The 72,089-nt window shown below is 41.1% G+C and overlaps 2 protein-coding genes across 3 annotated transcripts in view; one reads left to right on the top strand and one right to left on the bottom strand.

Annotated features, from left to right (window-relative positions):
* The first annotated feature begins 20,052 nt into the window (after positions 1–20,052).
* On the top strand, positions 20,053–27,158 carry KCNK12 (potassium two pore domain channel subfamily K member 12). Its single transcript, XM_026084465.1, is given in 4 exon segments — positions 20,053–21,020; positions 24,533–24,549; positions 24,552–24,642; positions 27,104–27,158. Coding segments are annotated over 4 exon segments (1,131 nt in total).
* A 24,849-nt stretch (positions 27,159–52,007) lies between these two features.
* Positions 52,008–72,089, bottom strand: part of MSH2 (mutS homolog 2) — a 57,977-nt gene continuing 37,895 nt past the window's right edge. The window contains exons 9-16 of one of the 2 annotated variants that reach the window (XM_026084457.1): positions 69,255–69,378; positions 68,038–68,188; positions 64,683–64,780; positions 63,027–63,272; positions 61,285–61,489; positions 60,621–60,868; positions 56,417–56,589; positions 52,008–53,429 (exon numbers count right to left, since the gene is read on the bottom strand). In XM_026084457.1, the coding sequence (XP_025940242.1) occupies positions 53,259–53,429; positions 56,417–56,589; positions 60,621–60,868; positions 61,285–61,489; positions 63,027–63,272; positions 64,683–64,780; positions 68,038–68,188; positions 69,255–69,378 (1,416 nt within the window). In that variant the 3' untranslated portion in view covers positions 52,008–53,258. Of the gene's footprint in view, positions 53,430–56,416; positions 56,590–58,378; positions 58,649–60,620; positions 60,869–61,284; positions 61,490–63,026; positions 63,273–64,682; positions 64,781–68,037; positions 68,189–69,254; positions 69,379–72,089 lie in introns of those variants that run through there. The other variant, XR_003256426.1, reaches the window with a different exon arrangement.

Genomic DNA, 72,089 nt, shown 5'->3' with positions numbered 1-72,089 from the left:
AAATTCAAGTACATTCAGTAATCCTGTCATTAAGACACCAATCATTGTTAGGCCATCTTCATCACAAGAAGGTATTTTTTTAAAAAGATCATTATGGATGCAAAAAATCAATATATTAACAAAGGCACTCTTTCCTTACACCCACTATAGCGAACAGAGAAATCTTTAGAAATGTAAATGTAGATCCATCCACTTCTTCTCAAATCCTGGCTTCTCCTCTTTGTGGTTATTAAATTGTTTCCTCTTCACTTGCAGGCATTTGTTTGCATCTCCACTCCACTGCACTGTCTGCAGTCAATTGTAATTGTGGAGGAAGTGAAAAACTCAGCAAGATTTTTCATCGATCTTGTCAGGTGTAAATGGGTGAATGAAGTATTATATTTCTCATATTCCTGTGTGTAACCCAGGGCCCAACACTCTCTTTATAGCCAGTAATGTCTACATCTCTTTCATGCAGGATACAGACTGAAGCTTGTTTTTTTCCTGAGCAGTAACAAAGGCCTCATTCTGCCAAGCGTTTTCCACTGAGTACCCTCTTCAGTGGGCATACTACCCCCGATACCTGTTTCTGGGTTACTCACATTATTTTTTGTGGTTTCAGTGGYCCTGCTGCTGAGCAAAGTGCTGCCCAAGGTGAGGAGACGCAGCAGGAAGTGACTCAAAGCAACGGCTGAGTTGTGCCTTTGGGGCACAGCGCGCCGTGAGAGCCCTTGCAGAGCCGCGGTGTGGGGGGGTGCCACGTTGTCCGGCTGTGGCAGAAATAACATCTGCTTAAATGCCTGCATCCAGAAGCTGCTGCATCCCATCCCAGCATAGCTCTTATCACCTACGCGTACAGTTCCTGCAAAAGAAGAGGAACTGATACCCCCATCTCTGTCTCTTCTCTCTCACCTCTTCGTGTTGCTGTAGCTGTTTAGAAAGGCAAAGCCAAAAGCGAGGTCAGCTTCTTTCCCGTGTACTAGGTTTGTTCCACCGCACAGCTGTATACAGTTACTGCTGGCAGTTGTGTTTGCACAACAAAAGCAAAAAGCTAGCAAACGAACTAGCTTGCCTGCTAAAAACTGAAAGCTGTGCTAATAATGAAACATGCAAGGAAGCTGTCTCGCAGCCACAGCATGGGCGAAGCTAAACGACAGACATCAAAACGTCACCTTGAGGAATGCTTCCAAAGAGCCATTCTTTCACAGGCCCTTTTTTCTCTCCAAGCCAGCTCCTTTATATACCTAAATATCTGAGGTATCTTTGATTCCACTGTCACCTCGAATACCATATTATACTGGGTCAGAACAATTTCACTCGCATTTATACCACGATTCATTAACGATGAGAATGCTGTCGTTACGTAACCTTACCAAGAAGTATCAGACAGTTAGAGTCAAAACAGCTTGCCTTCCTAAACTATGTTATCAGTTACATGTGTCAAAGCAACTTTATTACTTCAGCTAAACACACTCCAATCCATCAGAAAGCTTTCTTACTCACTGCTTAATGAACAAGTAGATACTGCCTCTGTCAAAGTTAAATCATCTACGGGTTACTCTGTCTCGTACCAGTCAAGGATCCAGCTTACAGAAAACTCCCTGGGTCTTCCTGAATCCTCATTCTTCTCCCACTAGTGTTAATAAAGCTACTAAATCCTAAATACATAGCCAACAATAATGATAYAGTCTTCCAGGGACAGGACTGCTAATTTTTTCTGAGTTTTGTGTAAACTGAACAGAAACATGGAACCTCAAACTTTTCTGTCTTCTGTGAAAACAAGGGTTAGACACAGTCAGGTCTGGAAAAAAAYGTGTGTTGGAGGGCATGATCGCTCATCTCTGCAAATTCCTGTACCTCCTGCAAGCATTGCAATGATGCAGTCTTGTGCTCCTGGACAGGTGCTCCCTTCCCTCTACACTCCTGCACAGCGAAGGTACGGGGGTCACCACCCACCCTTGTTACGTGCTGCCTAGGGTCGACAAGAATTACCTAGTCTCCACCTGGCAGAGGACGAGGGCTGACCCTAACCCATCCTTCACCCTTCTTCAGCAGGGCTTTTGCCCCATTCCCTCAGGCAGAGTTGAGTGGTTCYTTCCGGCTAGGTGCCTCCTTTCTTTTATTCCCTTGGCTGCAGTTCTGCGTCTCACCTAATTACACAGAATACAAGACACAGTCAAACTCTCTGAGTAAGAAATGCATTGCTGGGATCTTTAAGGTTGGGGGGGCAGGGAGAGGGAGAAGGAGAGAAAATGAAATGTGAGGTCTAATGTTGCTTCATTTTCATGAATAGCCCACAAAGTGACTGACTTATAATCCATAGAACACCTTGATAGCACTCTGGGCATTCATTTTTCATTACTGCATTGTTTGTGGTTGAATAACCAAATGTTGAGTCTATTTTTCATTGTACACATTTGGATTTTCAGAGCTATATAAGAAAATTCTTCAGTCCAATTACCTGCTGTCAGTTTACACCATTTATTCAGTCATTTACTTGACACTTTAAAAGTTATTTTCTTGTATGCAATTATTATTGTTATTTTTGTTCTGATTTCTTTAAGGAACAGCCGGGTGAAATTTATTCTTGATTCRTTTGCATAACGGGCAATAAACTTTGTTTTTCAGTTGACTTTTTTTCTTCCTCAAATGCAAATCACAAATAGTTCCCTGCAGTTTTTTTTACGGAGTGAAAGCAAAGCATAGCCCAGACTAATTTTCTTCTGGGTAAAATGTTGCACAGTATAGCATAATCAACCATAGATTTTCCTATATTCTGGTAGCACACATACATTCTGCTTAGCACACAGGGCAACTACTAGATTTCTGACTCTATCTCTGAGTCTTTGTTTTCAGATGTTTTTTCCTGTCTTAAATGTTAGAAAAAAAATTAGGTACCTACCTACAAAAACATTTTGAGGCATCAGGCTCATTATTAAATTTGGGTTTAAAGCTTCTTATATGTAAATATGCATTTTTCCAAAACCCATCGAAAATCAGGAGATATAATTGCTCTAGAGAAATTCATACAAAGCATTAAAAAAAATGAGGTCAAAAAAAGTACTCCAGTATGTAAACATGATTTTTCAACGAAAGACTTCTAAAATATCCCACAGTGCAGATGGATTGTTTTGGGCTAGAACGTGCCTGGGGTGTAGGCTTTTGAGAAGAGGCCATTGGGGGGGGGGAAAGAAAGCCTGCTGAGATGTTCCTTTTCCACCCATTCCTTGTCCTTCAGATATCATGTTAAATGACTCAGTATTAGTATGGRCTAACAGCTCCACCCAAAAGGACGGAGCACGCTCTTCTTCCCTGCTATCTCAAAGTGGTGGCTGGGGCACCCTCCTGGAAGATGAGAGACCACACACAGAGGRGGCCAGGTGTTCATGGCCAGGATACGTGGTCAAAGGATTAGGCGATGCCCTTACAAGGGACACAAGTACCAGAGCTACATTTTAAAAGAGAAGCATGATCCTTGCTCAGTTCTTTGAAGGAGACGTGTCTTTGGCTTGGGGTTTGTGAACCTCAAAGTAGACAAGACACTGCTATAGGAGACGCGCTGTTCAGTACTTTCTATCAGCTAACTAGCTTCCTGTAGCTACAATTTCCTGGCTTAGGACATTGGCTGGGTTAGATCCTGTTTTCTCTGGGTCCTCTGCAGGGACCCACCATATCTACCACATCATTTCTGATTGTGCTCCAGGGGCGAGGCTCTGAAGTCTAGGCACCATAACCACTAACTTCTAAAACCTCCTCTGGCTCTCTTAGTCTTTTGAAGAAATCTTGGGATCCAGAGCTGCTGAAGGTGATAATTGAATGCAAGTAACATGCAAAAGGCAGCCTGATGGCTCAGCAAGTGCACTTTCAAATGTTTGACTGCAGCATCAGCAGCCAATGAGTTAGCCTGCCCAAGAGCAAGCACTTTAAATGGCAATTTAGCAAGAAATTCCACAAATAAGTCTACCTAGATGGTTTGAAGGCTTCTTTAGTGTTGTATGTCAGGATGTGGATTTGAGTGATAGCTGTGGAAGGATCCAGCTATCTGCTCTCAGGGAACACAGTTAATCGCTGTTTACATGACAACACAAACCAAAAAGGCAACAGTCAAACCAAAGTGTAGTTCTGATTAGCATGTTACATTTTCTCAGAGCTGTGCAATTCTGTGAGGTTTGCACAGGCAGCTTTTGCAAAGGGTTCAAGTTACAGGGCCGGTGCTTTCAGATGTGACGTCCTGAAGTTAAAAAGGCAAAACAAAACAAACAGGAAAGCAAAACAAAAGCCCAACAGGCAAAAAAGCAGTTGGAAGAGCAAGCAGTATAAAGCTTTCCTTACTGAGCTGCAGCATCGGGTTATTTGTCTTTGCCTTCCTGTATGCAGTTTGGAGCTGGCACGACCGTTTTTTGCAGAATGGTCTGCTGTGGGCAGATTGATTCCTTTGGCATGTGTAATGTTTTGATCAACGTGCTGGTAGATTTCCGAGAGCTGTTTTCTCCTTCTGGTAGTCTCAAGGAATGAATGAAGGGAAAGAGGCTGAAAGGTTGTCACTCCACATGCTTCTCTGGATATAAGTGATGCTGCAGTGATTTACCTTGGATGGAGACCTGGCTTTCACAGCAATGTTTTCTACTTCCCATAGCTGTATGGGAGCATTGGCTTCTTTGAATACCGCTGATAGAAACTGCCTAAAAGTACGGACATAGGTCAATTGCTCTGCTCAAAGCGGGGAAGTAATCTAAATCGCAGCTTGCCTTTTCTTAGTTGCGAGTGACTACAGGAAGCTTGACTTGGAGTACATCTGTGTAGTTGTACAGGTGACTTGAGATGCCCCCACTGAAGGGTCACAGTAAAATAATTTTGATCCTCAATTTGTTTTTTGCGGAGGGAGGAGAGGGGGGAACCCCAGCACTTGCAATGAAGCCATGCTTTTTTAGAATAGAAACGTTTTCCAAACATTTTGATCAGTCTCAGTACTGCTTAGGGCTTACCTGCCCCTGTAAGATTATGCTAGAACCAGAAATGGAAACATTATTGATTCTGTTATCTAAACTGTGTGTTTTTTACAGAGCGTATCAGCTTGAATGATTTAATCTAAGGGTTTACTTAGAAGGTTTCTTTTTTAATATGATTTTTAAATCTTATTTTTACCATAACATGAAACATAGTATGAAACCATCCTTATCACTGCCTACAGCGCCAGATCATACTGAGCTGAGAAGTCAATTTATCCTTGCAGTCAGCAGACAGTACAGACTCCCTCCGACAAAACCAGCAGCATTTTACTGTGAGTGGAGGAAGAGGGTTTAGACCAATGACCCCCAGCTACCGGTGCTCCTGTATAAATCGAGGTTTCTCACTGCACCAGGCTCTTACTCTCTGTTTCCTTTGGTCAGCAGTCTCAGAAAGCTGCACGTGCTCGCTATGCACCTTGACAGCTTTCAGTCTGTTGAACGCCAACGAGTGACTCCGGCCGGTTCCTCCGTATTCCTAGGCAACCTCGCTGTATGCTGGTTACCATGCCCGTAATAGCAGTGAGGGATCATAATTACTAGGCTTATCACCTGGCCTGGGTACTGCCGGCTCATAAATCCAAATCCCGGCTGAAATTCTGTATGCAGTGTCCCCATGGAGCCCAGCCAGTCCCTAGCCTCTGCCTTCCACGTTTGCTTTTGTGTTGTTCTCTTGAGTATATTCCCCCTTTCCTTGCGGTACAGCTTATCTGATACTCCCCAGGCACGTGCCTTTCCCAGGCACGCTTAATTCCTCTGGCTTCTGCTGCCTCCCTCCCAATTAGCATGCCCTCCTCTCTACTGATGATTTGTTTGCTTGATTAAATTTTGAATGTGTTTCAGGCCTTTATAGTCTTACTACTCCGGTAGTTATTAACTTGAAAGAAGTGAAAAGTAAAGCTTTACAGTCTCTTTCTGTTCCTAATTGCACCTGTCTCTCTTCAGTAGTGTTAATCCTGCTATTGACCCCATTTCTTTTCTCAATCTAAATATTTCTCCCTTCTTTGATTGTCTTCTCTGTTAGTCACAGAACATATGCACTTCGTCATTTTTTCCTCCCTTTTACTGATGGGTCATCTCTGCAAACGTGCCATCTTGCTCTTATGCAAACTTTAATTGCTSTTCATCATAGAGAGAGGAGGAATAGGATTATAGATAGATCTGGTGGCACTTTCATGTAACAATATTCACTCATGCTGTTGTACCAGBAAATACAATTTTTGTTTGTTTGTTTTTAAGAATGCAGTATTACCTTATCTTTGATGCTRTTGAAGTCTATGAGAATTTTACTTCTTGTCATAATAGCATCAGGATTAGTTCACAGAAGACACTTGGAAAAAATCTCATCTGTAATATTTAGTACAAAGACAGCTTTTTAAATTTGAAATATAGCCTAACTCAGTCACATGAACCTCGCTTACACTATGAACATCATCTCTTTTTGATAAAGAGATTAGCAACAAGCACATAGCTGAGAGCATTTTGGGACAAAGTAGGTAAGGACAAAGATTGGGGTTCACGTTGGTAAACTTAGAGATGTTAAAGTCCCCCAGAGACCAGTAAATCTTAAATTATATTAAATGCTGCTATTCACAAAAGGTTTTAAGTAACAAAAAGAATTATAACCTAAGGGGCAATTACATAGCAATCCACGCAAATCAAATGTTTAATTTTATGTCTCCTCAGTAGCCTGCTTCTGCTGAAGTCAATGGTATTAGGCCTGTGCACAGAGTGTTAGGAAATCCCACCTTACCCATTTTACTGGCACACTAGGTTTATAACAGAAATGCAAGTCTGATGTTGCCAGCACTTCCTAGAGCCTGTTAGTTATTACTGCATGTAATACATCTCCCTGAGTTCAGTCGGTCTGTTCATGGGAATGGGCAGTACACCTAGCTATAGACATTGCAAGGTTTAAATGCAGTATCTTTTACCAGACAAAAAAATAGAAAGAAAATTAAACCTACTTGCATTAAAGGAAACAAAGCATTAGCATCATTTTCAAGGAATTAGAGCTTTAGCGTGGAATAATAGATAAGACTTTGAAAGGTTTGATGTTAACCTGATTACTTACATAGGTGAGGCACTACTATTACTCATGTTTAAAAATCCACAGTAAGTGCTCCTTACTCGAATCAGAAAAGCAATAACACCTTGACAACAAATGTAGCCTCACAGCRATTTCTCAACGAACTTCAAACTTCCTGAGCTAAGAGAGAACYGTACTACTGCGGCTTCTTCTCCTTTACAAATGACGAGCCAAATGTTCACTCATTCTCAAGTCTTGCCCAAACTTAATTACAGCAAAACCAGCAATTAAGGGGAATTTGCTTAAGTGAGAACCGGATGAGAAACTATAATTCAGTAAATTTCAATTAAAGAGAAAACTGGATAGAATCCTTCCAGTTATTCATTTGAATTGTTAACTAGTCCATCATTTCTTTGCTCAGACTGGATACTATGCAAGCAATACATTCATCTCTCCCGAGGATAAACAAAAAAAAGGTGTCACTTGGGCTCAGCAACATGTGTGTGGAACCAGATCTACCTGAAACCTTTTGGGCTGGAACTGACTGCAATGTAGAGATCTTAAATCCCAAATGGGTTTTAGAGGGGGGAGGGAGGAAAAAACAACCTGTGTGACAAAAATGGTTTGTCCATTCACAAAAACTGTTACTGACAGAGCTGAAAGGATTGGGAAAAGATTTTCATAAGATTTAAAGCTGAAAATGACTTTAATAAATTGGATAAGTTGTTCAATAACATCAAATTTAAAGTAGTTGAGAAAAGTGCAAATACTAAGGAAAGAAAAGTTAAATGCAGAAATACAAAATGAGAAATGATTAGTTAGTCAGCAGTACTGTAGCCCTGTATTTCTAAGACAGTTACTTAAAATTAGGTCTTTGTGCCTTCATGAGTGAAGTAGAAGAGCTGCCCAATATAAGATATCTAGAAATTTGTTTCTTTGCCTTCAGCTATAACTTTTTAAAATAAGGTGCTTTTGAAGCCACATCTAAACTACAGAAAGGTGATGTAGATTTATCAGATTTTTTTCACTAATTCATAACTGTAAGAAGTTTACACAGAAATTCAAAAAAAAAAAGCCAAAGTGTATAAAAGATATTGCCCAGTGTTTAAGTTCTGTGTGCTACAACTACACCTTGTAAGTTACTCATAAGTCATTAGGTTCACTCTTTGTAAAGCAGAAGAGCCAAGACAGCTATCAAAAAATACATCTTCTTTAAATATCTGCACAAATATCAATGGCAGGGAAAAAAAAAAGTCTGTCAAAGTCTTTATTTAATCCAGTGAAAAGAAAAGCCAGTGATTTAACTACTTGACAACCATTCCCATCTGTAAGGCTAAGAAAGCCCAGGAGCCACATCTTGTTTTGTCAGACTTCTTACGTGAAGAAATAAAATACGTGCCTCAGACCACTTGTGAAATTCAGATAATGGTGTTTCTTTGCCTTGAAGAAGCAGCATCGTGAGATGTACTGGCACTGGAGTGCAGTACATGCTGCACATATTCAAGCAGAACCATCTTTCAAAGCAAAATTATGACAACAACAAAAACAGACATTTAATGTGTTCCTTTCTCTTAAACTTTGCATTTTTTATAGCATTTAATCTAAGTGGCCTGCTGCCCAATGGGTCCATAATATCTCAGGAATATAAAAAAAATTAGATGCCATTCTTCTTTTATTTTTTCTCTCTCTCTTAAAGTTCAAAAGAATTTTGTACAGCCTTGGGTCTTCCCAGGCATTGGGAATGCAACTGCAAGTTTCAGTAAACAGCAAAAGCAGACGTGAATGCTAATGTTTGAAACACTCAATTTGAGACGGCAATGCATAAGCTTTTTCTTTAAGGGTGTTGCTTAGATACACAATTATCCACAAAAAAAAAAAAAAATTCTCAAAACCAGGAGGAAGGTAAGAGTAGAAGCAGCTTTAAAAGATGAAAGATTAAGATCTTTAGAAATGAAAATCTGAAACAACATTTACCTGGAATTATATCATCAACTGCATCAAAACTGTAGGAAGGTCAGAGAGGGTTTCAGATATTTGACACACCGAGAGAGAGAGAGAGAGAGAGAGAGAGAGAGAGAGAGAGAGAGAGTGTGTGTGTGTGTGTGTGTGTGTGTGTAGGAAATGGGGAATCAGTGAGCTATATCTTCATATATATCCATGGTTACTGAGATTGACCTCATGTATTTCTTGTTTACACCATTCTTTTGTTTTCTGCAGGTTTTCAAAACAGTTACTCTAAATTCAAAGGTGTTTCCTCTGATAGTGTTAAATTTAATCTCTAAGAAATCTCCAAGTTTCAGCTGTAAGAAGTGCTCTGAAATCCTTTAGTGCAGTAAGCGAAGATAGATGCTTCTGCACCCAACATGGAATGTGAATAAGGGTTTGATGACAGCACAACAGCTTTTAAGGCAGCATTTTAAAGACCATTAGCCTCTAATGTGGGGAAGCATTTTTTTTTCCTCAGTAGTACAGATTACTCAAACAACTGAGGAGTGTGTGGGCTATATTTTTCCATTATTAACACCACCATGATTTCAGAAAAGATCATTATAGCAAAATGGTTTTCACCCAGCTGTTAGGGTAAAGACAGACAACAAAACAGAGATACAACTCTCTGATCATTAGATGCTGAGACAGCCATGAGAAGCAGCTCTGAACTAGCTTAGGTCAGTTCATAAGGACACTAGCTGCAACTAAAAGAAAGAGCATTCTTCTTTCATCCCCTCTTTCTGGGGACTTCCATTGCAAGGTGGTTTAGCACCAATTTAGCCAACACTAACCCAGATTCTTTCTTGTTTAACCAGCCGCTAGAGCACCCTAGCTGTGCCAAGTGGCAAACTGACAAAACAAGAGGGAATGTAATATATTTATAAAGATTTGCCCAAGAAAGGTATAACAAAACAAAGAGTAGCTTCACTACTTACTTTTATTACTGTAAACTAAACCAGAGTCTGTCCCCAAGAGTTTAACAGAAACAGGATTATTTATAACAGCAATAAAGCTTGAAGCATTGGGAAAAGGTTTATTTATGAACTTTATATATATATATATATATATATATGTATGTATGTTAATGAAGACATTAAGGGAGGCTGTCACACTGCAGAACATCTCCATGGTTTTCAGTCCAGAGACTCAGAGTCAGTGAGACTAATGCCAGCTTGAAGATCATGGCTTTCTTGTTCTCTGTGTAGTTTGAATTCATACTCTTATGATTATCAGGAACTATCTTTGAACCTTATTCTTTATTGCCTCCTTTTAGACTAGGGCCTCTCTCCTTCATTAGGAACTTTTGTTCTGATACAATGGGATTAACCAGAAATCCAAACATAAGCTTGCCAAAGATTTTCAGCCTTAAGCCTGTGACCATCCTCATCTACTCCCTCTTTAGAGGACCTGGCAGGAAGAATGGGGAACTGCTTAGAAAAGCCTTGCTGCTGGAACAGTTTCTCACTTGGAGACACTGGTGACTTGGCACAAGTCAATACTCATTTGCTTGTACAATGTACATAGAGGAGTAGCCAGCCCCAGTCAGAGAACTGTAAATTGGATACAGAAGATATTTCTGCTTCTTCCTCACCTTGGTTCTGTGCCAAGTGCAGCTTGGCCAGACCAGATGATCAGCCTCCTTCTGTATTTATTGGGCTGTGCATTTACAATAATGGCATTTAATAGTGAACAAGTTTTTGTGTTAGCCTTTGGTGTGCACTTTCTGGTCTCATGCTGTACACATAGAAATGACAACATGCAGTACAACCCRGAAAAAAAGAAAAGCTCAACTACTTCTGGTAGATGAATACAGCGAGAGTGCTGTTGATCCTATAGGTGAAGCTGAAGTCCCAACATTTTTCCTTGTAAGGGCTATTTATCACTCAAACTTAAAAATTTAAACCACTCAAGCTGATAAGTGTCCCTGCTGAGTACTCACTAGAAACTGAAGATCATTTTTTGAAAGCTCAACTAGAAGGGATCAGCATAGAAAAAACACATTAGGCAAAGTCGCTATGAAGAAGAGAAGGTAAATGTACACAAACAGACAGGTTTTAATCAGGTTTTTCCTCTCCCCTTTCCCGGGGGGGGCAGCAGCAGAGAGAAATCCCCAGTGCTCAGATTGTGAGGGCCACCATCATCCACCATCAAGATGATAACACTCCAAATATGCATCCTCCTTGTCAGAGGTCAAGGACAGCTGGCTCTGAAGTGTACATGAACAGCAGCACAGTAGTTACAGATTAAAAAAAATCCCTAAGCTTGGCATGCACTTAGTTTTGAGGTTACTTTTCTTCAAACTGGTCAGCATCGGACYCCACACATCCATTACACAGTCACATATGCCTTTATATCTTCCCTCCCTCCTCTAGTCCATATTTCTGTTTTAGATATATTACTTCCAGTGTTTTCCCACTCAACCCCTCATTCAAGACCCTCCAAAAACCCTCCTGACACCTCAGACACCTGCCTTAGGCATTCCTCCCCTCAAGGAGGAGTCCTCCTCCCATACTGCTGCCACCTCACACTTATTCCACTCAGGTCCAGCATATCCTTCTCCATAAGTACCTCACTGCAGCTCCATCACACAGAGCACCTTCCTCCATAGGCATGAGGTCCTCTCCTCACCTTCTGTGCCAACACAGCCAGGTATCAGCTGTACACAGCAGCAGCTCCATGCACAAGCATCCTGCATGCTGGATCAGGCTGCACAGTCCCATCTCTAAGGGGTTTCCTGAAACAGGTTTCTTTACAGCTCCTTTACACAACAGCCAACAGGGACCCTGACTGGCCACCCTCTCCCCTTCCTAGCAGGGCTGCCTGAAGGACTCCCCTGCTGCCAGCCTGGCACCCTCAGAGCTTTCCCACCCAGCTGCTGCTTCTACTTAGCCTCCAAAATGTGAGGCTCACCTTTTCCCCTCCAAAAGCCCTTCTCCAGGGCACGTGAGTCCCCTCTTAAATTGCAGGATCAATCATGCCTCTCATTAGCCTCCACAGCCCTTTCTGGCACACTGGCATCCTCCCCACTGCAGGTGCCTCATCCTCAGCAACCCRCCCCCTTCCCACAGGGTAGCCCCTTCGCAGCATCCTGTTGCTGCAGGCTCCACCTGCATCCTACCACTGTGTTTCCCAAGGGCTCCAGTCCCCCATGCAGCCCCGAGGCCAGCGCTGCCAAGGCTTCACAGGTGCTGGATATCCACAGCACCACTTCCCTGCAGGTGCAAACCTGGGTGCAGAGTTGCCTTCTTGGTCTCCTCCCTGATTCCTTGCAGCAGTCTTCCCACCCACTCCCCCAAGCCAAGCCTGGCTGCTTACCAAGAGCTCCTGCTACCCAGCAGACAGAAATGATCAGGGGATTTTCTCTCCTGGTCCTGCTCAGCCAGTGGGAGTGAGTCCGCACACATATCTCTGGGCACCTGCTTCACAGGGTCTTCCTCACAGCCAGAGACTAAACCCTCTGCATGTAGCCTGAAATAARTCTGTTGCAATGGCTTCGCTCCTGCACCCCTGTGCCAGGGTGCAAGCCCCTCTCTGCAAGCTGGACACTGCACAGGTCTTGCCACAGCTCGCCGGGACCCTCACAGAGCCCCTCACTGCCTCCCCTGAGTGCAGGATCCCGCGCACAGGGTGGGTGGGCACACCACCACTTTTGGGCACAAGCAGCTGTCTTTAGTTCCCAGCTGACTTGATTGCACCCCTCACTGCCACCCCGAAGCTTCAGGGCTCGCTGTGCCCTCCCGCAGGGACGCCCCGTGGGAGCCGCAGCCCTCACCCRAAGCTCCTTGCCTTGGCAGCCTGAAGCCTGCCTTCCCCCCGAGCCCAAGCCCACAGGACTGGCAGGCGCGCAAAGCAGCCCAGCCTGGCAGAGGAAACGGGGCTCTGGCATCCTTGGCCTGATGAAGCTGCCCCATCACCTCTCAGCCCTTCGCACAGGGTACTTCTGCCTAGCCCTGTATTTGGTCCTCACCCAAAACTACGTGCTTTTAAGCTCTTTGATTCACTGTCTGGCATGATTTTAGGTTAGACTATCATTCGCCTCTGCAGAAAAGGTTTTGTACCTCTCAGTCTCTTTTTATACTCTTCACACACACACAGGAAAACTGACAATTATTTAGTAGCTTTGCCTTTTGTTTAGTTATTCATTATTATGGTTGCCAATTTAATCACTTGTTTCGCAAAGAAGCTTAGGTATTTTAGGCTGACAACTCTATTAACTCTCTTGAACGCCAGAGTACTTTTAAGAGGAATGAAATGTGGCCATGACCTTTCAGGCTGTGGTTTAAATCACAGCCAGCCAGCACAACACTGAACATGATTGATTCTGGTATTCACTGATGTTACGCATAGCAACATTTTGGATAAACACTAACTTGATCACAGTTGTGTATAAACAGAATAAAATTAGTACTGTAGACAACCCTTTAATAATTGCCTGCAGCTCCTTGAAGCTCCTTAATGTTCAGTTAATCATTGCCTGGCTCTCTTCTCCCAGCACGGATTCTTGTGAACAACCATTGTCTCAAGCATCTGACTAATATTTCAACGGTGGAGATAAAATAAAGAGCAATAGGAGTGACCTGGCTGGTTTTCCATTGGATTTATTGGGTTTATCATAGTGCTCTTTCAGGTCACAGAGTAGACTGGGAATCTTTTTTTCCAGTCTCTGGTGAGGTTGGTGCATGTGTGCATATTTGTATATACTGAGCAGTCATAGGAGTTAGGGGAAAAAAAGAAAATAACAACTGTTCTGGCCCACCACAAGTGCAGGACTAGTTCACAAAGCAAATCTACAGGATCTCTGACCACCTGTTTAACATAGGTTTTGGGGAGAGTAATTCCGTGACAAAAGAACAGTATTAAAGTTACAAAAAATTTAGGAAATGCCAGAAGCAGCCTGCATATTCAACTTTAATTGGTATATATATTACCAAGTCTATATATTACGAAAGTCCTTAATTACATGGCCACGTATTATTTTTTCCATGGGATATCTACTTCAGTACCTTGGATCTTCAGGTCTGCAGCACATTTGAGGACCCAGAAGTGGCTGTTACCTGTAGCAATTTTATCTCCTTTGTTGTGGAGGTTTGACCGTATATAGGGATTAAGTCTCACTCAACAGACAGGGTTGTCACAAGATAAAAAGCAATTTCCCACACTCTTGTCCTGAGGTATCCTTTGGCAAATGCAGACTAAATTCTTTCATTGATTTTCTTTGCAGTTACTGCAGAGTAAGACCATGTACATGGCAGGTGATCACTGAGGGCTGCAAGCTCATGTACAATACAGGTTAGACCAGCCCTAAAACTGCAGTGGTGCCTCGCGTCCTCAAACTTAGCATGGGTCCAATTTTAAGTTTCTTAATGCACACAATGCTGAACAGCCTGATACAGAAGGCCCCATTCAGAAGCTCTGTTTTCAGATTTTAATGTAAATGAGACTAAATGCAATTGTACATTAAGTGTAAAGGCTTTTGCAATGAAAAAGATCAAAAAAATTTAATATTCAAGCCCAGAGGGCACTATTTCAATAAAGCCATCTGACAAAAATATTAAGGGAAAGTAACATTTTCATTCATAGTCTGAAAATGCAAACCCAAATGCAGAAATTACCTCATAGTATTCTCAAACCTTGGGTAAAAGTGCCTTATGCAGCAGAAGAGTTTTCCATCTGCAGCAGTTTATCAGTTCTAACCTGTGACCCTGTATCCAAGGCAATGGTTTCTGGATATTAGGTGTTAAGGATCTATAGAATAAATGAGAGGTAGTTGTGAAATGTACATGTATAATTCTATCAAGGAGAATAACAATGAAATGCTAACACATGAAAAGGGGTGAAGGGAGCACTAGAACCTGAATATGGAATTGTAGTCTCGAAATTCAAAATATGGTGTTTTCTTCCCTCATACAGTACATCTATTAGTCAGTCAAGACCTACCAASACTATATGGGAAAGCCATGAAGTAAAACAAGGGTAGAAAAATCATGAAACAGCATTGGGGGCTTTTAGTTTGTTTGTCAGTTTTCTGTAACCCACACCTCTAGTGCACCAGCTCTATATCAAGAACTTCGTTCCCTCCAGAAGCAGCATTCTGGTTATAGGGTTTTTTATTATTTTAAAAAATCATTTGTTTAAAAAATATATTCAACAATTCCAGCTTATTTTGACTCCTTTAAATATAATTGTGTCATTCATAGATGATCCTACTCCCCTGCTTTAAGTGCTATTAGACTCTGGAATTTAAGGTGATAGTTCAGTTTTGCTGACTTGCTGTGTAAGCCAAGTACCATGATAAGACACCTGTATAAGAAAAGCGGAGAGCTTAGCTCAAAGGGACACAGACAGATAGTGCTATAGTTACAGCTGAAAATTTTTCTGCATTCTGAATTCTTGTGTCCAGTTTTCAGGGTGATCAAAACTTTCCTCCATCTCTGGGTAAATATATCTTTACTGGAAAACTTTCATCCTTCTAATTTCAAAATATAAAAAAAAAATAGTAATCACCAAACCAATTGGCCTGAGAGAAGAACTCATGAGATACTAAAGCCACTATTCCTTTTTGTTTTCTGGCACCAATGATCTCTTTTACCCATAAAAAAGTGCAAGCCTCATTGATAGAAGCACCAGTGTATGAAAATAGACATGGCCTATGGGATCTGTGCACAGCTATGTGGTAACTGTAGAAGGGGCCAACAGTGCATATTTGTATGGAGCCACAGCACAGCAGATCCCCCTCAGAACTATTCCTGACCATCAAGACTTTTGTCCATTTTTTCACACATCTAGGAACAAGATGTGTTGTCAAGATTTTAAAGAAAACTACAGAGTCACTGACTGAATATTCAGAAGAACATTCTTCATCTTTCAGTTTAATAATCCAAGAATTCAATTGTAGCAGTAAAATAAAATTTAAAAATTAAAAAAAGAGCAAGGGGTGAGCATTACCAAACTAGTGATCTTCCTGCTAGCTCTAGAGAAGCAGAAAATCTATTATCTACTCAAGGACATTTCCCCTAATCAAGACTCTAACCCCATGCCTTCCTCCCTTCTATCCCTCTTATGATGTACCCACCCATTTCCAGAATAGGAGTCCATCTCTATGAACCATGAGCTTTTACTGAATGTATTTCCCCACTCTAGTACCTCAACCCTATATCCTGGATCTCCCACTTCCTCCTACCACATAGCTCTGCATCCAGCTCCTGCCTTACCATCCAAGTCCATCCTATTCTCCTCTTGCCGGAAGCAGAAATATTACTCCTGAATGAGTTCCTGAGTGTACCCAGGACTTGGAAACTCCTTTCAACATGCAACTACTTGTTACAACAATAGATACTTTATTTTTTTACTACTACTTAGACGTATAGAAAGCTTTCACAGAAGCATGCGCTTGTGCAGTCGGCCTCAAAGGGAATCTCACGGGCTGTCCCCAGCCTACAGACACAGGCATGTGGCAACCCTTTCGGTGTGAGTGTGAAGTGGGGGGCAATCAAATTACAAGGTTCTTCAGAAGATAACAGCCATTTTTTTCTGTTTTCCAAATATAACAACTAATTATTCTTGTCTTGTTAATATTATCTTGGTAGTGAATAACCTATACTGTTATTGTTTTGTTTAATACAGTTCTCTTATACCTCTGCTGCCTTATAGATGCACGCACACACACACACATTTACTACAAAATTTCCTTGTGAGATCCCCATGAGATAAGAAAGCACTAGAGCCACCACAGAAAGACACTACTCTCTGACAACTAGGAACTCTGTACTGATATTTACTCTTGCCATGATGCTGGCATCTGTGTAGCTCCACATTGCATAAGTTCCAGCTGTTTTGGCCAGAAAGAAAAGAGAATGTAAACTTTGTCTTGGGCTTGACACTTCTGGGGAAAGGAAAAAGCACTCAGATTGTTTCATGAGGGTTTTATTGATACTCGGGTAAAAGCCAAGTAAGGAGGACCACATCAGATACCAAGCTGATGAACGTGGTACAGATGGCTAGAATAACAGATAGCCACCCACAGAAAAAAAAAGCAAGTGCAATGAGAAGTGAACCACAGGCACATAGATTTTTCCAAGTTTGTCCAATTGCACTGTCTCTTGTATCCATTACCAATTTAAATAAACAAATCAAAACCCCAATAAGCTGAATAGTAACTACAAGACCTATCATGCAATTCAGGATGAGGGAATTATTAATTAATGCTGGCACTTACCCATGAGAGGCTACTGAAGGATAAGAGTTATTTGAGAGTTTTTATCAGCTCATGTCTACTAACTCTATTTGTTTGAGGAGAGGAAGTATTGAGCACTTGAAATTAATGCTGTCACAGAGCTTGTATCTGAAGTGGTAGGTCGGAGTGGGGCAGAATTTGCATGAGGTTGGCTGAAACACTGAATCCTAGTGTCTGAACCACACAAAATCAATCCCAAGGTACCTATAAAATAAATGCTAGTGTCATGCAAACTGCACAGCACCTTTCTGCTTCTTTCTGTGTACCAAATCAGAAGCACAGCCAGTTCTGAATGAATTTATTTCATCCAGGGATCATGACATATTTAGCCTTGAGAACAGACTGAACTCAAATGTACCAGGACTAACTCCTCATAATCCAAATGGTGCCAAAGAGACAAACACAGATAATGAAGGAATACCCTGTGTGAAGAGTACAGGAGTGTATTTCTGTTTGCTAGCTGTTGAAGGAGGACCTAAAGATACTAGATTTACTTGGTCTTACTTTGCACGTTATGTGTAAGTCTTAGCTCTCTTGTTGCAGTGGTGTGTAGCACCCTTTCACCTTGCATAGCTGACATACTGAATTTTGGTAAAATGTGCTTCAGAAATCTCAACTAAACAAACTGTCGAAATACAAAACTTCACCACCTCCCATGAGTGATCACCAGGAAATTCTAAAAAGCATGAGTGGGTTTACAGCTTGATCTAAACTGTCACTATCTTTTTTGAATTAATAAATGTGTTTAGCCATATGTGCTACAATAAACCCATTTATTTTGATTGTGATGTTCACATGCTTACACTGAAACACAAGTTTAAATGCTTTGCTGACGAGGCATGGGCTAACAGATGCTAGCTCCGTAATTAGTTGGCCCTATAATCCTAGCTGGCAACTGCAGCAGACTTCCTTACTTCTGAGGACCAGGCACTAATGGATATTGATCATCAAATGAAAAAGCTCCTCCAAGCAGCAAAACTGACTCAAATAACAGCTTCACCCCACAGACAAGAAACTGAAATGAGCATCCTATCCAGCCATATTAAGTCTGAGACCCGCAAGGTAGATTTGGTGAAGTCTACTCAGAAGGTAGCCTATTAACATGACAAAATGGAGAGCCCACGGGTCCAAAAACCAAAATCTAATTACCTAATTTTTTATTCTCTGGTAATATTCCGCAAATGTGTCACTCTCTTTTATGGACARGATTCTTTTTCTACTGTGAAGGTACTAATGATGCAATAGAGTCTGAATTACTGGAACACAGATGTCTGAGCGTACAAAATCTATTGTGAAAGCAGGAACATCTCTTTCCTCACACACCTTCATTTAGTTGAGAGGCATACTTCAAAGTTTACTTGCCAACCATTTAATTTCTTTTATCAACAAATGCAAAGTTTTGTATGAATGAAATGTGAATATATATATATATACACACACAAATATATATATACACACAAATATATTTCACAGAAAATGCAGCCATTAAAAAATAAATAAATAAAGTTCAAGCAGCAATCTCAACTCATTATATATAGGAAATATTTTCCTGTTTCTGTTTAAAGGTGCATCATCATAATAAAGCAGCTGTAATGATTTCATTATGAGAACATTATCCATTAAATGTAGCTCTTTTTTTTCCTAGCAAACTTCTGTTAATGTGGTCTGATGTTGATATTTACTTCTCTGAATATATTCCTTGCTCACCATTTTCATAAAACAGTGACGTAAAGAAATTCCAGCATATGGATTTTGGCAAACCATTCATTTTGATTATATGTGGTTATTTATTCATGGGACATGATCAATCACCTCAGTCCCATCAGTTCACTTTTTGACTGAATCACCAAGTATTTTTAAAGAGAATAGCAGTAGCAAGGACAATACCTACAGAATTAAGTTTCTGAAGAATATTCCTGAGATGAAATGTGAAGTAAGTGTTATTCATTTTTATGAAAAACTGATAAATATCAACACATAACATGGGGAAAACTTACCATACTTATTTGCATAAAAAATTAAGATCACTTTTGCTGTTATTTAAGCATCTATAGCTACAAGCCATTACTGTTTATATTTAAAATAATGTATATGAGTAATATCAAAACATACTTCATGTAAAGAAGAGGTGAATTAATATTGCTTCTGGATCTTTCCAGAGTTTGTACACTCTGATTTTTCCATTTAACCTTGTAGCAGTGTTCTACATTGCTCTAACTATCAGGCTGCAAGGTCCTAGTGTTCCCAGTCTGACGCATGGCTCTGCAGCATGGGTATCTTGCCACTGACTTGAACGGGGCCATGGCTTTTCCTTTGTTCCATTCTTATATCAGGTGGGCTAATTGGAGTTGGTATTTGGTTAAGACTTTAAAGTGCTGTTACTTTTAAAATAATACTCCGTTTTTGGGGGGGTTGTTGTTATAGAAACTGAAATCTCCTATCTTCTCAGAGGAGGTGGTATACTGTGGTAACAATGAGGCTACGCTGATTTACAGCTTGTGAATAGAGTACTTAAACTTTCCAGTATGCCATGTTGGTTCACATGAGTAGAAGCAAGGAAATGGCCTGTTCACCTGCTCTTGCCACAAAGAGGTTTGGGCTTAGGAATGATTTTCACCTGAATTTGCAGCATTCTCCCAAATACCATAGTGTTACTCTGTTAATACACTGCTTTTCATCTCTGCAAGACTTTTTTGCTCTCTCTTGAATTCTAGTCATCTTGTTGCCCTTTGTGTCCTTTGTCATTCTTTACAAAACTTGGTTTCAGGCTGACCTAAGCTGATTTAGAAATAGCACTCTTTCTTTTATCTGGTGAGATGGGACCTATGATAAGAGTTTATACAGGAACAACTATGCCATTAATGTTACCCATTTATCTCCACGCTTCTGCAGGTTTTGGAATGACCACACCAGCAACCGTGGCTGGGAAAGTATTCCTCATTGTTTACGGCCTTTTTGGGTGCGCTGGGACTATTCTTTTCTTCAACCTCTTCTTGGAGCGTATTATCTCTCTCCTGGCTTTTATCATGAAGGCTTGCCATGAGAGACAGATGCAAAGAAGTGGTCTCCTACCTCCCAACTTCCGAAGGGGGTCAGCTATCTCTGGGGTTGGCAGCCTTGTCGGGTGGAAGCCATCCGTTTATCATGTGATGCTGATCCTAGGAATTTTTGCTATCACACTTTCTTGCTGTGCCTCAGCAATGTACACAGCAGTGGAAGGATGGAACTACATTGACTCCTTGTACTACTGCTTTGTCACCTTTAGCACCATCGGCTTTGGAGATTTGGTAAGCAGCCAAAATGCTGTATACCAAAATCAGGGTTTATACAGATTCGGAAACTTCATATTTATATTAATGGGGGTATGTTGCATTTACTCTCTTTTTAATGTAATCTCAATTGTAATCAAGCAAGTTTTGAACTGGGTGTTGAAAAAATTCGAATGCAGATGTTGCCCAAAGTGCCATAAATCAAGTGCCCGCCTTGGACGTCGCAATGCCATTACCCCAGGAGCTCGCCTACGCCGACATAACATCTCTGTGGAAACTGATGGACAGTACGACAGCGACACTGAAGGGAGGAGGCTTTCTGGAGAGATGATCTCTATGAGGGAGCTCACGGCATCAAATAAAGTCTCTCTGGCCATTTTGCAAAAGCAGTTGTCCGAGACAGCCAATGGCTACCCAAGGAACGTTTGCATCAATACAAGACAAAATGGTTTCTCTGCAGGGGTGGGTGCTCTAGCCATCATGAACAATAGATTGGCCGAAACAAGTGATTCTAGGTAGAGTTTTTGAAATTTTCTTCTATAAGAAAATGATGCTTTCTTATTGTTTCTTTAATAAAAATAAAATGGTGATTAGGGTGGAATTATCAACATAAACTCCTGGAAAGTCTTAAATTCAGAGACAGACTTGGTATTCATTGGATGTTTAGCAGTTTAGTTTCTGTTTTTTTTAATGAGTCTTCTCTAATATGCAGTAACATCTTAACCATAATGTTATGATTTTCCCCATAGCAGGTGTTGGGAAAGACATTGTGTAGAATTTGATGCAATTTTAGAAGAATGGTGTGCATGGTTACGATGGTATCTAAAACAACATATTCTTTTTCAGAAAATAGCCTGAACCAAACTCTGTGTTAAAGTGCATTCTGGGCAAGTTCAGTTCCAGATTCAAGCTTGAGGGCTTAGGGCCGGCTTAGCCAGTATCTCACAGTTTGGTGAAGGCTGGATCTGGCCCTGAACTTTGTACTTGATGCTCTTCACCAGTTCCTCATGCCAGGCCTGTATATAACATACATGTAGGTGACTGCAATTACACGATCTTCAGGGTGATTCTGATTACTCACTTGATTAATACTACTGATTTCAATGGTAGAAGATCAAATTGACTTAACTCCCCTGACTATGAATGATGTTTTTCAGCCAGTCTTGTCTGAAACACTACCTGTTACCTGACTCTTTAAAGTCAGGGAGTTATCAGTTAGAACAACCACGTTAGAACATGCAAAACTATTCCTACCTGCTGAGTAACTAAAAACAGGCAATTGTCAGCTTCAGTACTGACCTCATTCAATGCAAGAAAAGCCAATATTCACCTCTGATGTCAAATGTTTGTAGTGCCACTGAAACGTAAGTTAAACAGTTTATTTTGTTAGTTTTACATGAAAATAAGCTGCTAAAGTGAATGTAAGCTCTCTCTATTGTCATAAATTTGCATCTTCAATGTTATTGCAGAGGTTCAGGCAAATATTTTCTTTGCAGTTCTTGATGGCCCCCAACACAGTGCTTGTTTTCAACAAATCTGATAGTGAAGCTTACAGGAAAGAGCATTGCTTCAGAACTCCCCCAGAAGCCAACTTCTTCCAAAATGTTGATACTAAATCATAAATTGGTCCATGCTATTGTGTTAACTCGTATTTACCCTGTGTTAGTCCAGACTGCTTAAGAACCAGAAGACATAGCTTGACAAATGACCGCAGAGGAATTTCTGCAAATCTCTTTCAGAATAATTTACAAAGCTCTAGGTCATTTCTCTAAACTCTCTGTACTATGCTATTCCTTTAATGCTGTGAAGATAGTAAAAAGGCTTCGGCTGATTTCAGCAAGAAACACAATCCAAGCTTGAAGTCTGAGAAACCATGGCGGCCTACTCTTGAAAACTGCTTGGCTAATAATAGGCAAGGTCATGACTATTAGGTTGATTGCTGAATAAATTGAAAAAGCTGGAATATTGGAAATGTTTGAAAATATTTCCATGAAGTTTCATACAGATATTTTGTTAGTTTGTCTTGCAGGGGTTTGGGGTCTCCACCATTTTGCTTTTCTCTAAATTTGTAGGAGTGCAAAATGTTTTGGAATTTAACCTTGGAAAATTAACTTTTAATTTGACAGCCTGAGGTTTTGCACACCTCAGCCTGCCAGTGGAAGTGTAACAGCGATTATATCTTTTGTCTAAAGGAAAAGGAATTGGAGCAGTAGATAAAACATCATGCCAGGATCTATATCATACTGTAAAAGCAGTCACCACTTTTATCAAGATACGTGTGGCAAAAAATGCTCAGTAATGTATGTGTTCTGTATCTATGATACAGAATCATAGTTAAGAATACTCAGAGACAGCATTCAAGCAGCATTCATCTGACAAGAGCTTTCCCCTAAATAGCACCCGTCTATTAGCACTCACTAATAGTGTAATAGCACCCGTGTGTGCACTCACTGTCTACATTTTAGTAGCCTTCTTCCAGAGGTGGTGGAGAAGTAGGTAAAGGTCAAAGTGGTGGTGATCCTAAATTAAAGTCCACTGAAGGTTTATTTTAAACTGGATCTATAGGTCTAGGTCCCGGTCTGCTAAAGACTTGAAAGACTGAATGCAAAGACTCAGTTCAGGAAGGCTGCTTCCAGAGCTGCAGGGACCATCTTTGGAAACAGCAGAGGAACTGAAAGAACTGAAGATTTTCCTTCTCCCCCCCGGGATTACCCCAAGGGGTAAATCTGTTTATTATTATTTATGATAAATTATTATTATTATTATTATTATTATTAGACAGACTCCATCCCAAAGAACTTAGAGTTTAAATAGATAGGACTCCATCCAAAACACAGCAAAATTACTTAGGTTCGGTAGCTAGGTACTAAGGTTTATTCATTTCACTCATAAAAAAAAGTTAAAATATGTTAACATTCTGTGTTCTCAAGAACTATATTTTTGTGATAACATTTGCAAAATAAGGGGTTTTATTTTTTCAGTAAGATTTTTTTAAAGGATAATTACTATAACTATCCTTCGGGACTTGTTTAAATATTTGTAAATTGTTTTCAGACTACCTATACTATTCCTGTGTGTGAAATGTGATGAAGTAATATGAAATTGTACATACCTCCGCTGCTATTTCTGTGCTTTTTCTGAGTCAACACTGAGGCAGACAGAGTCTGCTGGAACATGATTTAAATGTTTCTGATTCTTCTTATCTTCATCTGATCTGGATTCTATGCTGGACCCAAGGCAGTACCATCACAAGACCCTTTGCAGTTCCTGTTGACTTCAGTAGGAGTTGGATTGGCTCCCAGAGCTGGGTTCCCCGAGGGATTTGGGCATCTGGTTGCWACTGTATGCACTTATGCCTGACATTTCATCACTCCCAAGATCCTTGAAAAACTCCATTCTGCTGCTTCTTAACCTCAGAGACGTGCAAAGAAAGTACATGCCCAGATTTCTACCAGTGAAGTCTGCTCAATGCCATTGTTTCTTGCAGTGCAAATGTGCCCAAATGCTGACACCCCTCAGTCACGTGGACCCCTGTCTTGTACCTAAGCCCATAAAAATTCATGGAGCCATCTAGCTCAGCAAGCCCAGTTTACTGGGGGTTTCGGAGCATGCTATGGAAAGGGGTCTCACTGGAGAGCTTCTGACAAGGAGTGGCCTTACAGTTCCCTCGTATTCATATTCAATAGCCAAAGTATTTTTCAGGAATACATGAAAACCTACTCCAAATCCCTATTTATCTGCCTAATGGCACAGCCTGGGCACCTGTCATCTGTGTGCATGAGTACACTAGCCTAGAGGAAATAGGAGATTCTGGGATCAGTCTTTCTCAGTCCCTCCTGCCCTTTCTTTAGCTTTCTTATGGCAACTTCTCAGTGAATTTGCAAGACTTGGTCACCTAATTCGTCCTTTTTATTGTGTGTGGTCCAACTAAGGATTCCCCAGGGCAGTTGGCTCCATTTGTGAATTAAACCCTAAACATGTACCAGTTGCATCAAATGCAATTCCTGCTGGTATTTCATTTTCACAGACAAAGCAAATACCTGGACACAGACTGAAGCACAAGAAATGCAGAAGGAAACTGAAGAAACAGAGTGGGAAAATGCAAGCACACTGCACTAGATTGCACTTTCTTTTCAGGTAACTTGGGAGTTATATTACATTCTCAGTATGTTTTTTTACAAGATTTTTGGACAGCCTTGTAAAACTAATTTCCATTAAAAAATGCAAATAACTTAGGATCAAAAAGTTCATCCTCCCTGCTACATCCCCCTCTGCATCACGGTGCAAAGTAGCAGCAGTGACTCCTAGCTGACCCAGACCCAGCCACCAGAGTTGTCTGATGGGCAGTCATACAGGCAGCACAGGGGGGTAACTCAGATCCTGTGCTCCAAATTAGTCTTTTGCTATTTGAGCCTGAGAAGTACATTCATGAGCAGCAGAAAGCTACAGTACTTAGGACTTCCTTTGAGCCAGCACCTGAGAGAAATGACTGCACAGGCACGAGCTGCTCAGACCTCCAGAAAGAAGGTAGGAAAGACTGTATTCACCTGGCCCTAATATGCACTAATATCTTGCAGATAAGAATTAAAATGTAAGTGCAAAATAGCAGGGGACAAAGACCAAATTCAGTTGAAGTCTTTTCTTTCTCCTGGAGAAATGTTCAGAATAGAGCATTTACCAGTTTCTTGTGAAACCTGTAGTGTTTCCTTGCTTCAGGTGGCTTTAAAAAGTCACTAAATTTACTTCTTGGTATTTGTCTTTCCCATGTGTGTCTCAAACAAAGTTTAGAGTCACGCTGACATATCATTAGATTGTTGKTTTTTTTTCCCCCATCTGAAAATACACTTCAAGATTTGTGCAAAAAATTCAGATTGCCTTTTACTTCYTTAAAATGTAAAGCATGTCCTTCAGACAACATAAATGTTCAAATAAGTAATCTTATTGACTTCAGTAACGAATGGAAGTTTTTGAAAGACAAGGCTCTAGTTTGCCTGTCTTCCTCTAGAAGAAGCATTTCATAAGTAACTCCCATTAATGGTAACAAGAATTACAAAGGTACTTCAGGAGATAATTGGGGCAGTGTAGCAGAAGATAAAGTGGAAACAAGAAGGTCTGTAATAAAGGATATTTGTGCCTCTTTGACATGTGCATGCTAACTGATAACTTAATTGCCAACGTTTAGCAGACAAGTTTTGGGGGGAAAAACAAGAGAGGTATAAGAATCATTTTAAAGTGTTTGGTGAACACCCCATGGCTATGCTCTGGTTATGCAGAGATGCGTTATAATGCCGCCTGTCGGTTTAGTATTATTGTCCCAGCACAGCTTCAGGCCTCAGRTTTGGCCTTAATCTCTTCTCCTTCTCCCTAGGTTTCTGTGGGTGAAAATTTGGCTATCTTAGGACCATTTACATCTATTTCAGTCATCTTTTCGCTTGTTACTGAGAGGAGAACCTGAGGAACAGCGGAGGCCATATAGCCAGGCATATGGTACAGGCTGGATATAAGCCTGACTGCTTGTATGGAACAAATTTACAATTATATAGAAATTATCTGTCACACTGAGACCATTCTCACTTTTTTTGTGTTTTCGTAACTTTTTAACTTGAAAAATATTCAGTGACTAATTATTCCGATGAATGTTCAGACACAGGTTAAACAAAGTCATGCTTTGGGTGATGCTGATTGCCAGCATACAGAAAATCTATGGATACGGCTCTAATGGCTTCTGCTCTAATTGGATTACTAATGTGCCTTTCCAATCCAACACACATTTTCAATGCTATATTTAAATAATACAATTAATGTTATGTTACATAATGAGTTTAGTTAGGGCCTATTAATACTTGACTTACAAAAATAACTAATGAAGTGTAAACTGCACATTTTACAACTAATATGCAATTTGTTTTTTGTGAATACTTCCACATCTGAGCTTACATTCCGCTTTTGTGAATATTCATGCTAGGAAAACAGAAGCATTAAATTATCTATGGAAAATGCATGAAAATATGGCCAATTCTACTGAGCTTTGACTCATTGGATATGCATAATAATGTATACACAGTAAATGGTTCATTATGCATCATAAATATACTATGTAGCAATGGCACAGAGAACATACTACTTCCAATCTACATAGCCACATTCAGAAGGCAGCTACCAATAAAGATGCATGACTCTTTTCTTACTCTTATTAACTAAATGGTTAACTTCTGCCCTTTAATTAGAATATACCTTTAAGCCAGAAAAAGGTGCCAGTTCCATAGCCAAAAAGAGATCCAGGGTCAAATCAAAACTCATGTTCTCAGCTCTCAGGAACTGAAATGGTATGGTTTTGCTTTGAAAGAGCAGTGGGCAAGCAGTATATAGCAAACTTGTAGCATTCATCTCTATTACATTAATTCCTTCCTTGGGAAAGGAAAGATACTGTAATTATGGATGCAGTTTATAGCAGAGTACCCAGCAGTTTAGCAATTTAGTTTGAGAAAGAAGATACAGATTTTTATGAAGGTATATCAAGAAAGAGGCCTTCTACCATCTGTTGATCCCCTTTCATTTCCAAAACCTTCAGATATTCACACTTCTGGTTTTTCTGCAGTCTGTATTATGATGATGCCATAACACAGTTGTCCCCAAAAGAATGCAAAGTGTGAGGAAAGGGAAAGACTCAAAAGTATTTTCCAGCAAATCCAGCAAAAACCAAAGACTTGTTTTGCTTTAGTAGATGCATGTGCATTATGCCCGTGTCGTAAAACAATGAGAAAACACCACAGCCCATAGTAGCTCGAGTTGCATCACAGGCTCATCTACCTCCTATGGAATATTAAGGAAAGTATTTAGTGGGGTAGGAAGGGAAGAAACAGAGAACACACACCTACTGTCTGTGCTTCATTCAGGGGTGAACACTGTCAAGGCCTGATTTGCAAACCATCTATCACCAGGCATCCTACTAAAAAAGCAGCCACACTGATATATTACAGAGAGGGGCATTATGTAGGTGCACTGAAAGCCGAGATTTCCATACCCAGGTTCCACCACGGCCCCRTGCCCCTGTCATGCCTTGGCTAGCCAGCTCACCAGCCTAGACCAAGCACTAGGAAAGCCTGGGCATGGCAATTTAGGTGGATTTCAAATTGTGCAAGTCTTAGTCCATGTGTTTTCAGGATTAGGCCCTACAGCAGCTGATGCTTTATCAAGCCTTCTAAGAAATATAAATATGATGTTCCCATAATCTCTTTGTACTTCACAGACTGCAAGATTACTTTTTAAAGCCAGTGAGCCAATGCTTTCATAATACAGTAAATAAATTGAAAAGAATCACTGGTACTCCTGACACATGCAATTCAAACACCTATTTGCTTGATGGCTCTCATTTCCTAGCTTTTACATTATTGAATCAATTTTATTCCCTGCAAGTAAAATGTGTCCAGAAAATTTTTGCTTATCATAACATCTGTAGGCTGTACAGGCAATGCGAGACTTCAGTTCTAATTTTACTGTAAACCTCAGTATTTGAAAGCACATCTGAAAAATGTTATTTTTTAATGGAGACATTGTTTATATACAAAAATAAATAATGCTATTGCTTTACATATACAGACACACTCACTTTGAACTCACTAGAATACTACCTTGTTGTAGACTTCCTGCAAAAATTTTAAGCCAATTTAGAAAGACTTGAATGATATAAAAATATATCTGCTCAGAAGTATTTCTGTTTAATTTCAATTTCTTTTTAAAGGGCACAGCTTGGTAGAAATCTTTAACTGAGCTAGCATTATTATCTCCCATTATGAACATCAGAAGAATTTTGCTTCTGCAATTAAGTTTACTATTTTTGGTATTTATTTACTTTGCATTTCAATAAGTGTGAATTTAAAAAGGAATGACCAGTTTTGTGCTGGTTTCTAGTTGGTATCACTTTCTCCTTTGCATACATTGCAAGCTGCTGAAATATTGGCCTGATCAGCAGATGTTCCCAGATACACTTAGGAGAAACATCAAAACCAGACACTTTTCTGAATATTTTTTTGTTAATTTAAATTCTATATAACTTTTTTTTATGATATGATTGTTGGAATTAGACTGAAGATTTTTACTTAACATTAATTCAGTGAATGATGCTAGAGACATAGCTTATTATATAGTCATTCCTATTTTATTTGCTATTTTATCTAACTTGTGTAAATTTTTATAAGAAAATTAGAAGGATGTAAAGTCCATTTGGAAAATGCCTTACACCATACATTCATTCCTATGAACAGAACTTCTAAAGGGAATAAAATAGAGCATACCAAATAGCTATAAACACAATTATATTTACGAACATTCAAAATTTGAGTATTTTTACCTGTTTGGCAACTGCCAAATAAGGATATGATAACAAAACTCTAATTTGGGCAAATAAACATAAATAATAAAATACCACTTTCCATTAACCACTTCTACAAAAAGATCAGTGGTAAAAAGCTGTCAAATCAGGCATAATTTATTGACTCATGATGTACAAATGTATTATTTGTAGACTGGTTCACCTTCTGGAAGTTTAGACTGGGACTTAGGTTATTAAAGTAGCTTGACTAGGTGGCTGTGCGCTAACGGGCAATTCCTGTTCCCGTGCCTCAGGGCATGGTTTGCTGTCACCTCAGGCCACTGCAACATCTAAAGACCGTCATCATTCTCCACTGCCTCACCTCCAACTCCTGCCCCTGCCCTTGCTTCAGGGCTAGCACTTGTGCAGCCGCAGGATGAATTAGTTTAAAAGGGTAGCTGGTGGAAAAAAAAAAAACACAAAAAAACTTGTTTAGTCAGCTCATTGAACCAGCTTGTTGTATAGCAACAGACTTGGACCCAGTGCAAGGGGAAGGAGTTCATGGCCAGAAAGAGCAGCAGGAGCAAGGCTGCCCTTCGCAGTGGCTGCACACAGTCACAGCAGAGCAAAGGCAATGTACACCTACACCCTCCTTCACCCTGTCTCTGAAACGGGAGAAAGGTAACTTGCTTCAAGGTCATCATATGAAAAGTAGTTGAGAAGAACGAGACATTTGATATTGGCATTTTCCACTCTTTGGGGGAAGAAAGCTGATACAATTAAAGGGAATTTTTATTCAAATTGCCAAGATACACAGAACTAGAGAAAGGCAAAAGGAAAAAAGAGACTGAAAATTTATTCAGCCATTATTGAGAAACACAGCAAAATACTATACATGTTGTAGCCTATTCTAGACTGTTTCTGGCCATCCTTGAACCCTGCTTGTTCCTAAAACTGGAATGTTTTGAGACACAGAGCAGTTATCAGTTCATTTTACATTCAACCTCTGCAGCAGAAAAGCCATAATGCTGGGATCCTACTTTGCTAGTAAAATGGAGGGAAAGACTTGTTTTGGCTTTCTCTATGATGACAGCACATATAAATATTACAAGATGAGTCCATTACCAAGCCTGGTTTTATTTGCTAAGAGATCTATGGTTATCTTTAACAGTAAAAATGGAAGTCTTATCATCATACATTTACAAAGAAGCAACAAAAGAAGTGGTGCTCTGAACAGAAAGTAAGGTGCTAAAATATACAATTGGGCCCAAAACCTCAGTAATATGACACAAAATTACAGTACCATTACTTTTTAATGCTTAAGTGCACTCTGTGGCAAACCAGACCTACTTCTTGAGGGGAAGCTTCTGCTTCTGGCAGCACTGGGATGGTGAAGACTTACATTTTCTTCTTCTGTATGAAAACAAAATATATTTGGGGACATATTTAGTCCAAACAAGACCTACCTGAATAGGATGTGTTGGACTGAGGTAAAAGTAGTTTTAAGCACTCCTGTGGTTCAGGACCTTGAATACTGGTCCAGTCCCCAGCACACAACAGATCTGCTGGAGGGCTTCTGCATTTTGTGGAGATGAGCTGAATGTCATGGCAACCTGCAGCAGCCTCTTCTGGCCAAGGCTCTCCAGCAGAGCCAGGGCCAGGAGGCAGCGTGGGATTCATCTCACCACCATCCACTGATTTGTGGCCAATGAATGTACTGCCAGTAAACTGGTGCAAATCATCAGCAGTGTGGTCATATTCCTGGCTTTTTAATGGGCTAAAAACATCATAAAATATAGAGATCATTTTCTATTTTAATGATTAAAAAGGGCGTTGCCTATTATTCACAGCCTACACATAAGATGTCATGATTTTCAGTTTTCCTGTGCTGATCATTCAGCCCATTTGACACCTGACCTTCAATTGCCTTGCTAATTCTGTCAATGACCTGCCTGGATGATTACCCAAACATGCCTTGTTATCTCCACAGTTTTGCAAAAAAAAAAAACCAAAAACCAAAAATACAAAAAACACCACCCCCAAATCAATATATCAGACAAGCAATGTAATCCTAAATGAATGAAACAGTAATAATCACACACGCAAAAGCTCTGAGCAAAGCTTTCCCTGTCCATATCAGCCAGCTGCTCTCCTGGTATTAAGGAAAGTTCTAGTTCATGAGACCATAAGCTTGATGTTTAGGGTGCTGGACATTGCTCTGTGAACAGCTGCAGCAGCAAAAATGGCATTTTCCAAGAAAGAAGAGTTTCTACAGTGGTTTCTACATTGTTCGGAAATTTTTCCTCACCAATAGATTGAAATCGGAGTAAGACAGCAAATCTTACACAGGCATATGCTTATTAAGAGAAACCTGTAACAGGTAAATATGGATGTTAGCCAGGGAATACTGTAACATCTGAGAAGAATTTCAGCTGATCCTTGATCAGAAAAAACAACAGTTCTCTGGCCAGAAACTGTCCTGGCAGTTCCAGGTGTCCAATTATCAACCTCTGTTTCCAGACAAGTGAAACTCTGGAAACCTGCCCATTTATTAACTTCCCCCTCAACCAGCCATTCACTCGCTCTTAGAGAAATTCACCTTTCAGAAAAACCTCGCTCATGTGGACCTTGTGAAGACTGGAGTCTTATAAAAGCCTCATGCACTGAAAGTCTTCCACCCCTCAGAGCTCAAATTTGAACAATTTTCTAACTGCAAAAGTGACATAACTGGCTAATGTGGAGAAGCAGCTGAAAGCTCTCTTAAAATAGTAGTAATGCCCTTTAGGTTGTGGTTTGATAACGCCCAGTAGCCTGTTGAAATCTGGAAAAACGCAAAGTGGGATATGAAAATGCCTGCCTGCATGGATGGTACCTAGAGGTTTCAGGGCTGCCCTTCCAACCTGGCCTTTCTGCAGGTACCAYTCGTTTTTCCTGGGGGAAAAGCAAACACACTTTCTCCTTCACCTTACTCAGCAGTTGAACATAATTCTAAAGAGATGTATGATATAGAAGTTACATGATTAAGTAGAAAGAGCTGGTAGGTTCTAGGAAAAAAATGTTGCTCTCAGATGAACTTGTCTGAATCTGGAATAACTTTGATAAATTCCAGATAATAAATACACTTATTAAATAGACATAATTACTTTTAAATGTCTGCTAGAAGTCAAAAAGAGCTGTGTGAATTTCCTAGCACAACTTCAGTTGAGTTTACTGAGTCAAGAGGTGAAATGAAGAAATACCAATTCCTGTAAATCGTTGATTAGAAAGTATACATTTTTTTCTCTTTCAGAGGATGCTTCCTAGCAAAACATTACACTGAAATAAATTTCGAGACTGAAATCTACTTAAACAAGTTACATTTTAAAAAATAATTTAATTCTGGGTTGACAGGAACTTTGCCTCCAACGCATACAATAATTGTGATTGCTTTTTGACTAATCAGAATTTTTGATGTCAATTCAGGATTTTTCCACTATAAAATCTTTGAATGAAGAGGACTAAAAGCCATATATATTAAGCTAATTAAATATGGATCACATTTCTACTGGTATGATATATACAGTTTGCAAACAAAAAATCCACGTATATTTTCAGTTTCCCACTCCTTCATTCACAGAAGTATGTTTAATGGAGCTAGGAGGCAGAAAMAGACCATCAACAGATATATTGCAAAGTGATGCAAAGACACTGACAGAAAATGCATTGCTGATAGTTCATGAGTACATAGAAGAACCTGCTGACTATATTCAGTGAACATTCCTGTGTATTTTTATTGATGTGATGTTATGACTGCTTATGAATTCTGTACACTTGAAAGGATATCAAATTCCACATGACATTTGGATTGTTGCAATTAAGCTATTACAAAGACTTTTGAAATAAACAGAAAAAGTGTTGCCTGGAATATGCGTGCAAGTACTCTTCTCTTCTGAACGTGAAAACCAGGAGGTGAGATGGAAGCATCCCCCAGCAAAGGTGGCCTTTTTAAATATGCTATTTCAGGATAGCATTGCTGACAGGGACCATAAGGGGAGATTGCACACCCTTCCAGAAAGAGGCATTGGGCATTGCCCATTGCATTTCTCAGGCACCTCAGAAGGCTCCATCTGCTTGGGCCTCCCATCCCACAGGCTGGCTGCGCCTTAGTTCCCACGCCAACAGCTCTGATTTTAATTGCATTTTATTTTCTTTCTGGGAGAAAAGTTGCCGCATGTGTAAAGTATGTTCATTCTCCAATGTATGGTTGGGCAGAGTTGGCAGGACAGTAAGTATTATGACATGCATATAATATATAATAATTGTTATATGTTAATGATTACAGCTAACTAATCCTTCGCATTACAGTAAAATGGAGAACAGATGGAAACTGTTTGCTCTGTTAACCAGCTATGAGAAACTTCCTGTATACCCCTGCCCCCAGCATTCATTCAAATCAATAGGATCCTTCTGTCTAAGACATTAAGATAAATCCTGAAAATCTTGGTATCGATTAGGTAGATGCTTAAAAAATTGATCCCGCCACAAACAGAAATGTCACTGAGTTGAATGTGGAAGCTTGCTACGCTTGCTAGATAATAGGGAACCAAAGTACAAACCATTTCTGTTCACAAAACCCCAGGCAAAACTTGGATTACTGTGCCCATCCCTTCACCTAATTTAAACAAGCCCCAGAGAGAGAGGATATTGCAAGCACGCTCTTTATGGCACCTGGTTTCCAACATTGCAGCCTGGTGTGGGAGTTACAAGCGCTGATCTGACAGCTCCAGCTTGCCAAAAGGGAGACGGGTTATTTTCTGGGCAAAGAGGACGAGGGCTGAAGAGATGCCACCAGAAGCGGCGCAGGGCAAGGCAGCCCAGGGGGCAGGGGCGCCGCTGGCTGCCGAGCACTGACTCCACCACCTGCCAACACAGCAACCTAGGATTTATATGGGGCCTCTCATTCTTCAAGTTAGTTAAGGTTCCCACCAAATTTCCGTTTCTCCACACTTCCAACCGTGAAGTCTTCCATCACAGAAGCTGGGGACTGCCACTCAGATATATACTCAATAAATATGTTGTGCCCTCGTATTACAGAAAAATGCCTCTCTTTTTTTTTCCAGTACTATTGTGCTTTCTACAGCATTACATTTTAAAGTTACCGCCCTCACCGAGTTACTCGAGTCACTGAGTGGGCTTTGCCTGCTGAGGGGGAGCCAGCCCGCCGGCGCCTGGCGCAGCTGAGCAGCGGCGGACACGGGCGTGCGGGCAACGCCTCGGCCGGCGGTTGAGGCGGCCGTTACCTCGCGCGCACCGACCGTTGGCGGGCGGGCTCGCGCCTGCGCCTGCGCCTGCGCCGCCGGCGGGCGCGCACACCCCCTCCGGCAGCGGCTGCGCAGTCGCTGCCGCCGGGAGGCGCCCGAGGACGCTGCAGGGCAGACAGGGCTGCGGCGCCCCCCCAAATGGCTCCCGAGGGGGCTGCGGCGCCCCCCAGTTCCCGCCGCCCCCCCGAGGGAAAGCGGCCTTGGCTGTGGGCCTGCGACGGGTCCCTCTCCTCTCTCGGCCTGCAGTCTGTATGGGTAAATGAGGATGATGGCTAACATACTGCGCCAGGGCTGCTGCTCAAATGATGAGGCAATTACAGATGATTCATGAGCCCTCGTGTAATAGCATTTGGGCCTAAATGGAGTATTACATTTTTAATTGTTCCAGTCACCAGACTTCATTGCGTTGGAATTACTGCCATTCCCTTTATCTGAATTGCCTTCTCCTTCTCCCTCTGGTGGAGATGCRATCACATGCTGGGAGATAGGCAGCCACCTCCTTGGCAATGCTAGATTCCACGTGGAAAGTGCATTTTGTGCCCTCTTCTGGTACTTTGTCAATGCGTGGTAAATGTCTGTGTGTCCCCCTCCCCCTCTATGGAAATGTAACTATTTCATTCATGTAGGAAGATTGCATAAAGATTAAAATCCTGCTCACCTTATTTGTGTAATTAGTTATGTTGGTAGAAATTAGACTATTTCAATGAGTGAATCAAAAAAGATTTCACCTGAAAGACCCTTTAAATATTCCTTAGAAACCACTAAGAAACTAACTGTTCCTAAGAAACCACTAAGAAACTAACTAAGACAGTTAGATCCCAAGAGGAATGCAATCAAAAAGTCAGGCAGTATCAGTGAATTCACCAAGATTTCACCTGAAAGACCCTTTAAATGTTCCTTAGAAACCGCTAAGTCCCTCAACATGCTTTGTATTTGTCTCTTTGCTTCTCTGTAGTTTAACGGGTCACTTAACCCATTTATTCTGCTGCCTAGTTCCAGGTCTGTTACATAGGCTCCCGTTTCCGTCCTCGTGCTTCAATCTTGCAAACAAATTCAGAAGTGCTGTGTGAAGTTGTGGCCTGCTGAAACCAGTGACAACGTTTCCATGTTAAGCTCATCACCACACCAATTCTGAAAGGAAAAAATGCCTTTAAGGCAGTTTCCAATAAGTCACCCTGTGCCCCCATCTTCCCCCTCCAGGTCCCCAAACAATTCCTTCAAGGCATGAAACAACATCGCTAGTGAGATGATAATTAAAATCGATGGCTGCAAATCAGACTGTGATGGCAGGTCCTTGGTCTTTGTGTCCTCTGACTGTCTGGGAGCTCTGTGGGGAGCATAAAATCTCACCACAGGCAAAAGTCAGTGGATATGGAAGAAAAGCTTCCATATGCACAGACAGATGTTAGGCTTCCGGCTGACAAAGCAGCTGCAAAAGGAGATCTATAGCTTTCTAAAAAGTCCTGTGGAAACTGTGCTGCCTGCCCCCGAGCTCTCATCACAGGTCGCTTTTGAAAAGTTTCCGTGAATCTGAAAAAAAGGGTACTCCAGTTTTCAAACTCTGTAGCTTGTTTTAGTATCAAACCTGAAAGATATTATTGAATTCTGGGTTTACTAGGATTTTTTCTCAGATGCTTGGAGGCCCAAAGTTATTACAGCTATTGGACGTGGTTCAAGCTCCAGCTTTGTAATTACATTTTGTCTGCCTAAAATTTCCCATAGTTGCAAGGAGAAATCATATTGTTTTTCACTGCCTATTTCAGACTGTCTGGCAGGACTCCCACGTGCTGTTCAATAGTTAAAATGTTCCTCTGCAGAGGTGTCAATGCTTCAATATAAAGTGAAGTTACTCTTGTCTGCCATACAGAAAACTTAAATTTGTATCCTGTTAGGATTGCAGGTTTAAAAATTCAAGTGCCAGGAAAGCAAAACACTTTTCATAGACACGAACTCCCACAAGAAACAAATAACTTAATTTTGCTGTCAGATGTTCCCACGGACTTCTCTTGGAAGTCAACTGAAGTTGTACATATACATCTAAAATCAGAGTTAGCCCTGTAAAAGTTTAATTTATATTTAGAACAGCAGTTAATCATGTACAAAGGCTATTTTAACAGTGTAAACAGGACTAATGAAGAAAGTGGAATGGATCTAATGCATTTGTAAATTATGTGCTTGGGATTGCTTTGATAACAGTAGCCATCTAATTGCTAGATGTCTCTCTTCTTTCCTCGACCAATTCTTTCAGTATGTTTTGATCTCTTATCATGTATTACGCCAAGGGGAGGCATTTGCATTAAATGCACCTTGACTCTGATAGATCAGTGGAAGTGTGCACCATGCTGTCTGCCGGTCCCTTGGGCACACAAATTCTGTGCTGTGCCTCAGATCTTTTACCTATTGCCAGAAACAGAGACAAATCTCGGCAGTCTCTCTCCCCTAATGCCAGCTGTTCTGCTAGCAATATAATCCGTAACCCATGCTGCTTTGTGCTCCAGCGCTCTGGCAATGCACACCCAGCCAGGGGCCACGTCTGGGAGCACTGCTGCAGGTGTTTGCCTTACTCAGTCACCAGTTATGCCTGACTACTGAGACTGAAGTACTGTCAGAGATGTACTTTTAGGCTTTCCATTGTTCTGTAGCCACAAGACAGTTAGATCCCAAGAGGAATGCAATCAAAAAGTCAGGCAGTATCAATGAATTCACCAAGGATACAGCTTTTTCCTCCTTTGTATTTGAATCATTCTAGTTTATTGTATCATATGCACRTGGAAAAGCTGCAGACTCTAAATATCTGGTATTGTAGCCTGGCAATATTTCACTCATTCTCCTATTTCACTTTGCTTTCCTTCCTCTGCATTTGTTTCGTTCTTGTCATCTATTTCCCATTGCTTTCTACCCTGATTCAGTGCAGACTTCTCCCCCATCCCCTTTTACTTCTCTCTTTCCAGTCCCCTTTCTCCATCCAGCAAGCGGCCCTGTGCAGAACCACACTAATTGTGAGGGGTGTATGGATGTCCTGGGGCTCTGCATGGCCCCAGGGCTGCCCAAGCAGCTCTTGCAGCAGCTCAGCACCTTGGGCTGCTGAGGATCTGCAGAGAAACATGGGGCCACCTTCATTCTTGCTGAACCACGGACTGCCACCCATGCCCCTTTCTAAGGAAGCTGTTTGGGACAAGTGACTCAGAGTCACTCAGAAAGGCACTTTAAGTTGGAAATATATGGCAACTTGATAAGAAGTGTCTTTCAAATGAGGGGTTTCAGCTAACCTGTGGTGTTCAGGAAAGGAAAAATGTAGCTACAGTAGCCTAATTTTGACATGAAAAAGAAGGTGATGAAATCAGTGAAGGAGCAAAACCAGGCAGGACTCCTCTGCAGTAATGTGAAAGTGATACATTACAGAAGTCAGGAGCTTTGAGCTCTCCTCAGCTCACTCGCACACTAACTATGCAGTGTCTGAAGTCTTCTCCCACACTCCTGCCCAGAGCTGCATTTGTGAGAAGAGCTGTAATGGTCTGTGTCTCATTACATCTATTGGATTTGTAACATTCCTCCCCTATGCAAAATCAAAACAATTCATCTGTATTATAAGGGGAGATAAGCACCCATTCCTGAAATCTGTGCAAATCAGGTAAAACCTGTCAGCAATTATAAAGGAAGAAACCAATATTGGAAAAGATCGTTCATACCCATATAATGAGGCTGAAGTCTTTGCCCTTGGCTCTCATGACTGGAAGTAAAATCTTGGTTTTATCTATATTTATTTTTTTCTTTCATCTTCCAAAATGTAGATAAAATTAAACAACCTCCCATGAGCATCAACTGCACTTTCACAGAAGAAACGAAATATTCCCGTGGAGATCTAATAAATGATGGTAAAATCCTTGAGATCTGAAAGATCATTTAAACAGAAATCACCTTATATTAAAATTGGGTTGTAGGCAGTTACAGGCTATATCCACAGCCCTTCAGAGAAAGAATAAACCGTCAGGAATCACTTCTTAGTGCCTGCCTCCATCTGAAATGCAGTCACCTTTCTCTAACTCCTCCAAACACTGTCAGTAACTAGGAGCTTATGGATGATTTAGATATTCTGTCCTCTTTCCCTCTGTCCTTGGTACTTCTACTGCCCATGAAATCCAAGTAGCTCATGAACAGCCATAACTTTTTTTTGCTTTGTATCTAAACATTGAAAATGCTGATGAGCTACCTTTTCAGCAGTTCTTTTATGATATTGTCTCCCAACCTGAATTCATTTTGATCTACACTGCTTTGCTTTAAAAATACTACTTCAAAAGTGCATGCGGAAATTATTGTTTGGGATTGTTCATTCTTTTTTGGCTGTTTTCATCTACAAAACAGCAATGATGACAGAAATATTCAGAGCCACATACAGATAATGCTGGAAGTCCCTAGAAATATCATAATTGCTTTACTGCTAGAGCACACCAGTTTATTTTCCAAAGCATCTGGAAAATTCACCAATGAAAAATTTTGTTTCATGTAGTGAGTGTTTTTGCTTGCTCTTCCATACAGACATTAGAGACACTGGCATAGTCAGTGAATAATATCCAACAGGGATCATGAGAGAATGCAGAGTCTCGTGGTCTGGGTCAGCTTGGTGACACCTCCTGCGAAAATACACACTTCATAGGAGCTCCACATGGACCTCCAGAGGAGAAAACATGGCCTAATACAGCCAGAGTTAATAGCCAACACCTCAAGCTCTCCAAAAAAGAGCAGCTGTAGGAGCCTATAATACGGACTCACTGGGCATTACAATATGCAGTGGTCACATCCACCAAGGACCCATGGGCATCGTGGGCACGGCAGTGCAACTCCTAATATTTAGATGCCTTTAAGCCAAATCTGCTGAGGGATCTGGGTGCCTCTGGTGGGWTTTAGGTCCAGAGGCCTGAGTTGACAGCCAAGGGCTCTGGAGAGCTGTGCTCCCTCTGCCCTGGCGAGGCGTGTGCGGGGCCATGTGCCTGCTGCAGCACGGTGCCGCTGGGAGCAGCAGCCCCTTCTTCTGGGGGTCCTTGTCAGACCGACTTAGCAGAGAGGGACGGGGTCAGCCGGGGTCTCTGCTCATCTGGCTGGCATGCTTTAGCCGTCTCTCCCCTTCCCTGCCCCTCATTTTGGTAACATCTACGGGCCAACTCAGGACCCCGAAGCCGGGCACAGCAACATTGGCTGTTGTGATGCCCAAGCCACCCACATGAGCCCGACTCCCAGATGTCTGAATCACCTGCAGCTCTTGAGGACTTCCATCTGGGATGAGACACCCAAGCTGCCGTAGCTCCTGCCACCCCTTTGCCAGCGATTTAAGTTGCCGGCCAGGTAACGTTCAAAGTGCAGCCAACGTTCAGGCCCATTTGCCAGCAAGCAATAGTATGGCTCAGGTGCCCTAAGAAGTGTTTCTGGGTGCCCTTCAAGCCAAAGTAAAAAAATGTATAATGACTTCAACAGAGGAGACTCGGGAAAGATGTTTTAAAACATAATTTGATTAAAGAAATTATTTCTGCCTAACAAAAAGCAAGGAGAGGTGGTGCTCTGCCAGACCACTGACATTAAGCACAAGGCTGCTGTGCAGAGTGACCGGGTGCCAGTCCGTTCCTCAGCCCGGCACTGAGTGCCACCCGCTTGGGGTGATCTGAATCAGGTTTCAGCCGCACTTCGTTTTCCCCCACATTGGCTGGCTCCTCTGGGTATAACGTTTCCCTTCCGAGTGCAGGGAGGAGGAGACTGCAGACACGCTGAAGGAGAAGTGCAGAGGGGGAAAGGGGCCTGCACCCTCCAGGGCCACCCCAGCATCTTCCTAGCACCCCATCGCTAGGTCATGTCTCCAGCATGGGCAGTCTGGCTCCCAGCCTAAGGGAGCACTACCTTTCAGGGAGTTTTTCCCCGGTCCAGTGCCTGCCTTCTCATGTGGATAGAAAGTTTGTTGTGAATATTATTAAAGTGGCTGCAAAGCGGATGCTGAGACGGTGAGGACAGACCCTGAGCATACAACACGTGCCTTTTAAATGGTGCTATGTTTAATTCAAACCACACAGCTTTGCTCCACTGCAGTTAAACTGCACAGTCTGCAAAGCTGCCCTAGGGAGAGATAAGTGACAAGTCCCAATATGGATTTTCTTCCCCTGCTGTTCAACAAATTTAGTCATTCAAATCCTAATATATTATTGATGAGCACTTCAATCGGGAAAGTGAATAGAGCTGCAAGCTACTAAAAATACAGGATAAAATAACTGACGCACTCCACAGAGCAGGACTGAATAAAGGTGCGTGTGTGACACCTAAACGATTTTATTTAAAGGAGAACTGAAAGCATCAGCCCTTCCAAGCTCCATTTCCCCCCCGATGACTGTTCGCAGCAAACCCAGCCCCTGGGACATGGCGTCGGGCCATCGCGAGGCGACCTGCCCCGCAGAAGGGCCAAGGTGGGAGCAAAGCTGGGGTCACCCCGTTCCCGCCGCCCTTCCTCAGCCACRGTTGGCCTCTCCGCCCAGTGGCAGCAGCGTGCGACGGGCCGGCAAGGGAGCTTCAGGGGCTGCTTCAGGAGGGAAAGCGAGGAGCCCCCTTTCAGAAGGACTGCTCCACGGTGCCCAGAGACAGCGRAGACACCTGCTCAGGTTTAGACCCTCTTCTACAAGGCACTGGATAAAGCTTCTTCGTAAATAGTTTTTCAGCACAGCTTCAGTCTGCTCCCTCGGACGTTTTCCATCATAACCTGAGAGGAAAGGGCAGAATGGTGCAAGAAAACTTCTCTTCGGAAAGCTAGCCTACGAACACATATTTAATACATTATTTTATCTTTATATTCCTTCTCTGAGCATTTCCCAACTTTCTGTCAAGAGTGTCAACACAAGCGGAAGATGATGAACTCATCGTGTTTGATCATTTTGTTTATTCAGCTGGACACATGAGAGATCCTATGTCTTATTTGCTAAACAAACCATTTATACTAAACTTGCATAAGCACTTAACGTACTGCCATGGTTATTTACTATTACAGTTAACCTGGTAGGTGGTTTTAAGCCATTCAAACAGGCCACCCAATTCTCCAAAGATATTAAAGGTCTCCTGGCAGCTTTCCTTTCTTACCTGCTGAGGGAGCTTTAGGCTGTCTGGGTGACAGGCTAACCTCTGCATATGAATATACACTTCAATTCACTTATTCCAAGCATTATCTCAGGCCTAAATTTTCCCTGACTTCATTTCTATGAAGGTAAGGTTTTGGTGCAACGCAGCTGGATTATGTGAAGAGTTCTGTCATCCAGGTCCTTAAGCTGTCCTGCCTGCATGCATTTAGCACCACTGATCTTTTCAGTGACTTTCCCCATTAGCTGGAACTGAAAGACTTTACTGGAGTACACATTTCTTAAAAGCAGAAAATGGACTATTTCCGAGTGCAAACAGCCTTTTTGTTTGGCTTGGTCTTTAAAACAAGAGCAGTGCATGAGGTGCATCGAAAATCTCAGCCTGTCCCTCCCCTACCTCCTCATGGATGATTAGCTCCTGGCTGAGCCACCCGCACCCTTTCCGGATGAACACCCCCACGGTCCCCATGCTGCCCACCTTTGGGCCCATGAGCTCAGCTCCCCGGCTGGCAAGCAGGGCCCAAGGTTGTGGCTGAGCCCCGCAGGTCTCTCTGCAAAGCTGATCCCCCCTAGATGTGCCCACTCCCTCCCTCCACCGGGGAGCAGAGCCGGCAGCCACCAACCAGCGCAACAATGCTCAGTGGGGAGAGGGGCAAGCAAGAAGAGCTGGAAGAAGACTGGGAGAAAGGCAATGACGAGAAGGAGGAGACAGACCCTAGGTGTGAAGTCAGGGAGAAACAGGGAGATCGGAGAGCAAGGGAGGTAAAGCAGCTTGGTACACGACAGCTCTCTCCTGCAGCTTTCCTGATGTCTAATTAAAGCTTGATGTCTAATTAAGATGCTCTCTCATGTCTCTAGTCACCTGTCTCCACAAAACTTCTAAATGTTGAACCCCCCTTGCTCAAAGTCTACAGAAATTGGCCAATGGACTAAAAATTTGGGGAAGGGGAGGCTGCAACACACACATACCTCTCGTAATCTTAACTCCCCAGGAGATGAGGCTGCAGCCCCCTGCCAGCACAGAGCACTCCTGGGCCCGCACCGTTCTTCCTCCCTCTTTGCACCAGCTACCTGCCCTTCTCCCTCACTGGAAAACAGTGCTGCAGCACCATTCCTCAGCCTTCAATTTTAGGACCCTGCTGAGCCTCGAAGACTTCAGTGTTTGCATTTTCAAGATAGAAGGAAGTGAAAATTAATGTCACAGGTGCTTGGTGACCTAGTCCTGCTCTATTCAAATCAATGCAAGTTTTGTCACTAACTCCAATAACAGTAAAATCAAGCAGACTGTGATATATCACCCCAAAACACTGTTGTTCCTTATTTGAAACACAGGAGTTTAAAAACATGCTCTGCTTGGATCAGCTCTTCCTGTTCTTCCTGTTTCTCTCACCATTTCTGCAGTGCTGAACAAAGAGGAATTATTCACAGGAGCCCAGTGACCCTTTGCAGACATATCCAATACAATGCAAAGAAGCACACTGTGTTTGGGGATATACTTAATTTTAGGAGAAACATAGAACTGGAAGGGGCATCCCTTGCTTCAGCAACCAAAGCTRTCATCTTAAAACCAGACAAGGCACTTGACCCCCTAAAGCTGCAGGGAGGTTTCCCAAAACCTCCCTGACTGACAGTTACAGAAGTTTCTTTTCGCTCCCAGCCAAATGCATTAATGGGCATTCAACAGCCTTTTGTTCCTGAGCCTACATTGTTCTCTAGCTTAAATAGCTCTTCTGCCTCCCTGGCATTTGCACACACACACCCACTCCCCCCCCCACACACACACACTGGTGCAATTACAGAAAGCAGTAACACCTCTGCTCAGGGTGCTGCCTGTCGAGGCTCCTATTCTGGGATGACAGGGTCTTTCCCTTCCCTGAGCGTTTCTGAGGCTGGTTAGTTCCAGGTATTTTTTCTTATATTTTTCGTTGACTGAAAGCTGCAGGAAGAATGAGGTTTCAGGGCTGGTCAGGCTGTGCAAAGGGTCACCTCTGTTTCCTATGGACCAGATGTGTTGAAATCCATTTTTGAGGCTAAACTTACCCGTTTGGATAAAGATCGTGCTTAAACAGACCTCCTAAAGGAAGGCGGCTGTCTTTTCGTAGAGGGGGAGAATAAAGAAACACAGATAAATCTTGACAAATTGACAGAATTGACAAACTGAAGATTGAGGCCCTAAAGATCAATAAATAACTTTTACAAATCTTTTAAAACATTAGCAGCAATCTGCTGTTCTAACAAACGTGTTTTGCTTACATTCAAAGTCACAAACAACTGATTTCTATTTATAAAGCCTCGGCAGAGTGTGACCCAGCTGTTTGCTGCTAGCTGTGCTGAAATCAGGTAGGTTAACAGCTATGCGAGAGCTGAGCTCCCCTTTGCAGAGGGCAGTGTCTATTTTTAGCATTATTTCAGCCTATTTTTGCAGTGCTCATCAATCTAGGAACTGATCACCAGCTAAGCAATTGGAAGTAGGGATTACTGTTWTCCTTGCTTTGCTGGGAGGGAAATGGATGATCAGAGGTAAGAAAACATGTCTTTTTGAGAGCATCTAATTGTTCCAGGGTTGCTAGGGAGCGATTTCAATCAGTGTGAGCAGGTGCCTTTCTGGTCTCAGCCACGGGGACCTGGGTGCCTCTGCTCCACAGAGTGAGCGAGGCAGCAGTGCTCGGCCCCCRGCGCGGCCAGGCCCTCCCTGCTCAGCGACATTGCTCCGAGATGCCCGTGCAGTGCGCAACGGCTTCTTGCAGCCCAAGGGAAAAGATGCATTGCTTTTAATCAAGCTTATGTTAAAATGCATGTTCACAGACAAACAGTACTTGCAGCCTAGCTCAGTTACTGTTGATAACCAGCATTAATAGCTTTTTAGGGCTATTCCTTCCAACAAAGAAAGCAGTTCAAGCTTCAGGCCAAGACAAGAGGTTTGGCTCATTTCTGTTCAACCCCAGTAGCTCGGTGCTGATCCTAGGGACCATAGCTGGACTGGCAGCTAAAACTTCACTTGCTTCAAAGCAGCTTAGCCCCAATACAGCAGCCTTGTGCCAGAAGAGGAAGCCAACCCAGAAAGCAGTGAAAATGGTCAGCAGAAAACATGGCCAGCACCGGGGAACCCTTTGGCTGGCAAGCTCAGCTGCAATGGGCCCTCCCGGGTGCAGAGGAGGGAGCAGAGTCTGGGTGGAAGAAAACTGCCTCCACAGTGCCCCACCAGCAAAACAGCTCATCCCAGGCTGTAAATGTAGGAGATCAGCTCCTGCAGGCCTTGGGAAACAAATGCAATAGCAGTAGCTTTCTTTGCATGGTGCAGCTAGCACAGCTGGTCTGTCCCACTTGCACAACACATTTGGATGAAACACGCCAGCCCTCGGACACGGGTGGTTATTCATTTTCACACAATAAGGCATTCAATTATGTGACTGCTACAAAATGCCACCTTCTCTCTGACGCTGGGAAGAGCAACAAAGGACAGGCAATAGATCATCCTTACATTTGCCGATTGACTGCTGTGTTGTACACTTCTGGCTTACAACTCTGAAGCAGTGAAATTCATTATATTTGAATAGGAGATCAATATGTAATTTAATTAAGATAGATGGTTTCAGGTTCTCTTTGCTGGCGTTGCCTCCGCCAGGAGCTGCTAGGAGTAATTTCTGCACATTCACAAGAGCTTTGACATCTCAACATGATGATGACTAAGAAAGTTGAAAATAAGTTACTTCTCAGGCTTTCTTTTGTTCTCCTGGTTTCTGTTACACACAACCCCCCAGAGCACCAGGTTTTGCTTGCACGTGTGGTAAAGAGTTCAGCTTTAGTGCTGCACTGATAAGGAAATTTTGTGTTCTCCCATCTCTACAGTCCCCTGATCACACCCGAGCCAAGAGATGTGCCCAAATCTTCTGCTGCAGTGAAGATCCTCTCTGTGCAGAGTCGATGACAAACTGACTCCAAGGACAGGAGCATGTTTTGCCTTCATTCTCTGTAAAATCATGGTGGCCAGAGTGCTGCCAGATAGAGAAACCTGCATTTAAGGAGTGAAAGCAAGAAACCCTACTTTTCCCTAACTCAGCACCTGCTCTACACACAGTGATGCCACTGACTGCACCAGTTGCTCCTGGTCTCCTGCCGTTTAACAGGCGGGCAAATTTGCTCCATCCACGTGATGCACAGTGAAACACATCCACTAAAGTAGCTCACCTACACAGCAGCAATTACCTGATGGCCAAAACCAGGTTGCTAGACATAGCCAACGGTACACGCCTTGGCCACAGTCAACGGCTTCGGGGAGCACAGCAGCCCCCGCTCCACATCCATGCAGAGCCTCACACCACGTGGCCTGGTGCCAGCCTGGTGCCCACTGACACGGCACAACCAATGGGAGTAGAAAGACTCATGAAACTGCTGGGCTGCAACTGGGGCAGGACTGGGACAAGCCCGCTATCCTTACGAACCACCACTAGGAGTGATCCTTAGGGCATTTGGATGATGAATGGGGCTCACTACTGCTGTTATCCGACAAAAGCATCCTTGGGCCTCAGGCAGGGAGGAGCCGCCCACCAGGGTTCGTACCAGGCACACCTCACACGCCTTCACCTTCTCCTCTGGGAAGTGCCAATGAGCAAATTTTTAGACATTATCTGCAAATGTCAGGTTTGCAGATAATGAGGATAATGCTAGAAAAAGGAAATGGATTTGAATTTGTTCATCAGAGCAGTATTTGCAGAGTTAGTGAAAAACAGTACTTGCTGAACAAGCATGTCAGCAACCAGAGAAAGGGAAGGGCGCCAAAGGGGATAACCAGCTATGAGGACTTCAAAGGATCAACACCCCTTCCCTCCCCATCAAAGAAACTACATGAGCCCTTTCAAATTTTACTATTTAATGTTCCTGTGTCTCACTCGCAGCAGGGCTACAAGCCATTAACACCGGCAGATGGCTTGTAGACAAGGAAAGGAAATGAGCTTCATGGCACTCATCACCAGTACCAGGGGATGGGGATGATGCCAATTGCCATCAAAGCCCGAACCCTGCATGAAAGCGCCTGGAGGGGAGCTTGGCTTTATGCTACTATCTTCGCCCACCTGCTGGTTTCGGCAGGAAAGGCTGCTGGAGCACCGGCCAGCCCAGCTGCACAACTGCGGCAGTTCACATGGCATCCCCCCAAAGACTTGTCCAAAAAGCCAGGAGAGGGGACCCCAGCACCAGCAAAGGTTGTGCTCAATGCAGGGCAGGTCGCAGGCCCAAACTGCCCTCAGACAGGTTATCGTGCTCCAAAACTCCTCGGAAACGTCCATCACCTGCACCTATGCTAGCAGAGCAAACCGGGCACAGCCTCTGGCACTGGCACATGCGTGTCCAGGCCACGTGATGTTGGCTCTCTCCCAGTCAGAGTTTAGCCCCACCGAGCAGTGCCCTCCTGGGAGAGGATGGGCCAGCTCTGCTGCAACATCTTTGCTACCCTCAGGACAGCCCAGACCCTTAGGTCGCCAGCTCTGGCCTCCAGCCTCTCAGGCTGCAACTGCATGCAGCTGCTCATCGACATTTTCACCAGCCCTCAATTTCCCTCGGGACAAGGAGGCCAGCAGATGCCACGCATCCACCTTTGCAAGCAAGCCCAGGACACCAGCAGAGAAGCAAAGAGCAACCACCCAGCAGTGCACTAGCCTTTCTTACAGACCTCGTTAGAATAAGAACAACAAGGAAGAGATATTTTGAACAAGGCGAAAACTCTTGTTCACGTAAAACAACTTTAAGCAGCTTGGCATCTTATCTGATTTCTCTTGATAGGGAAAATGGAAAAAGAAACGTCATAAAAAGTATATTCTTCTGTATGTGCTGGAACAAATTCTTGAATGGTTTTATTCTTTCTCAATGCACAGAATAAACCAGTGTCTGATCGTCTACCTAAGTCAGTTCTCACTGTGTTACTGGGATTCCTTAAAAATCGGTAAAACTAAACTTTGCAATTCTAACAGTGAAGATGTTCATAAGCTTCTGAGGTTTTCCTTTCCTGTAAGAAAATTACACTTTTATCCACAGATACACTCTATACTGAGGAGGGAAATATCAAACCACTGAGAACTACTAAGAGCACAACAGCATTAGCATGGACCCATGGGTCAAGTCAACAGCCAGTATAATCTCAGGAAAAAAAATCATTTACTTCATGCAGCTACTCCAGTTCACACCAGATGAGTATATACCTTACAACAGATTACTGAGAGCTAATCCTGTGTCCTTCTACAGCAAAAAGATAAATAGCACTGCGGTTTTCTCATAACCAATGTTGCACCATAGCATAGTGTACTTAAAATGCAGTCTTTGCAAGAAAAAGTGAAGTTTCTGAAAATTTCCATACTGCAAATTAATTTCCTTCCTGAAAAGAAAAAAAAATCAAAACTAGTCAAAATGAGAAAAAAAGCCATTAAAATGCTACTCTAAGTGAAAAAGTACAACAGAAAACCAGAAATAACACTCAAATCTGCTACAAGCAATTTAGTTCTGCTCTATCTGCTGCTTTACTGAACTGAAAGAGGGCTTCACCATGACAAAACATGCAGATGAGACGTCTGGTGGCTTCTCCCAGCAGTGGGAATCCAGGGGCCACTGCAGGAGCTGCAGAGAACCATCCGCTCACTGCCTTCAGCATCAACTGCAGGTTAGACACTTCCCCCTCAAAAAACTTGATATCTTGAAAAAGCTAACCAACCATGCAAGTGCTTTATAATCTTCAGGGTCCATAGCCTATGTGGCGAATGTTACTTGTTTTCTGTGGACTTGGGGCCAGCACCCAAGTTCTGTGATCACAGCTACACTTTTAATCCTTTGGAGGATACTTACAGAAACCACAGCTCCCCCCACAGGGGAYGAGGTATATTCAGTCTCAAGCGACTGTTTAAATTAAAGGAAATCAGTCAAATGAAATGTTAGTGGCCACAGGACCACAGAAAGATCATCTGCGCAGTTACCTGGTGCCGGATGCTGTTAGCACATGTGGCCCCCAAGCCCGTGAGGAGAAAGGAGAACCCGTGCTATGGACCTGGGCTCCTTTGAGGGAGCCTGGGGAGAGGTGGAGAGCTGCCTGTTAGGGAAATGGTAATGACAGGAGGCACAAGCCTCCCTGGAGCTCCCGCTTGTGAAGAGATGCACCTTGGCTGCAGCACCCAGAGAGCCTGGAGGGCCGTCCCCTGCAAGGCCAGGGCCCTGCCCCAGCTCGGGGCAGCACAAGCTGCCCTTCGCCCCCAGTCTGAGGGCGTTTTTACTTGCGACAATTAGTTTGGTTTTGCAGCACCCAGGATATCGTTACAGGAACTAACATAAAATGAAGAAATTGCTCTGGCATCTCTCATGCCCACTGCATGAAGGCTGGGAGGAAGGTGGACCTAGGTGCTGTGGTTCCCACCTGGAGATCGAGAAACAGGAGACCTAGCACAATCCCCCTCCCAAACCATCTCACACCCTGACCTACCTGTTCAACACCTATGCCGATGRGAGACCAGTACTCCTCATGGTAACACCACAGCACCACTAGCTGCTCCTGCACTCCCTACCCCGCTGGCCACTCTAAGGTTGGGACTTCTGTGAAAATTGCTGTACTGTCAGCATGTTTACACACAGCTGACAGGTTGGGAAGTCCTTGTTTCAGTTTCAGTGTGGACCTACATCCATAGAAAGAGGGTACATCTCACACAGCTTGTGTGCACTCCTTGTGTTTCTACATGTAGATCTCCAGCCATTTTCACTTTAAAACACATTGGGTTTTTTTGCAGCATACAGGAACAAAGTAGGCAGGCTTTTTTTTTTTAATGTCATGTATTTTTATTAATTTTTGAGTGAATTTTTAGACTGCACCAGTGTCCCTGAAGAGAATGATAAATGCCATAGCAAAATGAAAATACAAGAGATGATCTACTGCAAGCAGAAAGAGAGCACAAGCTTGAAAAATCTATTGCTACCCAAGATGAGAAGAGCAAATCAGCAGACAAGTGGCACTCTCTTGCTCTGCCTCCCTAGCTCATGGTGGAAAAATGAGCCGAAACAGCCAGAGCACTATTGTTTTGGTTTTTAACTTTTTTTTTTTAATTACATCAGAGCATAAGGAAACTACTTGCCACTAGGTTGGGACACCTTAAAACCAAGGAGGGGAAATTTAAGTCAGTGAAGACCTATGCAGAAAGACATTTGGAAAAGTGACTGAAAATATCAAGGGAATATTGCTTCCAAGGGATATTTGTAAAGATTATTTAAAATCTGTAAGACTTGTATTATGGTAACAAACTTTGTTATTTCTTGGAACCAAGTTCTGTGACCCCAACTACATTTCTGATCCTTTGGAGGATACTGGTTGTTGAAAGCTCRGACACACACCCCCACTGCCCAGGGACTGAGCTACAGCACGAGGCCAAGTTTGCTGCACCCGTTGTAGCTCCCTGGGTGCTTCTGCATAGTTGTCACCCTGGGAACAACAGGCACCCAAGCAACTCTGGATAGAGTCAGGTCGGTGCAGCTAGGTTACTAGTTCGGACTCTCCGTTGGTGCTGCTGGAGGTGTTGAAGCAGCCGATAAAGATCGATATCCATAGATGGTGTTCCAAAGCAATACATACGGAAACACATACTCCTGGCAGCATCTGAGTATTGAGAATGGTTAATGTTGATAGTCATCAGTACCTACCAAGAACAAAATTGGCCCAGAGCGAAAGCTATAGATGCCTCTCAAGACCGAGAGGTATCGATGCCTATCAATAGTGGTCGATGCCAACCGATAGCAAAATCTGCCTGAGACCAAAAGCAACAGATGCATATCATGATTGAGAGAAGTACACCACCAACACTCCCAGTCACTTAGGGAGTGTTTTTCAACCCAGAAGAGAATACATGCCAGAGCTAGTGCAAAGTAATGATGTTCACAAAGCCCATGGCAGTAACTGACCTGCTTCTCAAGGCAAAGACTGAATACTTCAACGCAGGTATGCAAAGCTCTCTTTAATAGATATGGCCGTTAAGAGGCTGGAAAAGTCAAACTCTTCACAAGCCAGCTTCAGTGCACTTGTCAGTAGCCAAGGACTCATCTCTGTTTTGTTCCCTCAATCCTAACCCCAGAACCGGCAGAATGCTTTTACTGGATTTATTAGCTTGATTCCTAAATTCCCCAACCATAACTGGAGCCTGCCTGATCAGCAAGCACCTCACCTGCTTTTGACCGCAAGACAAAAGGTAAACTCAGCATTTTCTCATCATACTTGTACCAGGTGTATTTACACATACGCACGTGTCACTTGAACTCCTGATCACTAGAACATAAGTGGTAAAGCAACCAAGACGGAATGACATTTTCACATGAAAATAATTCCATCAGTGTTCAATCATGTCCACTCTTCTTTCACACCACCTAAAGCAGTTCTCTTCATAAAGAGCATTCTAGATGAACAGTAACTGCACAGACTAAAACCACTGCACATGCAGCAAGTATTCAGTGCCAAGCTTTCTCAAGCATTGGAGTGAATGAGCAAAGAGAAAATTGCAACTTTATTCAAGGCTGACAGTAAGTGGCCTCAATGCTTCTTGACAGCTACATTATTTTGTTCTGAAGCTTTGATAATCTTTGCATTCTTGGCACAGCTCTGTAATAACCAGACCAGCTCCTGGCATTGCTCCTGTCACAGGTACATTTCTGAAAGAAAAGCTAAATTGGAATTGACAAAAATAGCCACTCTTCCGCTCACATGGGATCACACTACCTGTAACCCACTTTGCAAGTAGCATTGACATATGGAGCCTAAACTATGCCAGATTCTCTCATGCCTGTAACTGGCAGCAGCGCTATGCTCTGAAGTGGGGGGGGGGGGGGGGAAGGGGGACACTATGCAGAAGGAGTCTTAAAATTCCATTAACTTGGCCCTTTCTCCCCTTTCTTCCTTGTGAAGGTTGAAGGGCACGGGGTGGGAGAGAAGCTCATTCTTTTGGGCAGAACTCTCTTCTGTGGCACAGAGAAGGAGCTACCTGGAGCAGGTACAATCAGGGTCCTTGTGACTCCTGTGTAACGCACAGAGTACTGCTTTCAACCCTGGGGAGGGGGGAATCTGGTTTCACATAAGCAGCTCTATCAGCTTCCAACTGCAATACAAAAATAAAGGCAGCATTTCCTCAAGATACTGCAGGCATGCTGTACTTGCACATCACAGCCAGTGTGGAGAGAGTGGACACTTACAAAATGTAAAACAAGAGGCACCAAATGTAAACAGAAATCAAGCTCAAAGCAAACAAAAGGAACTGGTCCTTCTTGCAGGAGGTACATCAGTGCAGAACTCCTTTGGCCAAGAGTGCTGTAGATGCTAGAAGTTCACAGAGGGTCAAGGGAAGAACAGACAGGTTCCCGGAAAAGAAAACCACCGAGGATTTCTAAATGGTTATGCCTATTCCTAGGTTATTCCCTGATGGCCATGATTAGACAGGATGCCAGGCTAGAAGCTCCTTTGATCTGACCAAGGATAGTTCAGTTTACATACACAGAGGTTGTAGGTGATTGGAACGGCAGGTACTTACAAGAACTGCTTGTTTCTAGCATCAGTTAAAGCAGCTTGAGCTAATACAAAATGTGTGTTGATATGAATGTCTGCAGTAATTTTAAATTGATTCTCATTCTCTATTTATCATTCTGTATTTTGAAATAGCTTGTGCTTTAAGCAGTTGAATTTGCCAAAACAGCTACATCTTATACAATTATAATGGATTTTTCCATTCAAACACTTTCCAGACACAGCTACCAAATACATATGACTACTTCACTGTTTGTAAATGCAAGTCTTTATTTTTGCTTTTAAAAGTAGATTGCATTCTAAAGACCAAAAAAGTGTTATGGCAGAATCCAAACTAATCTCACATCAAACCAACCTTTATTTTCTTCCATTGAGAAGAATGTTTCTTTTCCAAGTTCTAGTCTAATTACAAGTAAAGATTATCCAATAACAAGTTGAGCAAGACAACTCTTTTACAACTATTGCTGGAATGTTTACATACAAACTATTGCAACAGACTAATCCCTGCTGCAGAGCTATAGCACAGCTTTAACAGCAAGAACTTGTCCCCAGCTCACACCCGCTGATGCAATCTCTGCTTCAGGACACAGCAACAGCTGACATCTTGCACATGACATCTTCAGCATAATTTTGTTCCTATATTCTCAGCGTGATAAATACTTTTCCCACTAATCTTTTAACACTGCCAGTTTTAAATACAGGTAGAGCATTCTAGAGCTACAGTTTAAAGTGCTAAATTTCAGAATATAAACATATATGCTCTGAAGAATATAAACCTATATGTTCTGTATGCTTCCAAAAGCACAACAAGAGAAGTGTATTAGGGAAAAAAGGGGGGGGGGGGAGGAAATAACAGGGTGTCAATATAACAGAGTTACCACCACTCAGACCTGAAGAGCAGGCCTCTAGTATATTTGGGTCAAACATTACCTGTCCAAACATTAAAACAAAAAACAATAATTCTGTCCCCCTGCCCAAGCTCCACACATGTACACACACAAAAATGTTATGACTAATCCCTGAGCTCACATGCTTTTTCCTCATGGAGCACTATATAGCCCTATTAAAACTTCATTGATTTAATGGGTGTAATTGCATCACATAAAAAAGAATCATGGTATAAGGCTGCTGCTTTTCAAGCCTGTGATAGCTGTATGCCATCTGAACTGTTACACTTTCTAGCACACTTTCTGGTAAAACGTGTTTTGTTTATACAGTTAACAATTCTCTCAAAAACRAAAAAGAATTTTATTGAACACTTCTAAAAGGGCACAAATGATCACAACTAAAGTAGGAATCTGGCATAGAATGTGCCATAGAACCACAGAAGTTTGTTTGTTTGTTTTTTGTTTTGTTTTTGTTTTTTTTACACAAAATAATTACAATCCAAGAAAAAAAACGCCTACCTAAATCAGTACAAAATATCATAAAGTATAAAAACTACATGACAAGAAAATGATAGTTCTTGTAACATAAAACACTTCAAGAGCTGCATCCTGTTCTCACATCTTTCACGATGTAACTTTTGTTCGGGAAATTATTTCATTCACAAAACCGTTGTTCTTTGCCAACACTTCGGTCCTCAGCTGCTTCAGCTTGGCTTTGATGTCTTCTTCTGACATATCTGTCAGGGGCAATGCTTTCACTTGACAAAGAAAATCCTGAATTATTTTTTCACCTTCCTGAAATAGAGGGAAGGGAACAGAGGAGAAAAAAAAAMAAAACACACACACAGAAAGGATGTTTAGCTTGTAAGAAGGATTTTCCCAAAGTCTGCAAAAGAAAGAATTATTCTGCACCTGAAACTTTTTGCAGGCAAAAGACCACTACTTCTGCCCTTGCTATCACGTTCTCGCCACCAGAACAATCCAGTTTACTGGCATCGTAAGTTCTTTCCCGTTTGGATCCATAAGCAAAAAACATTTGTTGATCAGCAGAAATAGTTGTTAGTGGAATATTTAACACTGAGAGTTCCTACGCATATTCCACATTTAATTCCTGTGTATAGCCACATTAGGTGAACGTTGCTGGCAATAATAGCACCAGAGTGGCTCTGTTACCCAAACTAGTTACTTTTTGAATGAACTGTAAATCAAAACCAGTGTTTCAATAGGCAAAAGGAAAGAACAAACTGTTACCAAGCAACTGGAGACTGCCCGTCACCAAGGAGAACAGATGATAATTAAGCTTTACACATATGCTTTTACACAAACAGGCAAGGGGGAGCTTCTAAACAATCTGAATTCAACAGTAAGAACAAACATTTCAATGATGAGTGTCCAGAATCTCCGTATTAGAAACAATTTGCCAAGAATACAGAATTCTGTCCAGTCCATTTTGCATTCTAGGACTCCAATACAAAGCCTGCTTAGTTTTACCGTTTTTAGCATTTAGGGCTAACGCAGTGTGCTTTCAGTGCAGAAGTCTCCAAGGGACTTGGAAATATAATAGCACGTTTGTCTCCCTAAAGGTGATGTTAATGAATATAAACAAATTGCCTGGGCAAGACATCTAAAGCTATGCCATTGTATTGCCTGCAGAGTTTATGAAATATTATTTATTTCTGAAATACTGAAGAAAGAAACATCATGCTGCATTTGTCAGAAGTGTTTGCCACTTCAATTTAATTTATACCAAACTAAGAGATGATGTCTCTCATATGCCTGGATCCAACTGATGGGGAAAATGCCATGACACCTAGCAAAGCTGGCAAAGGAATGTAAAGCAACTGCAGTAGCTGGAGAAAAAAAGACATACAACAGAGGGCAAATAAACTCTTAAGTTAAAACAATACTACCTTCCTCTCTCATAACTTTAGATCATCACCATTACTGAGACACTACCATTTTTGATAGGCCACAACAAATGCAGATTGAACATGATTAAAGCAGAAAACAGACACCCTTGCTGGTGGTGTACATGAACGCACTGGGGGAGCGTTTCACTAGGTCACGGTGGGGAGCTGTGCGTATGTCCCTCTGACTGGTGCCTGCAGACTTCAGGGCTGCTTATAGGTCCCTGTGTCCCTCCCTTCCTCAACTCTGGGACAAAGCTACAGCAACAGTATTTTCATCAAAACACATTTAAGAAGTGGTGTGAATTTAGACCACTACTACCAATAACTGATGTCTTCTGCAGTTTTGCATACTACTTATTCACAGCTTTCAGAGCAAAACTCCCCCAAATGCTTGCTTTCCCTCCTCCTGGTACCAAAGGGAAGGGAAAATCAGAGATCTGTTCATCCACAACATGCATCAGATCTACCTACTGAGCCAAGAATGAACACAGTGGACCTCTACAACTGAAAATGAAATAACAACCTCTGCCTAGAGCAAAGCTTTCTTAAACATAGAAACTGCTTTGGATATGGACTAACACATTTCGAGGCTGCCACATACTGGAGCATTACCAAAGTTGCAACTGATCTACAGGAAAAGATTAATGAGTTACAAAGCTGAGAAGTTTCAGGCTGACTGCTAGGACACAGAACTAAGATCTGTAAACAGATTTATGGGCATGCATAAAGGTAAGGAGGACCTTACTATTGGCAAAAATCAATGCAAGCCTAAAGAGAGCAGGTGGATTTCCTAGGAGGCTGCAGTGGATGTCACTGTGAGGATTCTTGATCGAGGAAGATGACGACGACACAGGCTGTTCTGAGAAAGCTTCCCACTGGCTATTGCTTTCCCTCACACTACCTACTAATGAAGCTTCTTTTAAGAGAAAATGAAGAGAGGAGGAAAGAAAGTTCACTCAAAATTTCAAAAAAAAAATCTCATGTGGTTTTATGTGAGTGTGCAGTCTGCAATRCAGACGCATTCAGATCTATGCTGATGTGTGGATTTCCTCAATTTCTGGCTGGAGCCTGTGCAAAGCCAAGAGCTTTTTCCTCCACAGTTGAATAGAGAGAACCAAGCTCAAATTCTCACATGCTGTGTGTTAAACAGGGATAACTGACATCTGCAAATCAGACATTCCTGAGTCCAAATTGCCAGGCCCTTCAATACAATCAGCTGGTGAGACATCTTAGTACTGGAGGGACAGGGAAGCGTGCAAAGGAGAAAGCTGTGCACTCAGCTTTTTTCTGATGTTAACAGATCTGAATAGATGCATATTGAGCTTCAAGAAATTAGTGTTAATGAGCCCTCAAAACAGGGACCAAGAACAGATACAGCCTACCTGCAGAGCCAAGAATAACCTAAACAACAATTAACACAAAAACTACAAACTTAAAAAGTCCCATGAAATATAGTACACACACTAAATAGCCAACAAAAGAGAAGAACACAAAATTCTGGCTTTGGTTCATGGCATATAGAAAAACCTAAGGGACAGCTGGAGACATGGTCCCTTATATGCCTTCAGTTCTTACCAAACTAACTGCTGAATACTATTCCTTAAGAAAAAAAAATAGATTTAACTCTCATGAATGTTTAAGTTTTTAGATGAAATTCTTCCTTATGTCAACTTGAAACGAGTCCAAACCAAAACCCACTATAGCCTTGAATGTGCCTTCAGCTCCTCATGAGCTTCATAACTAAACCGTTTCATTAGGGGAAAATGAGGTTACAGTTTTTATCCTCAAGCTTTAGGGGAATCTGAATCCTAAAAACATTTTGCTTGGGCTATTCCAGTTAAACAAACAAAAAAAACTTTTTGGTTAGCAAACCTCTCTTTCTCTGTAAGGTTTCTTGGCTGGTGGTTCTCCTTCAGATTCCTTGGATTTGCCAATGTTTTGAAACTCCTCCAGCTCCAATGCCTTCTCTCTTGCACTCTCTATTACGTGTTTTGGAAAAGCTGCCAACTCTGCTACATGTATTCCAAAACTCTGGTCACAAACACCTGGGGGGCGGAGAAAGAAAAACAATCTGTAAAGAATTCAAGACACAGTAAGAATACACAAAGATTATATGAACAAACCTGCAATAATTCTCCATTCTGAAGAACTGAGTGCGTAATATGGTTGGGTTCTCCTGATATTTTATGATTTTACCTTTCAGACTACATGTGATAACACAGACTAAAGAATGTGCTCTTTTTAATTAAGCTCTCTTGGAACAGTAATTGTAGAGCTCCAAAAGCACTTCACGAAGAAATGGAAAACTCTTCAGGCAAATGAGAATGAATGAAATTGAATTTATTAAAGTACTTCAGTACCGTCTGTAGAATATAGTCACTCGCAAATTTATATATATATATATACACACACACACACATATATATACATACAGTCCTCTGAATTTACATCAGTACCACACAGCTCCCTAGTCTCCAGTTTTAATTATGTCAAAACCTTTCAACTTTAACTTTGTATTTACTTCAATTAATATACTGTTTATAACATTTCGTTAAGAAAGAAAGTTCTCACAATTGCTCAAAATATGTCAATTATACAGCTACATAAAATCATTTTCACTTCCATATCAGAAGCCCTCTGATACAGTATGTCAACTCCATTCCTTTATACTGCTATCTCTCTGAAAGGCCACCCTCAAATATTACTACACCCTCTTAATTCTGGTCTCCAGCAAGAATGGAAATTGGTTGAATTATACATTTAGAATGATACTTAACTAATCATCTTTTAAATACTGAATAACCATAATATAGGCAAAGGAAACAATTTAGCATTAGATATTTTTCTATTTTATTAACATTGTAATCTCTCTGGTTTCTTAAAGGAAATTATTTTTTAAACAGAAATTAGTTTTCTTGATTTTATGTTAAAACAAAGTTAACTCAGGTCTCTGTTGAGAGAATCTTGAAAAGAGGCCTGGAAAAGAAATATTCTGCCCCCACCCTCTTCCACTGATTTTGTCACACACAAAGCATGAAGAAAGGAATGAGAATACTGTATGAAAGTTGTCATACTATGTGACTTCTGCAACAGGCAAGTTCTCAAAAACACAGAATTTAGAGGTTTATTCTGAATACATTGGTAGCTAAATAGAAAGTTCTTCACACTCATGCAGTTAAGATTTAGTTATACATTTCAAATGGTATGAAATCTTTTTTTTTGTTTCAAAACAGCTGTATTTGAACCACCTCTATTTATATCCTTGCTTTAATAATATATATATCTTCAAAAAGGAAAGATGCACAACACTAAATCCAAAAACTTATATAAAAGACAACCAATTTGAGATCAGGTATTTTAAGGAGAAGCTTTCATAATATTGTATTTCACCTGACAGAGATTTAAGTCAATAGAAACAAACTATGGTGTCTCTATACTCAATAGGACTTCCAAGAAAATGGGTCAGATGAAAAGACATTGTATGTACAAAGAAAAGATGCATATGACTAAAAATAAAGAATAATATGAAGCCTGGCTTTCTAGAGTTTTCAGCAAGGACCAGAATGGGCAGATTGATACAGTTAAAAAAAAAGGAAGGAACTGAAAAGAGAATTCACACAACTATTCGGGAAGTTGGGAAGCATTATTATTAATCTTAAAAGTTGGTATTATAAAAGATCCAGGCATTAGAAGGGAGAAAGTTTAGATTTACTGTACACTATTTTTTTTTTTAATCTAAGTACTCAAAATAAGGCACCTAAATAAGGATAATAATAAAGGCTTGTTTGGAGATACTGACCACCTCCAGGTTCTTACTGCATTGAAAATACTCACAGTTTAAATATATGCTTGTGGCAGTTTGTGGCTATACTCTTCAGTTCCATGCACACCAAGTGCCTGTTTTAAGCCCCGACTTGAGCCAGGCACTCAGAGGGCTTTGAGCCCTTTTCCCCCTTGGTGGAAGGGGCTCAACATGCAATGGAGAAGCTGGGAGCTGCAAACTGCAAGAGCCACAGGCACTGCCTCTCTACTGGAGCAGGCTGGTTACCAGGGCCGCTGACCTGGAGCTCAGAAACAGAGCCTGGATGCTGCCCAGCAAAAGCGCTGGAACAGAAAGGAGAACAGAAGTCATTTTTAAGGAAAAAAATAACTTGTCTTACTCTCAAAGACAGACAAGGACACTACACTGAGAGAACTAAGACTGAGGTGGCTGAAGGTTCCCCGATCAATTCCAAGGCGATTCGAAGTAAAGCCAGCAGAGAGCAGTACATCTGGTCACGCTTTGATTCCCTGTGTTCAGAGCAGTCTCCTAGCTTCACAGAAAAGGATACCAGAAAGATAACCGCAAGACTATAGTCATGGGTGAATATAAAATTAGAAGCAGTTCTAACAGTAGTCAAAGGGCAAGAAACGAAGTCACTTCATGGATTCAAATCCAGAAGAAATGAAGGAGTAAGAAACAGTCAATTAGCAATGTCACAGGAAGAAAATAGCATGGTGCCATTTGAATGAGGCTTAGAACAGCACACAATAAAACACATTTAACAATTATCTAGAGAAGGTTAATAGTAAGGTGATAGCCTGTGAAGATTATAAAAAATTATCCTTAAAAGCACAACAGAAATATGTAATAATTGGACAGCGCATTAGACAAATTTCTGAGTCATACATGTCAGAAGAAAGAAAAGTCCTAAACCAGCTAAAGAAATCAAGAAATATTGGAGAGAGTTCCAAGACAACACATACTGAATATGCAGCAATCATGAAACGCAGAGTTGTTATGATGAACTAGGCAAAGGCAGGCAAATATTTGGTATTGTGTCAAAATGACAGAACAGCTTTTTATCAAGGAATACATTTTGGCAGTTGCACCTATAAGAGTAAATCTTAAATTAACAGGATATAAGCATCAGTTTTCAGGATTTAAGATACAAGACAAGGACCAGCTCCTTAGCCTTAATAAGAATGGATGATACTAAATAATTATCTTAGAAAAGATTTATAGCCTGACTCCTCAAATAGTTATTACTTATTCGAGACAAAATTATTCCACAAGATAAATTGTTGCTCTCATCCAGTATAGCCACAATGTTCTACAACAACTATGTTCCTATCTGAATGTCATCTAATCCACTCCTTCATTGTGGAACTGAGGAAAAAATAAGAGGAGTTTTAAGTGGAAATACAGTGTAATAGTACTCTGCACACATTTTAAATCAAAATCAGACTACAGGCAGGAGACCTGATTGAAATGCTCTTACAGCAACATCATAATCACTGTAGAGTTTACAGCTAAATTAGAATCCTGTACATTACCAAACCTTTCAAGCCACAGTTATGCAGCCCCACTTCATCTGGCATAAATATAGGCTTCTGCTGAAAGGAGCAAGAACAAATGATTGGGGATAGAGGGAAGCAGGAAGAACCACCTACTAGAGTTTGAAATTTATGCTGGTTTAAAAATTGTGTAATTCTATACCAAAAGGAATCACTGGATCCACAAAAGGATTCCAATAAAATACATCTTCATTTTCTGACACTCACAAAATAGCAGGCTACTTGTTGTTTTATTATGATGCCATTTCCTAAAAACTAAACTTATGATTTTTTTCTAGCTCAAACAATCATGTAAGTAGGTAACATCTTCAGTGATCAAGCCTCCTTACAGTGAAATATCCATTAATTATTAAAAACTGTCAGTACATATAATTTGCACTCATTTCTTTTAAAAGAACAGTTTAAATAAGGGGATAAATCTTTTCTCTATGATTTACCAAAAATAGGCTTCTTCCAGAACAAGAACTAAAGCAAAAACACAGCAGCAGGTAAAGACAGCTGATAGAAGAAAACAGGAAATAATGACATTTGGAATATTCCCGCTCTAAAAAAAGAAAGAAAGTATCCTGCCATACAAATTCTCTATCCATAGAGAAGAGCATGTCCATTGCATTCAGATAAAAATTAAGCTGCAAAACTGCATATGAAATATATTTCATCTTCTTTTCCCTTAAGATTTCCTCCTACCTGTCTCAGGGTGCAATAAAATTTTCCCTGTTCGCAATTTACCAAGTCTTACCTTCCTTGACACGGTAAAGCATCGTCAGTGTGTCATCACTGGTCAGAGCAGTAACATGTAGATTATTAACTGTGGGCACTTGGTCAGCAAGTGCTGTCAGTTCATGGAAATGTGTAGCAAACATACAGAAAGCACAAATTTTGGTAGCAATGTATTCTGAAATAGCCCATGCTAAGCCAAAGCCATCATAGGTAGATGTTCCTCTTCCCAGCTCATCAATGATTATCAGGGAGTTTTCAGATGCAGTCCTAAAAACAGAAAAGCATTTTATAAAGTTTGAGAACAGCATGAACTCTGGATATTCAAGTAATGCAAGTTATGTTGTAGACACATGGCATAAGAGAGATACCAGGCACACACTTGCTGTTTACGTAACAACCTATGAATAAAGCGCATACAAAGCATCAAAGATTATTCCAAGTTAGAGCTTCTTTGGCCCATTTAGGCTTTGACCTCCTGGTAACAGCTCTATATGATCACTGAAATAAACAGAAAGCTACTTCAAGAACTTATGAACCTGCTAAAAAGGACTTGAGATCCTCCATTTTGAGTCATAACCTCTACTCAGCTCTACGTAAGCGAAAAATCTTATGTTGCATCATATTTAGAACATGTCCTTTCCCATCAACCCACATCAATGAAATCAAATAAACACAGGGCTTACCTAAGGATTGAAGCAGTTTCTAACATTTCAGCCATGAAAGTAGACACGCCTTTCAGCTGACTGTCGCCAGCTCCTACCCGAGCCAGGATACAATCCACAATGGTTATTTCTGCAGAGTCGCATGGTACAAAACACCCAATTTGGGCCATAAGAACTATCACCCCGGTCTGTCGGATGTATGTTGACTTCCCCCCCATGTTCGGGCCTAAAGAAGAAAATTTTCAAAGGAATTCAAAACACCATCTTTTAATATTAGAARCCCCTTTTAAAGGAGAACAGGTTCTAAATTAAAACACCATTTAAACTTCTCATTCTTTTGCCAGGAAAGGGTAGCAAACTCGTTTAACAGGTGCAGCAAGTAGCTCTGCTACTACAACGGCTTGCTTGTACATATTACTGAATGCTTTTTCAAAAGAAAGGGGGTATGAGGAGCTTCATTAAGTTTTGTGACTTCTCAAAAGCGTAAGCAGGCATCTAAAAGACATGTTCATACCTAAAACTAATAAGCTTTCATTTAAAAGTCATCGGTATCACTGTTTAAGAATGATAATAACTTGCTTTCATCTCAACAACTACAATTTGTTTGTAAAAATTAAATATCTTAGTTACAGACAGGGTAAACTAGCTGGTGATTTAAATTACAATCTAAAGGGATTCTGAATCAGCAAAAACACAAAGATATTAAGTAAGTAATTTTAACTGAAGTACAAACAAAATAAAAAGTATTTTCCTAAAAGCTGTTCATTAAAACTAATTTTAGGCTTTTGCTAACCAAAAAAAGAAAAACAATTTGTTGTATTATGTGTCTTACCATGCATTTATTCAGATTCTTAGTTTTTGTTTTTGATTATTTTAGAAGTGGTTCATTAATCATTCTCTAATTTAAGATCTTTCCTACTCAGAATGTGTGTCAAGGACATCTGGATGGAAATTAAAATTCAATTAAACATATAAACACTGAAAATATTTTCCTGTGTAGTAAAATTACCTTAATTGCACCAGAGAATAGGGGAAAAAAGGGTACATTCATTAAAACGTGTTTTGCATTTAAAATTCGCTTTAAAGCTAAACAACAAAAAAAAAAGATTAACTCTAATGAACTGACAGTTTAAAATCTTACCTACAAAAGGTGCCTACATGGCTACGAMACAATTGATGCCTAGTGGAATTTTCCAAAGCACCTAAGTAGGTTCAGATTCTGTAACTCCTGAGGCTGCCTGGCTCACTGAGTGACATTCAGTAAGGCAAAAAATACCTATATTAAGGAAGGACTAATTTCTTGTTCCTAGTATCCTAACAAGTAGCTTTTCTCTTCTTCCCAAATTACTATTTTTAAATTAGTGATCACCTTCTCCAAACAGTGTACTATAACTACAGTCATAACAACTAATTCCAGGACTAGTAATTTGATAGGTGGGAAATAGGGGCATTTGTGCATAAGCATATACAACATCCAATATCAAAGGAAACATTTGACAGGAACGTTGTAGCTTTTTTTTTTTAAATGCAATAAATAACAATAGTTTACAAATGTCTTCCCTTTTTTTTCCCAGGACTAAATCTTATCCCACAGACAGACACATGAATAACTTGCTAGCTGCTTGCTCTTTGTTGATTAGAGAAATTGTTTTGACCGAGTTTTTATTTTATTTTATTTTTAAAAGAAAAGGACATCATTATTGGAAATACTTAAGACATTTAGAACCTAAACAACAAGTGAAAAAGGTAACACAACCATTTACCAGTAATAATGTGGAACATCTGCTTGCCCTTCTCAAACATAATGTCATTGGGGATGAAGGCTACATCATCTTGCACTTCGATGCAAGGATGCCTGGAACCTTTCAGCACAATTCTTCCTCGTCCCTTTTCCAGAATGACAGGACGGACATACGGCACTGGTGCTCCGTTTGACACATGAGCAAAACTGACAATTGCATCTAATTGAGCTATCACATCATTCATTGTCTGTATCGGCTCTGCATAACCTGTTTTTGTTTAAGAGAAATACATATTCAACACAGTTAAAGAGTTTTTGTTCTTGCTGAAGAGATAAATTAAAGCTTACACTCAACCCACAAAATTAACTAATTCATCTGCCTTAAAACTCAGTTTTGTTCAAGTCAGCAGTCGTCATCTGTGAGCATCTGTAAGATGTAACTCCAAACTTTCCATGCTTTGACTACAAAAGAGGTTCCACCTCAGACTAGGAAAAAGGAAAAGGYGAGGCCATGTTGATTGTTTCACATTAACACTAGACATAGATAAAGTGCTTATTTTAGTATGAGAAAGCAAATACTTAGAACTGCAAGATGGCTGGAAATCCTATAAATTTCCTTCCCCATAATACAATGCATTTTGATGTGCATGAAACCAAAGGCAACTGAGACAGCACTGCGCAACTATTTAAGTTTGTGTGAATGATGTTATGGAGAGATTGGTAAGATACAGTGCCTGTGAAATCATGCAACAAGACCAGATGGCCCAGGATGTTCAGTACTTTTTTTTTTTTTTTTTTTTTTTTTAACATGAAAGGGACAAGGAACAGGAGTCTATAGAGGCAAAGCATCTAACTGCTGCAAGTGGGATGCATGTGTCAAGAAGTGACTAGTGATCTGCAGAAAGTCCTCACTGTAGAAAGTATGCCTGCTGTTCTGACATCACCTCTTGAATTGGTTAGGTATAGCTCAGCAAAATGATTAAGCCACTTTCATTTAAGAATTACACACATGATTCAGTCTCTTTTCCATTACATTGCCTCCGGGGGTGAGGGAGAAAAATGTTTTTTAAATACATGTATACACTTTTAAGTCTATGAATGCACACCACAGAAGCTTTTAGCAGCAGCAGCAGCCTTATTTTTAACCATAGCAGGTACTTATAGATGACATACTGTAGCTAATCTTGCTATGTAATAACCAGTTAGCTTTCCACATAAATATACAAACCTTAGTATGTCACACACAAAAAATACCACCTGAAAATTACCAAGAWAGGAAAATGAAAGATCCAGTCAGCTACTGATTTTGCAGCATACTTAGCATCAAGCAAATTCCTTACCATGTCAGCAGTTCATAAAGCTCATTAAGATTTCCACTGTAATTTAATACATTCAAATATATTAATTCTTCAGATTAAAAAGTGTTTTTGTATCTTTAATACGTTTGTCTTTAGCTTAATAGCATCACTGCGTACTTGTAGCAACACGAGGACAAGGTCTGACCATAGAAGACAGCAACACATTTCAAGCTTTCAACAACTGTTTAAATGCCATCAATCACTTTTACACTAATTCTCTGGGGAAGGTTATGGTCCTTCTCTATAGAAGGAACTAGAAAAAAACTGCAAGTCCTCCTAGCATTCCAGACTGCAATATAGAGCAATACTGCCATACTCACCTGAAGCAATGTTAATGATTTCCTTAACAATTGCATCCTGAGCCTCTTCATACTCTTCTCTGTTCTTTATATATTCTTCATTGACGGAGCTCAGTTTGCTGTGAACAAAACCGCAATATTTAGAAGCTGTGATGTTCTCTCAGTCTTCACTGCTACAATGTATAACTTTTGGCCTCCTCACCCATGAGTCAGATCCAGTCATCTGCAACAGTTTTAATAGGAGGGTTCAACCCAATAACCACGAGGCAGCTAATCTAAGAGTCATCCAAGCCAGGATATCAGGCAAGATTAACCCCAAGGTGAATATCACCCACAAGTGCCAAACCAGCAATCCTAGCATCTCTGAATAGAACCAGTCGTAAAATATTACGGTATATTTATTTGTTATGGACATGCTATATGATGCTCTCAACTAAAGCACTTCTCACAATCTTGCAACAAAATGCGGCACATGATAGAGCTGGCAGAGGAAAACTTGCCACTGAGCAACTGAGTAATTAGTCCAGAATCCCATAACAGATTCTCATCAGAGCTGAAGTCTCTTTCATTCAGTAAAAAGCCTCAGTGAACTACTATCACTAAGAATAGGTTCTAATCTTCAAAAAAAGGTAAGCTGAAATCAAGAGGATATTTAAACGAGTATTTAATCTTCTCAAGCTACTCACCTCCCCTTTGAGGGCAGAAGCAGTAGGACTGACTATGAAACATACACAAATAGCGCACCCACACTACAGAAGTCAGCCTTGCGCTTTTATTACTGTCTACAGAATCAACTATATCAACTAAAAACTAAGAGAACTCTGTCTTGTTAGTGATCCATGGGCTTTTTCCTTAGGAAAGTAACAGATGATACTTACATTAGAGGTTCTAAGCACCCTCTCAGTTGTGGAAAAGCCTACCTTCATCATTAGTTAGATTCGTAACATATTTAGAAGAAAACAGAGTTGTTTTAAATTTCAGGGATGTTTTGAAAAAAAAATCCTCTAAATAAATGTTAAAATAAAAGGCAATTAAGGGGTTTTTTTTGTTCATTTAAGTAAATTTGTGTGAAATACTCCAACATACTGGTTTTCTTAAAATATACAAATGTTTGCTCTCCTTTCCAATGCAAAGAATTTATTACTTTCAAAAGTGAGTGGTTAACAGGATTACAGTCACTAATAATAATAGCACTAGCTTGAAATCAGCTTTGCCCTGTATGTAGTGCTCCTCATACAAGTACATCAATCAAGACCTCTCTCAATAAACTCATTTCTCCAATGCTAACTCCAGCAGGAGCTGTTATATCTGAAGTGACAGTAGCACTGTTTCTTTGCCTGAAACAGAGTTTATGATGTATTAAATCCTGCTATTCTCTCTTGTACATTACATGCAGCACACTTCAGCACACATGTGTACATTACATGCAGCACACTTAAAGACTAGTTTTCTTCTGGACCTGCTACTCACAAACAAGGAGGAACTTGTCAGGGGTTTGAAGGTTGGTGGCAACCTTAGCTATAGTGACCATGAGATGGAAAGAGTTTAAAAACCTGAGGGAAGTGAGGAACACAAGCAGCAGAGGATTTCACGACAGCAGAGGATTTTCACTTGATTTCACAACAGCGGATTTCAGCTTGTTCAGCTGGACTGCAGGGCTAGAAAGAGTAGCGGTTCACCACACGAAATCCAGTTGGTTGCTGGTTACTAGTAGCATTTCTTGGGKTATATACTGGGGCCAATACTATTCACACTTTCATTAACAACTTGGGTGATGGGACAGAATACACTCTGAAATGCACAGTGAGCTTGTGAACAAAATCACATTCAGGGAAGCAGTCAATACGCTGGAGGGCAGGGCTGTCATTCAGCAGGATCTCAATAGTCTGGAAAAACAGGCTGACAGAAATTTCAACGAAGTCAAATGCAGAGCTGGCAGGCAACAGCACAGGCTGTTGTCCAAATGGCAGTTTCTCAGAAAAGGAGTTGGGGGTCCTGGTGGACAAGAAGCTAAACACAAGCCATCAGCGAGTCCCTTGCAGCCAATTGCATACTGGCTGTATTAGCAAAAGTGTAGCCAGCAGGACGAGGGAAGTGATCCTTCCCCACTGCTTAGCACTTGTGAGACCACATCTGCAGTACTGTGTCCAGTTTCAGGCTCCCCAGTTTAAGAGGCATTGAAGCTGCAGCAAGTCCAGCAGACAGCCACCACAATGATTTGGGGCTGGACCACAAAGAATACAAGGACAAGCTGAGAGAGCTGGGTTTATTCACCCTGGAGAAGAAAGGCTAAATGAGGATCCAAACGCTGCCTTAGACTACTTAATTAAAGGGAGTTATGGAGAAGACTTAGTCAGATTCCTCCTGGAGGTGCACAGCAAAAGAAGGAGATGCAGAAGACACAAGCTATCACAAAGGAAATTCTGATTAGATCTGCCAGAAGAAAGTTTTCATTCGTTGTGAAATCTTCATCCTTAGAGCGTGGGCAGCTGGACAAAGCCTTGAACTACTTCATCTAACTTTGAAGATGGATCTAATTTCTAGGATGGTTCTGATTTGAGTGAGGGGTTGGATCAGTTGACCTTGAGAGGTTCCTTTCAACCTAAGTTATGCCATGATTCTATGGTGTTTCTGCAAAGGCAACTTCTTACTTTCTTGTTTGCTTTTTGTAAAAAAATGAAGTATAGAAAGCAAGACATCTGATGATTGAGGCAGTCCATGCTCCTTCCAAAAAAAACAAAAAAAAAMCCCAAAACAAAAAAACCCTACAAGAACTCAAAAGGCAGCAAAAAGTGTAGTTTTTTTGCATGGATGACCTGTGACAGAATTGTTCTCTGGACAAGGAGGCACTGAAACAACATCACGGCAATTAGCCTTCAGACTGAAATTTTTTAATAGCCTAAACTATACAGACAGAACAGAAGTCCAATGCATAGGACCAACATTAGTTAGAGCATAGTTTGGAACAGAAAAGGTAACTGCCAACAAAACAGCTGCACATCATATTTGGTGATAAGCATAAATAGCTTTCTTCCTATTGCAGCTTGTGAGACTGTCTGTATAAACAGTCACAGTGAATGCAATTAGGCAGCTAAAACAGAGAAATTAGCCAAAGTCAAAAGAACAAGAATAGCTGAACAGTTGGCAAAATAAATGGGGAATGAATACGTGTGCTTTTAACAGACACAACTGCATGACTGCTCCTCCCTCATGCCAGTCTTGCTCAACATTTCAAAACATGAGTTAATTAAAAAGGCGGTGAAAATTCAGCCACTGAAGACATAGGAAAAATAGCCTATTGGGATATTTACAAAGAAAGGAACAATTGTTTCTCTCACAACAGGCTTGAAAAGCTGATATCAATATCCTTTCATACCTGTTAGTAAACTTCACACCGTTCTTCTGTGTATCAATTATTCTGTATTTTGAATTGTTCCGGAGAACTTTTTCTTCCTTGCAAGTAATTCGAAAATGATGTCCAAATTGTGAGTTTGACTCTAGTTTGATACTTTTGCCAGCTTCCAAACCTTTTAATTGAAAAAACAGAGAAGGAAAAAGAAAGAAGAAAACCATCATCCAAGAGCCTGTAGTCTGTGCTATGTCTGCTCAATAATCCCCCGTTTGTATGCAGTATATCTTAGATATGCTATTCAATATCCTTGCTTTGGGTCTGCACACATATGAGAAATACCCAGACCTAACAGAAGTTTAGTGGTTCATTCTTTACTCTTAATTTGAAATACCCTCAAATTGTGTATTCAAATCAAGTACACCCTCGACATATTACTACATGTCCCCCAGAAACAAGAATCACGTTCAGAGCACATTACAAGAATATTCTATATTGATGCAATAAGCACAGCACATGTAGCCTTGTAATCCTTTTACCAGCACATACTTCTGCACGTGAGATTTCTCATTCCATCCCTATGCAATCTTGTCTTTCCTTCTTTTTCATCCAGGTATCTTGTTTAAACTAAAAAAAACAAGACTGAAAAATATGCAAGCCCTTAAAGGTGTAACCTAAAATAACTATGGTGTTGCCAGTCTTCCTTGCTGTATTTGCATAAAAAATGTAAAAAGTTTAATTTTAATTAAAGTTGCTCTTTGAATGCCCAATTCATTATACAACTGCACACTGATTATACTATGTAAAATCCTTTAAAGGTCTCATTTTGCTTCCAAGAATTACACATTACATTTTGCAAAGAACTTCACACAGAAAACTGGCATGGCCTGAATGGACATGACAAAAATGTTTCGGTGTACATCCTTAAAAGATGTAAAATAAAATTGGATTCAACCAAGAGTTAGATGAGTTACAATTCTAGAAAAGAAATTCCACAGTATCTTTGCAAATGTGCACGATAACCTATGAAATAGTCTGTAATGCCATCCTTAAAAAAAGGCCAAGTTGGAACCCAAAGGTCACTCAGTTTTCAATAGGCTGTACTAACTGGGACAATTAAAGTCACCCAAAAACTAGTTATAAAATAAAACAAACAGCCCTTAACTCCTCTGTAGCAGTTTTCGTTAGTTGATCTCAAAGCATTTTACAAAGAAGGTAAGAATCAGTGGTAGTTCATACCCTACCTAGTTCTTTGGCTGCGCTCTTTAAAAAGGACTGCATGTTTTCTTCCAGTTCATTCATCTTCTCTCTTAATTCTGTCAAGTTAGGATCAAAAGAAGCCTTGACAAGAAATTCATGATTCTCCACCTGCGGGGAGGGAAGAAAAACCCAAACATAATAAATAAAGAATTCCCTCCCTGATCATACACAGTGAAATGAATTTATTTTAACCCTTTAGTTCAATCTGTTTATATATATATATATATATATATATGTATGTATGCATGTATGTATATATGTGTGTGTGTATATATATATATAAAAATAATTTTGCAATGCATTGATATTTGTGATAATTGTATCCTTGGCTGACTGGAGTCTGATTCACTTACAAAACAAAGAAGGCTCAAACCCTTTTTCCTCAGAGAACATACTTTATACAAGCAAAATGTACCAATTTAACCGACTCATTTACTTTGAAATGGCTGCAGTTGTCTGTACATTTTTTTTCATTTGCATAAAAGTAACAGCAGTAGTAAACGGGCAGGAAAAAAACCAAAGTGGGTGGAAATGACATTGTTACATATTTCCACAAAATCTGTATGCCAGCCTAGATTTAGGCAGATAATCAGGACAGATTGTAAGAGGAAAGAGCATTTCAAAACAAGAAGTCTTTAAAACGGAAGCATCTGAGAACAACGTTTCCTGCCCAAAACACATTCAACAGGTTATGGAAGGAGCCTGTATTTTATCACCAAAAATCCTATCCAATTTCAACCCAGTTCTTCTGAGCTGAAAAGCACACATATTTCCCTACAAACTAAACATTTTCAGAGGTGCAGATGAACTAAGTTGTACCTCATCTTTTCCCCTCTCTCTTCCCCATGCTTCCACTCTAGCTATGCATTCCCAATGACATTACAAGCCCCTGTAAAGGTCTTAAGTTTAATTTGCAAGCAGACATTTGTAATCACTAAACAGAAAAGAAACTTGATTTTTAATATACATACTTTTACAGTCAATAAAATATTAGTATTGTTGTCTGTGACATGGAAACTAAACACTGGCTTTCATATTGCTAACATTTCCCCCACTTAAGTTAAAAAACAAACCAAAACAATACTTTCATGAAGCTTCCTCTGGCTGAAAATGATCTGCAAAACTGTACTTACAGCAGCTGCTGCAACTACTTTGCTAAGCACACCTGAGCAAGATACTGGTTTACATACAGTTTTACTTTTACCCACAAGTATATGTTAGCAAGAGAAGAAAAGGGGGGGGGAAGGGGAGAGGGTTTCACGGTTCTTTTATTCTTTCCCCTTACAAAACAAGTATCACACTAGAAAGCACTGAGCAAGAGGTGCTATAACTGCAGGAACCACAATTGCAGGCATCTCTTTCTTATTTACAATAAAAGCTTCAAGTCTGGAATGCACCAAGGCAACTTTAAAAGCATTAGAGTGAAAACTACCAGGTTTTGCAGCAACTTGGAACAAAGATCTGAGGACACAATCTGGAAATGAAAGCCTCAGGACTACTTAAGCACTTTGAATTTGGAATGGGGGCTAAGTAAACTACCATATGAAGAAACTGCATAATATACTGTATATTCAAAGGATTGCTAGTCTCTTCTGGGAATGACTTTCCCCAGACAAGTAATTAGATCTTCCACAGAAGTTGCATGCGCGTGAATTAGATCTTCCACAGAAGTTGCATGCGTAATGGAGACCTGAACCTTTGGTGCCTATTTCCTTTGTGCGAATACCAGCACTGCAAAGTGTTACACTTAGCCTGATATTTTGGTTACATTTTTGTTGTGTGCAAACACGCTGCAGTGGCGTGGTTCTCCAGGTGCCTAACCAGAGATACAAGCTTCAAAGAATAATGAATCATGAGGGGTTTTTTTTGTTGGTTTTTTTTTTTTTTTTTTTTTTTTTTTTTAAAGAGGGCCATCTTAAAATTTGGAGGCATTAAGAAAGGGGTTTTACAAATTTATTCCCTGCAGAAGTGTCCTTGTTGATAGGTCTCCTCCTCCCATCCCTTAATAAAGGGTACTCTTGCAAAAAGAACAGCAAGAAGAATGAACACTTATGACACAACATATGGCAGAAGTGACCATTTCTGGTTTTGTAAGGCAGATCCTGGTTCTGAAACAGAAACTAGAAAGGTTTGACTGCAGTGGCCGTGCACTCCAACCACTATAATGATTGGCTTCATGAGACAGCTAAGGTTGACAGCAGAGTGAAAAGTAGTTTTGTTACATGGCTTCAAAGAGTTTTCTGAAACCTAGAACAAGCTGCAAAAATCCCATGATCTTCGAACAAGGAGGTTACATTCCTAAACATCCACAGAATGCCAGGTCTCAGCACAGCACTTGATCCGGCTGCAAATTCCACTCTTCACTCAAGCTACCCCGACCTCAAACACTGTGTCAGACAGGCTGACCAGAACAGAAGCTGCACCCTGCACCTCCACCCTTCAGACCTCCCCTGCGCAGAGAAATTTTATTTCACTGTAAGCAAAGATCCATGGGTGGCTAGAGCTTATAATGCTCAAAAAACCTATGACACTGCCTCACCTACTGCTCAGGCCAGCAGTCATTGGGATGGAGCTTACAACAAGCATGTGAAAAATATCTCCATTACAGTTACAGTTCCAACAGATCTGTGACAACAACTGAACTCAGATGGCTGAGGCTGCTAGTGTGTGAGAAAATTCCTAAACTGCTCTAAAGCTTCTGGTCTGGAGTATTAAAATAGTATTATTTCAGTTTCTGTTTACCTTCATAGTCTGGACTAAGAACTGTGGCAGTTCAGGAGCCCATCCACAGCACACCAGACACTCCAGTCCCAAGCTAA

The sequence above is a fragment of the Apteryx rowi genome, unplaced genomic scaffold (assembly GCF_003343035.1).
Source record: "Apteryx rowi isolate R43461 unplaced genomic scaffold, aptRow1 scaffold_64, whole genome shotgun sequence".
Lineage (NCBI taxonomy): Eukaryota > Metazoa > Chordata > Aves > Apterygiformes > Apterygidae > Apteryx > Apteryx rowi.
The sequence above is the reverse complement of the archived record's forward strand: the minus strand, read 5'-3'. Positions and strand labels throughout refer to the sequence as shown.